The sequence below is a fragment of the Equus asinus genome, chromosome 1, assembly GCF_041296235.1.
Source record: "Equus asinus isolate D_3611 breed Donkey chromosome 1, EquAss-T2T_v2, whole genome shotgun sequence".
Classification (NCBI taxonomy): Eukaryota; Metazoa; Chordata; class Mammalia; order Perissodactyla; family Equidae; genus Equus; species Equus asinus.
The window spans coordinates 154884679-154956767 of NC_091790.1; the positions used below are offsets into that span (position 1 = coordinate 154884679).

The 72089-nt window shown below is 38.2% G+C and overlaps 2 protein-coding genes across 3 annotated transcripts in view; both read left to right on the top strand.

Annotated features, from left to right (window-relative positions):
- Nucleotides 1-8094: 8094 nt before the first annotated feature.
- Nucleotides 8095-41796, top strand: FAM221A (family with sequence similarity 221 member A). The gene is made up of 7 exons (XM_044765872.2): nt 8095-8259; nt 10962-11135; nt 20664-20854; nt 22616-22822; nt 35137-35241; nt 37064-37146; nt 40734-41796. The coding sequence occupies exons 1-7, from the start codon at nt 8195-8197 to the stop codon at nt 40800-40802; spliced, it is 894 nt and encodes a 297-aa protein (XP_044621807.1). The 5' UTR covers nt 8095-8194; the 3' UTR covers nt 40803-41796.
- Nucleotides 41797-48795: 6999 nt separating this feature from the next.
- The window catches only part of STK31 (serine/threonine kinase 31), a 118182-nt gene continuing 94888 nt past the window's right edge, over nt 48796-72089 (top strand). For both annotated transcript variants that reach the window (XM_044765853.2, XM_070504528.1), the window contains exons 1-6: nt 48796-48845; nt 50404-50450; nt 50539-50591; nt 54692-54790; nt 68680-68754; nt 70141-70299. In XM_044765853.2, the coding sequence (XP_044621788.2) occupies nt 48796-48845; nt 50404-50450; nt 50539-50591; nt 54692-54790; nt 68680-68754; nt 70141-70299 (483 nt within the window). The remainder of the gene's footprint in view (nt 48846-50403; nt 50451-50538; nt 50592-54691; nt 54791-68679; nt 68755-70140; nt 70300-72089) is intronic.

Below are 72089 nucleotides of genomic sequence, written 5' to 3' on the forward strand. Positions count from 1 at the left end.
TCATAATGATATTATGGATTTTTAAAAAGTTATTTGTTAGAAATACATGCTGAAGTATTTATGGGTAAAAAGATATGCTATCTTGCATTTTGCTCTAAAACACTTAAAAAATATTAGGAGAAGGATAGATAAAAGAAGAACAGTAAAATGTTGATAATTGTTAAAGCTGAGTGATGAGTACATTTTACTATTCTCTCTACTCCTGTGGGTTTTAAAATCTCCATAATAAAAATTTGTAAAAAGAAAAGAAATGAAATGGTTCCAGACTGGTAGTTCTCCTAAGCACATGGCCGAAGCAAATGTAATACATCTCTGGAAGAAAGCAACTTCAAGCTGGCCTTTAAGAATCCTCAAAAATAGTTCTTTAAGGGCAATGGTACCATGAGTGAGAATCAAAAGCAATTATTTAGCAGAAACAAGCCTGCAAAGGCTTTAGATAGCAGAATTACCCGATATAGATTATGAAACAACAATGATTGAGTGCTATGTTTAAAGACATAAATGCAAACTTGAAAATATCTCCAGGAGACAGGAAAATGTAAAAGTGACTTAGCAGACTTGTGAAAAAAATAAGTACAATTTTTAGAAATGAAAAGATAAAATTTAAAGCTCAAAGGATGGGTTTAACAGCAAGTTGGACATAGTTAAAGAAAGAATTTGTTAAGTGAAGGGTAGGTCAGAAGAAAATACCTAGAATGCAGCAAGGAGAATAAAAAAGAAGGAAAATGTGAAAATGAAGTTGAGAGGACAAAATAAATGTGTATTTTGAGCAAAAAGCTTTTAACACCACAAATTGTTATTAAAATAAATTCTTAAAAAATATACTTAAGGAGGAAGGGAAATGATCCCATATGGAAAGTCTAATATGCAAGAAGGAATGAGGCACAAAGAAAGCAGGAAATTTGTGGGTAAATGCCACACTCATTTGCTAAAACAATAATAAGATTTTGTGGAGTTAAAAAAAACAAATAGTTGAAAAATAACATGGAAGTCACAAAGAATATGACTAAAATAAGATCAATAAATAAGATAACAAAATAAAATGACTGGAAAGAAACAAACAACTCTGTCATTTTAGATGGATAATATAATTGTTTATGCAAGAAATCTGGAATAATTTATAGTTGACTTAAAATTAATAAGTGATTTTAGTAATGGCACAGAATACAAAATCATTACATAAAAGCCAACTGCATTATTTATTCATTGGCAACAAACAGAAAATGTGATTTTAAAAGATAATATTTGGAATAGTAATAGGAACACACAATAATAAGAATAAACCTGAAAAACTCTATGCAGAAATTCTTGAGGGAAACTAGAAAACTTTATTAAAGAAATTACAGAAAACCTAAATAAATATATATATATATAACAAACTCTTGGATTGGAAGACTAAACCCTCAAAGATAACTATTCCCTAATTGATCCATGGACTCAATACAATCCTAATTGAAGTTTCAATATATATGCTTTTGGTAGGATTTGACAAGCCAATTCTAAAATTTATATGGAAGTATGGAAAGTTCAAGTTAGTTAAGACTATCTTGAAGAAGCTTTGTAGCAGTTAGACTACCATATATTACTATTTATTTCAAAGCTGCCAGAATACAGGATGATTTTGGTAAAGTGTAAATAAATAGACCATGAAACATAATAAGGTATCTATGGTGAAAAATCCATTCTTATTTGGACACTTGATAAATCAGTAGAAAAAAGAAAATTTTCAATAAATGGTGCTGGGACAATTGGATATTAATATTGAAAATAATGAAATTAGATCCTTAACTTTATAGCACACACAAAAGTCAATTCTAGGTGGATTAACATTCTAAATGTAAAAAACAATATGGAAGACTATATTTATGACTTTTGGTTAGGGAGTGATTTCTGAAAGAGGACACGGATGATGTCAGCAACATGGTTGAGCGAGTAGTTTTCTTTGTCTCTCCCACTTCGAGCTACAACTAAATGGACATTCATTGATCAATGGAGGATACTCGCACAGCACTGCAGGACACTTGAGAGACCCACGTTGCTATACATTGAAAGGTAAGGTGGATGGACTGCCCCCAGGGAGGAGGTGGAGACAGTTGAGAACTCTCCAGCCCCCAGACAGCCCAGTACCTGAGAGCAACTCTCTCCTGGCTGAAACACTCATAGCACTGCCATGGCCCCAAGGGTGGGTGTGCACATTGACACGACTGAGAAAACAGGTGACTACAGCCCTAAGCCCCCCATGACTGCTCTTTGGACCAGTGGGAAGATCCAGTCCCATTGCTACCCCAGGGAGTGACTTGGGCTCAGACTCAGCAGGGAGGCCCCACTCACCAAGAACAAAGGCTGGGCGACCTAGGAGCAGATGTGGCAAGGCTGGGTGAGCTAACCACTGGTTGCATTAAATGCACATAGCTTTGCTGCAGCCCCGAGGGGGCAAATGAGACCTAGCGGGACCATAGGAGTGGGCAGTGACAATCTGGAGCCCCAGTGTGATCGATCCTTGGTCCAGTGGGAAAATCCATGGTCCCATGGTGGCCCCAGGGAGAGTCTCGGCTTGGCGCTAGGGGAAAGGCCCTGCCTACCAAGCACAAAGGCTGGTGCGACCTAGGAGCAGATGCGGCACAGGTGGGTGAGCAAACCACTGGCTGCCTTAAATGCCTATAGCTCTGCCAAGGCCCTGAGGGGGGCAAGTGAGATCCAGCAGGACCAGAGGGTGGCAGAGCTTCAAGTCTGGGTGAACAAGCTCCTGGCTGCCTTGAAAACCCATAATACTGCTGCAGTCCCTAAGGAGAGAGCATGTCTAGGTGGGTCTGTGGGAGCAGGCAGCAGCAACCCAAAGCCCCTGTGTGATTGTTCCCACAGTTGATGGGAGACCCCACAGGGCCACTGCAACCCCAAGGAGTGGCCCAGGCTCAGTCAGGAACAGCTGACGGGGATCCTGGTGGGAGCAGATTACACAGCTCCTGACCCCTCCTCCCAGTGGCAGCAAGTGGAAGTAGTAACCAAACTCTATCTCTATGTGGAGAAACAAATCCATGCCATCAAGCAGTATGAAAAAATATACTAAATCTCCAGAACAGAAGGAAAAGGACAAGTACCCAGAAAACAATCCTGAAGACACAGAAATCTATAACTTAAATGACAAAGAATTCAAAATAGCTGTCATTAAAAAACTCGATGAGTTAAAAGAGAACACAGATAAACAACTCAACAAGTTCAGGAGCTACATTACAAAGGAGCTTGATACTATAAAGAAGCACCAATCAGAAATGTTGAAGATGAAAAACACAATAGATGAAATTAAGGAAAATCTGGATTCCCTGAACAATACAGCTGATAATAAGGACGACAGAATTAGCAGTCTGGAGGATAGGAATATAGAAATGCTTCAGATAGAGGAGGAGAGAGAACTAAGACTAAAAAGAGAGGAAGAAACTCTCCAAGAAATATCCTACTCAATAAGGAAATGCAACATAAGGATTATAGGTATTCCAGAGGGAGAAGAGAAGGAGAATGGAGCAGAAAGTTTATTCATAGAAATAATAGCTGAGAACTTCTCAAACCTGGGGAGGGAGCTGGAAACCCATGTGGCAGAAGCCAATAAATCTCCAAATTTTGTCAACGTAAAAAGACCAACTCCAAGGCATATAGTAGTAAAGCTGGCAAAAGTCAATGGCAAAGAAAAAATGTTAATGGCAGAAGGCAGAAGAAAATAACCTACAAAGGAACTCCAATCAGGCTGTCAGCTAATTTCTCAGAAACATTACAGGCTAGGAGAGAATGGAACGATCCTTTCAAAATTCTGAAAGAGGACACAAAAAGCAGAAACCATAAAGAAAAAGATGGATAAATATGACAACACTAAATAATTTTTGTCCATTTATGCTACCATTTGGAGAGGATATTTATAGCATATATAAAACAAAAGATTGTTATACAGAATATGTAAAGAACTCCTACAATGAAAGAAACAATCATAAATAGGAGAAATTTGTAAACAGGCATTTCTTGGAAGAGAACATAGAAACGCTTAATAAAAGTGAAGAGGTGCAACGTCATAATTGTCAGGGAGATACAAATTAAAACGATGTTGGCAAACATGAAAAGAAGTCTGACAGTTGTCAACGTTGGTGAGGACATGGAGCAACCTCAATGTTTATATTTTGCTGCTGGGAGCACAATCATTTTGGAAAACAACTTGACATTATCTAGAAAGTAGAACATGCCTACATCACATGACTGAGCAGTTCTACACCTATCTACATAACCTAGAAGAATCTCCAGACCAGCAGCATAGCATTAGAAATAAAAATTCTCAGCTCACTGCAGACCTTCTAAATCAGAAGAGCTGAGGATGGGGTCAACAGTCAGTTTGAACAAGCCCTCCAGGTGACCTTAATGTACACTCAAGTCTGAAAATGATTGTCCTAGAGAAACTTTTTTTTAAGGCATATTTTTTTACAGCTTTATTGAGTTATAATTTACATATCATAAAATTGTTTTCAGCATGCCCTAGAGAAACACTTGCACCAGGAGAGATGTACATTGCATATTCATAATAGCAATGTTTATAATAAGAAAAAACTGGAAACGACCCAAATGTCCATTATACTAAAATGGATAAGTAAATTTTATATAATTGCTTGATTCCTATTCAGAAATGAACAAGGATAATCTAATACAGACATCAACATTGATGAATCTCAAAAACACAAAGATGGTTTCAACAGCAATTTTCAGAAGAACAAATCTTATGACATTTAAAAGGATGCAAAATTAAACATATGATTTAGGGATAAATTTTCTATAAAAAAGAAAGAAAAGATTAGCAATAATACTGGTATTGGTCTATTTCTTTTTTTAAGATTGGCCCTGAGCTAACATCTGCTGTCAATCTTTTTTTTCGTCTTCTCCCCAAAGCCCCCCAGTACATAGTTGTATATTCTAGTTGTAGGTCCTTCTGGTTCCACTATGTGGAACACTGCCTCACCATGGCCTGATGAGTAGTGCTAGGTCCACACCCAGGATCCAAACTGGTGAAACCCTGGGCTGCTGAAGTGGAGCGCGAGAACCCAACCACTTGGCCACCAGGCCCACCCCGGTGTTGGTCTATTTTTTAAGATGGATGGTGACTACTTGGATGCTCATTTTATTATAAAAAAACTAAACTGTGCAAATACATTATTTATGTGCTTTTGCATGTGTAATAAGAGTTCAAATAAAAATAAGAAAAATTGATTTTGTCTAAACATGTATTTGGCTGTGGTCACTCATACATACAGCTGATCAAAAGAAATAAAAACATTTGAAGCCTCCTAAATTTTTGAGGAAACTATATTGCCCCCCTGCCATTCCCCCCACCCCCATAATCTCAAGGCTGCCTGGAAAAGCTCATGTGTCTTCATTGCTTAACATCCCCTGGATCTTGCATTTGCACCGATAGGGAGGGGATTGTGAAAGTTGTGCAATTCTACCAGAAAAGTCTTTTTCCTCAATGCCCACATTAGATGCTGCCACAGGTGGCTTTGGAATAAGAACATTTTCCAAAGAGGTACATCAGAAGCTGGAAGGGGATGGATAAGGGACATCTTTCCAGAGAACAGAATCCGAGGCTGACTGATCTGATGGGTTGTTCAAGGAACTTTCTCCACTGTTGGAACTTGGAGTCATTACTGTTCCTGCCCAGAAGGATTTGGTATGTGCCATGGACTAGTGTCTTCTGTGTATTCCCCATTCTCCCTTTCTCTGAGTTACAGTTTTTATTGTAATTATCCTATTCTATCCTCATCACTGGGTATTGGGTGTGTGGGTGGGTGGTGGAACAAAAAACTGTCTTGTCTTTTAGTTCTCAACTGCCAAATCATTAAGAGTGAATGACTGATAGAGAAGACTGCAGACTCCAGAATTCAAGTTGGGTGCAGTAGCTGACTGAGACTTCAGGGTTGCCTTCCTTAGGGGTCTAACGAATGGATTCAATGTAAGATGTCTGTACAGGAAGAAGAGTGTGCAAAGGTATTAAGCAGTTCAAGAGGTAAGTTGTGGCAGACTCTATGGATTGACTAACCAAACACACATTTCTAACGCTCTCCTTGACCACCTCTATCATAGAGCCTGGAAAACCTAAGTACTCTACTGGCTTTCCCAGCCTCCTCTATACAACTAGGATGGACATGTGACATAGTTCTGGCCAGTGATGCATAAGTGAAAATCTTTTGGGAGAGGGGCTTCTAGGAAAACTCTTTCTTACATGAGAAAAGGAATAGATGATGTTGGTTATCCCCCTTCTTCCTTCCTTCATTTGATATGATTTCTGGAGCTCTTGCAACCATGGAGGAAATGCCCTGAATCAATGCCAGCAACGGCCTACCCCAACACTTCTTTAAAGTAACAAAAACCCCTATGTTTAATTAAGCCACTGTTAGTTGAATTATTCTGTTATTTGCAGAAGATAGCATTCCTAACTTATACATCACTGCAAAATGCTGATAATACCTATCTCATTTTATGAAGACTATATATGTAAAATATCTAACAGTTGCCTAGGCAAATTTCAAGTCCTTTTGTCTATCCTACTTCCTAGATCGATTTAGCTACCTTTCGGGAGGAAATTATAGTGCCATTATACTTGTTTATTAAAGTAGAAGTCAAAACCATATACAGTATTCTGATTAGCAACGGTGTGAGTTTTATACAAGGTTAGGATAACATTTTCTATTTTTTTCATAGTCTTATTTGTCACGTCTAATATTTTTGTTGACTTCTTTGGTCAGAAGAGTTTACTGCTTCAGCTTATTCCTGGAAGAGTCCACAGTTACACCAAGCCTATTTTAATTATTTACCTCTAGATTTATTAAATTGTATTTGCCTCCCTAGATACTCCCCTGCCACTATTCTATAAGCTCACATAGCCTAGCACTTTCTGCTATTTATATTTCTTAGTCTAGCTGCTGCCTAAAAGTAGGGCTAGGTGCTCATAACGAGAAATCTGGTAGCAGTGCCCCACAGGGCGTGACTGGGGAGAGTACTGAGCAGGGCTCCTTCCCCTAAAATAACCCCATTTCAGGATCACTCCTTTATCTGAGTGTTGAAAGATTTTTTAACCTTAAAACCTCTCTATAAAATGCAAATATGTTCCAGAGACTTCAAAGTTTATTGGCTAAGGCTGAGTTAGGAGATAACACTGGTGGAGAGTAATTAACAAAAGGTAGTGAGGACGTCAAAGTGGGAATGGGATCGCCTTGAGAGGAGGACGACTTTAGAAGTGAAGAAAGGGCAGTGAAAAGGGAGGTAGGAGGAGCACCTAAACAATCTGTCTACATAATATTTTGTTTTTTGGACCAGAAATATTCGGGAAAGTATTTTTGGAATAAAGTATTGTAGTTCAATGAATTATTTTTCTTGTTTGCCGGTTCTCCCTCTCAGATAATTTACAGAGGGCGCTCAAGCTGATCTCCAGGGAGCCTGAGAGTTTAGACTCCTGAGTAACGATGGATTTCCGACCCCTTTTCCAGGTTGCTAAACCAAATTATGGACAAATCACCAATCGCAAGGTAATTCAACTTAAAAAAAAAGATTTTGTGGCTATTTCCAAAGGTTTTAAAAAATCTTAACCAAATGGTTTCTATTTATTTCCCCTTAAACCCGCTTTTCACTTCCTTTGAAGAACATGTTGCTTTCGTGACAGCCAAACTGGAGGCAGGACTATTGATTACACGTCACAGGTTTTTAAACGCCAATTTTGAAAACACGGCTGGTGATTATGGGGAGGGGGTCCTGAAACTATCCAGAACTTTCTCAAAACCAGCGAAAATCTCTGCACAAAGAAATAAGCCACGTCCGTGCGTGCATTCATGCGAGGTATTGCACGCCCTTGTCACTTGTTCCTTTACAAAGAGTCCTGCCAGACCCGTGAAAGGGAGAAGCGTCAGCGGCAAGCTTTGGGGAGGGCGGTAAACAGCACCCCCTGTCGGCCGGGGCTGGGCTTGGAGACAGCGCGCTCCTCGCGCCCGGCGCGGGCGGCCAGGTGGAAGCGCGCGCCCTGCGCCGACGCCGCGGTCTTCGGGCCGGGCCAATGGGGAGGCGGCCGGGCGGGGGCGTGGCCGCTCGGCGGTCGGCTCGCGCACGGGCGGGCTCGGGGCTCGGGGCTCGGGCCACGGGGCGCGCGGCGAGGGTGCGGCTCTCTTCCCCGGCGGCCATGGAGCGGCTGACGTTCCCCGCCGGCGGCGCGGCGGCGCTGGACGAGTACCTGGAGTACCGGAGGTGAGGCGGCGGCTCCGCGGGGCGGCGAGACCTCGGGCGGCCGGGCCCCTCGCCCCAGGGAGCGCAGGTGGCACGCTCGGAATCCGTCCCCGGGCTGTTGGGGGAGGCTTACGTCGATTTCAAGTTTTGTCTTTCTGTAATTGAGTATTTGAATGACGGGCAGTTCTATTCCAGTCAGTCTCTTCCAAGGCGGTTTAAGATGTCTCCCGCAGCGACCGCTTCCCACAAGGATTAGTAACTCTAGATTTATGCAAAGGTCCAGTTGTTTTTTTTCTAAATGGCCATTGAAGAATTACACATGGAATACTCGGGGCCTATGAACTTAGCAGACGTCCAGTTGGCATGGTAGTTTAGTAATGGGATGAGTGGTGAAATTCCAAGCGTGCTCCCAACCCCAAAGGGCTGGTTTTAGGAGAAAGACACCGACTGGTGTAGTTTCCGTGGTTCTGGGGAAACTCCTCTCCAGAAGCTGGAGAAGCAGCTGCCTCTTTGGCTTGAGAACACGACTCACTGCCCCGGGCCTTCACAGAGGCCAGTGCACCTGCGGCGACCTGTTCTTTTGGCCGGCATCCGAAGAAAGGTTTTGATAGTTGGGGAAGTGGGTGAGTGGGAATTACTGGAGAGGGACAAGCAGGAGGATGCGGGTGTGTGTGTGTGTGTGGAATGTTTGTGTATAACCGGGAAGTGAGACAATCACAGCTCTGCCTGGGAAACCTCATTGAGCAAGGGGGGCTGCTCCACTTAAAAGTGGTCACCCCAAATCACCCAAGAGTTCACATGCTGACTGCACCCCCTCTGACTGTCTCGGTGGTATAGTTTGGGTAATGCCTAGAAATGCCTGGTAGTTCTGAGCCAGAAAAGTGAGGGTGAGGAGCTTGGTGCGTCAGGCCTCATGCCCGGTTCAGGTGGGTCCAGGTAGCTCCAGGAGTCCTATGTCAGGACGGCTTCCACCCAGCCCTCACCCAAGGCAGAGCTGGCCCCTGAGTCTCCAGGGCTTTTCCCTGGGAACAAGTTGCTGGGCCCTGGTTTTGACTGATAACTTAAGATATTTAGATATGTGGAGTGTGGGCCTCCAGCTGTAGTCTCTTGCGTGGCCCAGAAAATGTTAGGGCCTGGTGGGAAATTATTTTTGCAAACATAGCTAACCTGAAACAATTTGCTATAAAAGGTAGAGCCTTGCTACTCAAAGTGTGGTAATCATGGACCATTGGTGTAGACATCACCTGGGAGCTTATTAGAAATGCAGACTCTCAGGCCCACTCCAGACCTATTAATCTGAATCTGCATTTGAACTGGATCCCTTGGGGGTTCCGTAAATGCAACAAAGTTTGAACTGGATTGGTTCAGAACTTAAATACAAATGATCTTTTTCTTTAAAGATCTGTGCTGATCTTAAAGTCTTTCCAGTACCTGTTGGTGTACTTCTTGGTAGCTATTATAAAAGTGAAATGGCCTAGAACTTGTCTCAGAATAAAATTCCCTTTGTTTTTTCTCTCTTGTGTATCTAAATTATTTAAGGAAGAAGGGTGTGATGATTTCATAGCTTCTGAATTGGTTTTATTTATCTACTTCAGCTAAAGGCTTGAAAGTATGGAAGAAGGTATGGATTGCACAAAAAATTCTGGATCATTCTTCAAACAGCACTTTTCATGACTTTTAAAGGGGGGTATTTTCAAGAAGTTTCTTCAGTTTTGAACAGATTCTTTTAATTGTGCTTCCTTCTTCTCTGGGGAAGCCAACTCTTAATTTCTTAAGAAATTAAGAAATAGCGGTGGATTAATTTTTCCCATAAGATTTTGAGGTCTTACTTCTGGAATTAAAAAATCATGCGCCTGATTACCCAACACACATGTGGGTTTGAGCTTGTGCAGGTCCAGGGGTGTTTGTGGGTCCCACATGAGTTTAAGTTCCTAGCCAGCGTTTGGATTCAGGTGTGCACATTAGTCATGTCTTCTGTGTTGATGTTTTTTGTACTGTTTTTTTGCGGGGAGGGGTACTATTTATAAAGGAGGAAAATGTTAAAACTTTTAGCAGTTTAGGCTCCAGCTTTTAATGAGAAGACTAGGCATGTTCTCCTTCAGAAACGAAGGAGAAGTTGAGATGAATATGTGGTAATTCTCCAGTGGTGAACCTTAATCAAAGTCAGATGTTACAAATTCATTGACTGTCTTATTTATAATCCTCTTTGATATGGGGAGCAAAAGCTTTATTACCATTGTGTGTAATTTTGCTATTAATATGAGCTTAGGGGCCAGCCCCGTGGCCGAGTGGTTAAGTTCGCCCGTGCACTCTACTTAGGCGACCCATGGTTCACTGGTTCATGATCCTGGGTGTGGACCTACGCACTGCTCATCAACCATGCTGTGGTGGCATCCCACATAGAAGAACTAGAATGACCTACAACTAGCATATACAACTATGTATGGGGCTTTGGGGAGAAGAAAAAAAAAGAGGAAGATTAGTAACAGATGTTCACTCGGGGCCAATCTTCCTCACCACAAAAAAGAAGGAAGAAAGGAGGGAGGGAGGGAGGAAGGAAGGAAGGAAATATGAGACTAAAGTAAAAAAAAAAAAAAAAAGTCAAAGCTGAAGCAGCCTTTCTTTTGACTATACAAGTATAGTTTACTTTTAGGGTTTAGTATTTTTAACCTGCAAAATAAATACTCAGGGCTTGAGAAGTTTTGTTTTGTTTTTTTTTTTAGGATTGTTGGTGAGGACGATGGAGGGAAACTTTTTACTCCAGAAGAATATGAAGAATACAAAAGAAAAGTTTTACCTATGCGCTCAGAGAACAGATTATTTGTGAGCTGGCGATCACCAACTGGAATGGATTGTAAACTTGTGGGTCCTGAGACACTGTGTTTTTGTACACATAGGTAAGATATTTTATTTCTAAGTTTTCTGGTGATTAGAAAATATAAAACTGTAGCAGAGCATATCTTCCTTCTATAAATAACATTATGTGTGATAATTGAGAAACATTAAAAAACAGGCCTTTATATAATATGCTGGAAATTATCTAAAGTGGTTTTCTTTGCTATAATATAAAAATTTCTTTTCTATTCTATTAGAATTCCCTATGGAGTCCATCACTTTAAGCGTCTCTTCTCTCGCCATTGCTAAGAAAGATGTGGTGCCCCTGTGGCTTTGCCAGGGCTCTTTCAATTAGGCTGGGAGCAGTCTGCTTCTCCCACCACCGGACAAGGTAGTGGAGGATGGGTCGTCAGACTGAACAACTGCTGTAAGAGTTGCTTAATTTGACCCACCCTGAACAGGTTACCAGTCTACAAATAGAAGGATTTCTCCTCAAATGTACTAATCTCCCTTTACACTTTAAGAAATGTGTTGTGTTGATATCTTTTTTTAACCAAACAAAAATATAAGCACACAGCTTTTTATTACAAGTGGTCCTTTTCCAGGGAAAGCACATGGAAGGAAGGAATACATGAGGCTTCAAGTCATTGATGTGTGTTGGCTGTACCTGAGGTTTGCATTTGGCTATTTGTCATGTTCTACTTTAAATTTTCCTGCTGTCAGATGTCCTGGTTGTAAAGCTCCAAAGGACAAAGCTGCTTCACGGAAAAATCACTGAACCCATAATATGTTTTTAGGTAACAACTGTAACTTTCTGTTCCCCAGGAACAGCGGAAGGAGGACTGCCCTGTTGTGTGAGTTTCTGGGGCTCTCTGATGAGAGACTCTTTGTCTACTTGCTGTTTACAGACTTGCAGTTTGCCAAAGGTTGTTAGGCAGTTGCTAGGATGAGTAATGTTGTGTATAGCTTGTCTTGAAACTTATGTAGCAACCCCAAGTAAAAACACTGGAGGAATGGAGGATGAGGGTTACGTTGATATCTTTCGGAAATACAGAGGAGTTTGGTGAATTTGTGTTAGTTTTACCATTTATTCTTGTACAAATTTAGTGCCAGTCTCTTATCAATGTATGATTATACAGCATGGAATTAGCCTTCAAAATGGACCCAACCCAACTTCGATGGAAAAGTTTTCTTTAGTACTAGTCACCCAGTGAGATCTCTGTCTAAATTTTTTTTTCCCTAAAACTGAAACATGGTTATTAAAGTAAAAGAGGAATATATAGAATAGTTGAAAGAAGACTCACCGCCAGAAGCCACCCACTGTCCCTACGTTTTACTATATTCGTGTAATTTTTTCCTTACGTAGTTCATTTAGTTGTTAAACGTAGTTCATTTAGTTGTTAAGTGTGCGTATAAATATTAAACCAGTTTTTCTTGACAGAGTCACAGAAATATGTTTCCACATTGCTATGCAGTAATTGTAAACAAGACTGTTAATCCTTCTCGGTATTCCGGCTGGTCCAGTGGTGTTCGTGGTGTCCTCCAGAGCTGTGAGGGCGTCTCAGGGTGTACCAGGTGGACAGGCAGGTTAGAGGAAGGACAGACTCCAATTCTGGCCCTTTCCCTTGCTTTAACCAATTCTGCCTTTACCTATTTTATATATTATGATTCTGTAAAAGATTTTATTTGAAGAAAGGGTTTCACTGCTAAAAAATTTGAAAATTATTGTCTAGTAACTCGCTTATCCATTCCCTTATTATTAGTATGTTGAGTGTGTGTATGTACATATATTTTTTGCCAATTTTAGGTATTGTTGCTACTACTAACTTTATGCACAAAGCTCTTTCTATACATGGAATTATTTTCTTAGGGTATATTTTCTAAAAAAGAGCTGTCTAGGTTAAAGGATGGATCTTTTTAAGTTTCTTAAAACATTATTTTGTGGGATTGGTTCTTCTGTAACTCTCTTGACGGCATTGTGAATTGCATATAGTTTAAAAATTATGTATGGTTTGGCTCTTCTTGCTCAGTGAAAAATGATATCTCATTGTTATTTTAACTTCTGTTACTGAAATTAATATTGAGAATAATACATTTAGTATTATTTTACTGAGTACCATCTTATGAGAAGAACGCAAGTGGTCTATTTAAGAAAATTACTTACAGTGTTTTAATGTAGAGCTTTGTCTTTTGAAAATGTTGATAATTTATCTTGAAGTTAAAAATTAAATTATATTAAAATATATTTTTATAAATTCAGTTTATTTTGATTACATTTAATTTTTTAATCATTTATGCAATAAACCTTTTTTAAATTGAGATAACATTGATTTATAACACTGTATAAATTTCAGATGTACCTCATTATATTTTGCCTTCTGTATAGACTACATTGTGTTCCCCACCAAAAGTCTCGTTGCCATCTGTCACTGTACGCATATGCCCCTTTACCTGTTTTGCCATCCCTAACCCCCATTTCCCCCTGGTAACCACCAATTCGTTCTCTGTATCTGTATTTTTGTTTATCTTCCACATATGAGTGAAATCATGTGGTATTTGGCTTTGTCTATTTGGCTTTTTTTCTCTTAGCATAATACCCTTAAGGTCCATCCATCCGTGTTGTCACAAATGGCAAAATTTCAACCTTTTTATGGCTGAGTACATACTATATCTTCTTTATCCATTCATTTGTTGATGTGCATTAGGTTATTTCCAAGTCTTGGCTATTGTGAATAATGCTGCAATGAACATAGGGGTTCATATGTCTTCTTGAATTAGTATTTTTGTGTTCTTTGGATAAATACTCAGAAGAGGAATAGCTGGATAATATGGTAGTTTTATTTTTAATTTTTAAAAAGCTTCATACTGTTTTCCATAGTGGTTACACCAATTTACATTCCCACCAGCAGTGTACGAGGGTTCTCTTTTCCCCACAACCTCTCCAACACTTGTTATTTGTTGTCTTTTTAATAATAGCCATTCTGACGAGTGTGAGGTAATATCTCACTGTGGTTTTGATTTGCATTTCCCTAATAATTAGTGAAGTTGAACATCTTTTCATGTGCCCGTTGGCCATCTATATATTTTCTTTGGAAAAATATCTGTTCAGATATTATCTGCCCATTCTTTAATTGGGTTGTTTGTTTGTTTGATATTGAGTTGTATGAATTTGTTATATATTTTGGATATTAACCCTTTTATGGATGTATAATTTACAAATATCTTCTCCCAATTGTAGGTTATCTTTTCATTTTGTTAATGGTTTCCTTTGCTGAGCAGATGCTTTTTAGTTTGATGTAATCCCATTTGTTTATTTTTTCTTTTATTTCCCTTGCCTGAGGAGACAATCAACAAGATTCTGCTCAGTCTGATGTCAAGGAGTATGTTGCTGGTCTTTTTTTCTCAGAGTTTTATGGTTTCCGATCTTACATTCAAGTCTTTAGTTCATTTTGAGTTAATTTTTGTGTATGGTGTAAGATAATGGTCTACTTTCATTCTTTTGCATGTGGCTGTCTAGTTTTCCCAACACCGTTTATTGAAAAGACTTTCCTTTCTCCATTGTATGTTTTTGGCTCCCTTGTTGAAAATTAGCTGTCCATAGATGGGTGGGTTTACTTCTAGGCTCTCAATTCTGTTCTCTTGATCTGTGTGTATGTTTTTCTGCTAGTACCAAGTTGTTTTGATTACTATAGCTTTCTAGTATATTTTAAAATCAGGGAGTGTGATACGTCCAGCTTTATAATTTTTTCTCAGGATTCCTTTGGCTATTTGGGATCTTTTGTTCCATATAAATTTTAGGATTCTTTGTTCTATTTTTGTGAAAAATGTTGTTGGGATTTTGACAAGGATTGCATGTTGTCTGTAGATTGCTTTAGGTGATATAGACATGTTAACTATGTTAATTCTTCCAGTCCATGAGCACAAAATATCTTTCCATTTCTTTGCATCTTCTTCGATTTCTTTCAACAATGTTGTATAGTTGTCAGTGTATAGGTATTTACCTCCTTGGTTAAGTTTATTCCTAGGTATTTTATTCTTTTCATTGTGATTGTAAATGGGATTGTAGTCTCAATCTTTCTGCTAGTTCATTGTTAGTGTATAGAAAGACAACTGATATTTGTATGTTGATTTTGTTACCCTACAAATTTACTGTATTCATTTATTATTTCTGATAGTTTTTTTGGTGGATTCTTTAGAGTTTTCTATAAGAATCATGTCATCCATAAATAGTGACAGTTTTGTTTCTTCCTTTCCAATTTGTATACCTTTTATTTCTTTTTCGTGGCTAATTGCGCTGGTTAGGACTTCTCATACTATGTTGAATACTATGAGAGTGGGTATCCTTGTCTTGTTCCTGTTCTTAGGGGGATAGCTTTCAGTTTTTCACCATTGAGTATGATGTTAGCTGTGGGTTTGTCATATATGGCCTCTATTATGTTGAGATATTTTACTTCTACACCCATTTTATTGAGAGTTTTTATCATAAATGAATGCTATATCTTGTTGAATGCTTTCTCTGCATCTATTGAGATGGTCATGTGATTTTCATTTTGTTAATGTGGTGTATCACGTTGATTGATTTGTGGATTTTGAACCATCTTGCATCCTCAGAATACATCCCACTTGATTGTGGTGTAGGATCCTTTTAATGTATTGCCATATTTGATTTGCTAATATTTTGTTGAGGATTTTTGCATCTACGTTCATGAGTGATATTGTCCTGTAATTTTCGTTTTTTGTGTCATCCTTGTATGGTTTTGGTATCGAGGTAATATTGGTCTTATAAAATGAGTTAAGAAGCATCCCCTCCTCTTCGTTTTTTTGGAAGAGTTTGAGAAGGATGGGTGTTAAATCTTCTTTGAATGTTTGGTAGAATTTACTGGGGAAGCTGTCTGGTCCTGGACTTTTGTTTTTTGGGAGGCTTTTTTATTACTGTTTCACTGTCTTTACTAATGATTGGTCTGTTCAGATACTATATTTCTTCTTGATTCAGTTTGGAAAGTTGTATGATTCTAGGAATTATCTGTTTCTTCTAGGTTATCCAGTTTGTTGGCGTATAGCTTTTCAGAGTATTCTCTTATAATTCTTTGTATTTCTGTGGTGTCCATTGTAATTTCTACTCTTTAATTTCTGATTTTATTTATTTGAGCCTTCTCTCCTTTTTTTCTTATTGAGTCTAGCTAAATGTTTGTCACTTTTGTTTGTCTTTTCAGAGAACCATTGTTAGTTTCATTGATCCTTTCTATTGTCCTTTTAGTGTTTATATCATTTATTTCTGCTCTGATTTTTATTATTTCCTTCCTTCTATTGATTTTGGGCTTTGTTCTTCTTTTTCCATTTCCTTTAGATGTAATGTTAGTTTGTTTATTTCATATTTGTCTTGTTTGTTGAGATAGGCCTGTATTTCTATAAACTTCTGTCTTACTGCTGCTTTTCCTGAATTCCATAGATTTAGATATGTTGTGTTTTCATTTTCATTTGTTTCCAGGTATTTTTTGATTTCTCCTTTGATTTCCTCATTGATCCTATAGTTGTTCAGTAGCATGTTGTTTAGTCTCCACATATTTGTGACTTTCCCAGCTTTTTTCTTGTAGTGGATTTCTAGTTTCATACCATTGTGGTTGGAAAAGATGCTTGATATGATTTCCATCTTCTTAAATTTGTCGAGTCTTGTTTTGTTTCCCAACATGTGGTCTATCTTTAAGAATGTTCCACGTGCACTTGGGAAGAATGTGTATTCTGCTGCTTTTGGATGGGATGTTATATATATATATATATATATATATAAAGTTCTCCTGGTCTAATGTTTCATTTAAGGCTGATGTTTCCTTGTTGACTTTCTGGATAGATGATCTATCCATTGATGTAAGTGGGGTATTAAAGTCCCCTACTCTTACTGTGTTGCTGTCAATTTCTCCCTTTAGGTCTGTTAATAATTGCTTTATATATTTTGGTGCTCCTATGTTAGGTGTGTATATATTAATAAGTGTTATGTCTTCTTAGTGGATAGTCCCCTTTTTCATTATATAATGTTTATCTCTATCTTTTGTTGTCTTCTTTGGCCTGAAGTCTGTTTTGTCTGATAGAAGTATGGCTACACCCACTTTATTTTGGTTGGCATTTGCTTTGAGTATCATCTTCCATCCCTTCCACTCTGAGCCTATGTTTGTCTTTAGAGCTGAGATGGGTCTCCTGGAGGCAGCATATTGTTGGGTCTTGTTTTTAAATCCTTCAGCCACTCTGTATCTTGATTAGTGAATTCTATCCATTTACATTTAGGGTGATTATTGATATATGAGGGCTTAATACTGCCCTTTTATCTTTTGATTTCTAGTTGTTCTACATTTCCATTGTTTCTTTTTCCTTGTGTTTCTGTCTGCCATTTCAGTTTGGTGGTTTTCTGTAATGTGTTTCTCGGTTTCCCCTTTGTTGTGTTTTGTGACTCTGTTCTGAATTTTTTGTTTTGTGGTTACCATGAGGTTTGTATAAAAGGTCTCGTAGATAAGATAGTTCTTTTTCTGCTGATAGCTTTGTATCTTCATTTGCCTTTGCAGATTCTGTCCTTTTCTTCTTCCCATCTATGTTTTTGTTGTCAGGAATTATCCTTTTTTTTTTTGAGGAAGATTAGTCTTGAGCTAACTGCCACCAATCCTCCTCTTTTTGTTGAGGAAGACTGGCCCTGAGCTAGCATCTGTGCCCATCCTCCTCTACTTTATATGTGGGACGCCTGCCACAGCATGGCTTGACAAGCGGTGGCATGTCCACACCTGGGATCCGAACTGGTGAACCTCGGGTTGCTGAAGCAGAACATGCGAACTTAACTGCTGTGCCACCAGGCTGGCCCCAAAATTATCCCTTTTTGAATTGTGAGTTTGTTACCAAATTGAAGTGGTTATAGTTATTTTTAATGCTTCCTTTCCCTTTAACCTTTATGTTATAATTAAGCATTTACTATCTTATTTTGATACAGATTTGCAACTTTCGCATTCCATCTATTTATCATGTTGCTGAAAGCTTTGTATATTGTTGCCTTTTTGTTTCAGGTAGGAGGGCTTCTTTCAACACATCTTATATACAGGCAGGTCTAGTGGTGGTGAACTCCCTTAGTTTTGTTTGTGTGGGAAAGCCATTATTTCTCCCTCACTCCTTTATATCTGAAAGACAACTCTGCTGGATAGAGTATTCTTGGCTGAAAATTTTTATCTTTCAATATTTTGAATATATCTTTCCATTCTCTCCTGACCTGTAGGGTTTCTAATGAGAAATCTGCTTAAAGCCTAATGAGGATTCCCATGTAGGTTGTTTTCTTTTTCTCCCTGGCTGCTGTTAATATTTTTTCTTTGTCATTGATTTTTGACAGTTTTATTATCATGTATCTTGGAGAAGTTCTTTTTGTGTTGCAATAATTGGGTGTTCTATTAGCTTAATGGATTTTGTTTTTTTCTTTTTTGTGAGGAAGATTCACCCTGAGCTAACATCCGTTGCCAATCCTCCTTGTTTTTTTTTTTTTGCTTGAGGAAGATTAGCCCTGAGCTAATATCTATGCCAGTCTTCCTCTACTTTGTATGTGGGATGCCTCCACAGCATGGCTGATGAGTAGAGTAGGTCCGCACTGAGGATCCAAACCCACGAACCCCAGGCCACTGAAGTGGGGCATGTGGAACTTTAACCACTAGGCCATGGGGTCAGCCCCTATGGATTTTTATATCCAGTTCCTTCTGCAGGTTTGGGAAGTTCTCAGCTATTATTTCTTTAAATAAGCTCTCTACTCCCTTCTCTCTCTCTTCTCCTTCTGGGATACCCGTTACCCTTAAGTTGCTCTTTCTAATGGAGTTGGATAATTCTCATAGAGTTTCAACATTTTTTTTTTTGATTCTTCGTTCTCTCTCCTTTTCTACCTGCATCATTTCTAGGTTCCTATCTTCAAGCTCACTAATTCTGTCTTCTGTGACATCTGCTCTATTTCCAATGCTTTCTAATGCATTCGTTGTCACATTTATTGAGTTCTTCAGCTCTAGAATTTCCGTTTGGTTCTTTTTTAGAGTTTCAATCTCTTTGGTCTTTCTGTTCATTGATTTTATTCTTGAGCTCATTGAACTGCCTTACTGAGTTTTCTTGTAGCTTGTTGAGTTTCTTCATGACAGCTATTTTGAATTCTTTATCAGTTAGATCACAATATTCTATGACTTTATGTTTAGTTTCTAGAGAATTGTTTTCTTTTTGTTATGCTCTGGTACCGTGGCTTTTTGTGGTGCTTGCTGAGTTATACCTCTGCTGGTGCATTTGTAGCAAACATGTTTTTTATTTAGGTATAGCTTTGTTTTGATTCAAATTTTCTAACTGCTTAGAGATTAGAAGGCTTTCTTTTGTTTTTCAGTAGGTGGTGCTGCAGCACTAGTTTTTAGTATCTATTACATCAGCTGCCTCTGGCTATATTTGAGGATTTGCACATTCCACCCTCCACTGCCTCTGTTGGGGCAGTTGCTGGTACTCTCTTCATTACTGCTTGCACTTCTGGGGGTCACTGATGCCTTGCTGTTGCTTGTGTTGCTGTGGTCACTGATTTTGCTGCTGGGGCTACAGGAATGGCTGGCACCTCAGCCGTGTCTGGGATCATCTGGATTGGAAGCTCAGCTGCCATGGTAGGAGAAGTGTGGGGAGGGAACCTGGTACACAGGGCACTGTCTCAGCTGTTTCCTGTTACCTTGTGGTGACACATGCCACTGTTGTTGGGATGTAGGAGTGCCATGCACACCTTTGCTGCTGCTACTAGGGTCTGAGCTGAGCCTGGAATCACTGGGCTCCACCTCCACTGCTGCTCCATTCCCTGTGGCTGCAGGAGTTGCATGTGTGCCTCTGCTGCTGCCTACCAACTTCTCTGGGGCTGGGGATGGCTGGCTCAGCTGCTGTGGCCAGGGATCCAGCATCCTGGGTTCTGCCTCTGCTGTTCCCCTGTTTAGCCTCCTCTCTGTGCTCCAACCCACTCACCTTTGTGTGTACCAATGTATGATGTCTCTGGCATCCTAATCTGTTGGGCAGTGGAGCCTTTGTTGGGTTATGGATGTTTTACTCACTGTAGATGGAAGGAGGGACAAAGAGATTTTCTCATGCTGCCATGATGATGACATCCTATTAATATATGTTTATTAAACTTATTTCACTTTTAAATAGCAAACCTGTGAAAATAAATGCAAGTCATGCACTTTGATAAAAAGAATTTTTATAACAAACTTTTTTCATACTCTTAGGTTGTCTTGCATATTAAAGAATCTATAGTGGTAAGTATTTTAAGGGAATTATATGATAATTCTTTGTATATTGCTGTGAAAATTCTTCTTAAATAACTGAAAATAAAAATGTAAAGACTGGAGATTTTCCCTGACCAAAGCAACATGGCTGACAGAAATACTGCGTATAGGGGAGTTTATTTTCGCCTTACTAACAAGAACAGCGAAACAAAAATAAAAATAAGAAAGAAGCATTTTATATATAACAGAAGAGAAATTGTAATCCCTGGTAATACTTGCAATGTGTTTTTCCCTTTTATTTTTTTATTATTAATATTATTTATTCCCTTTTATTGTTTTTAGGTATAAGCAACATAAAACTGACTTCAGAACGATTCCACAGCAGCGCCCCCTTAGCCTGCCTTGCCGAGTGACTGGCTGCCAGTGTGGGGCTTACCTCTATGTCCCTTTGAATGGTGCACAGCCCATTCGCTGCAGGTGCAAGCACTTTGCTGATCAGCACAGTGCTGCGCCCGGCTTTATATGCAATGCCTGTGAGTTGCATTGTTATAAACACACAAACAAAATATTTTTATTTCTTTATTGAATATTTAATGTGTCTTTGTGCCAGTTTTATTCAGCTATAGAGTATTAAGCAACCAAGAAAAATTTGATGGGTAGCTACTCTAAAGTTTTATTGTTGTGGGAAAACTCAGAGTTATTTGTATGCTTTGTACTCATAAACCCTAATCTCATACAATTCAAATAAGTAATAGTAAAAGATTTTTTTTTAAGATTGACACCTGAACTAACATCTGTTGCCAATCTTCTTTTTTTTTTTCTTCTTCTTCTCCCCAAAGCCCTGCAGTACATAGTTGTATGTTCTAGTTGTGGGTCCTTCTGGCTGTGCTGTAGTCAAAGATTTTAAAGAATCGCTACACGTGATCTGATTCAAATTTTCGAATGGGGGAATTTTATCAAGTAAATCCTATTTACAAGTTTTTGAAAAAGATTTTATAAGTCAGAAAAAAGTTTATAATTTGCTGGTAGATTATTGTTATTGCCTAAAACATAGGCTGATGGGAAAATCAAAATGTAACAAGATAATTTTAACACTTTCTGTGGAATAGCACCATTACCTCAATATCTATACCCAAATTCCAGCCCCTATCTCACATGCCCTTTCACTTAATCCTCCTTTTAAAAACCCTTTGAAATAGGTAGGATATTAGTCCAGTATTTTTCTTCAGGGGATAGTTATTCCAGTTGTTTTTGTAGTACTTTGAATTGAAATTTTATGATGAAATATGTTATAAAACATTTTTAATGACGATGGCAGGATTAGATCTGTTTCATTGGCTAAGTATTGAAGTAGTTGGATAAAACTCATTTATTATGTGCCTTGGTTCTCATACACATTTGTCAGAAGTGTGAGTGTGTAAAGATTTTATTAATGGTGTATTCTGGCCTCCATTTCAATATGGCTTTTTGAAATATATATAATAATTTTATTAAGATATAATTCACACACACGCAACTTATCCATTTCAAGGAGGCAATTTAATGGCTTTTAATATATTCACAGAGTTGTGCAACCATCACCCCAATAAATTTTAGAACATTTTAGTCACCACAAAAAAGAAACTCCGTATCCATTAGCAGTCATTCCTTATTCCTCCCTCCCTCCATCCCTAGCCAACCAATAGTCTACTTTCTGTTTCTCTGGATTTTTTATTCTAGACATTTCATATTAATGGAATCATAGAATATGTGGTCTTTTGTGGCTGGCTTCTTTCACTTAGCATAATCTTTTTATGATTCATCCATGTTGTAGTGTGTATCAGTATTCTTTCCTTTTTTTGTTAAATAATATTCCATTGCATCCTTTCTATGTCTGTGGGTAGGTCTTCCAATATGGCTTTTTTTGGGAATTGATTCACAAGGAGGTTTCCACATTCTCTCTTCACCTGGTCCTGGCCCCTGGGCTGTCCCTGCCACACCTGCTTTTAACTCAGTATTTGAGGAGGGGGTCTGCATTTCCTGGCTTTCCAGTGTTTAACCCAATTTCTTTTAATCCCAGTTGGTTTTTCCAGTATGTTTTTTTCTACTACATACCCCTTTACCACTTTAGCATCTTTAAGAAGTATGATCAGTAGCTGAGAGGGAGTCCAGGGGCTGGAGGTGGAGTTACAGGGCCAGAGGACTGTGTATGAGGGATTCAGATTCAGGTGATTTTGGCTAAGCTAAGCATTTTTAGGGCAACAGCTCAGTACCTATAGTTAGAAACATTTACTTTCCTTTACATCTTAATTCAGGTTCCAAGTGTTCAGGATTCCATAGTTGCTTCACTTGTGCTTGTGGTCAGCCTGCATATGCCCATGACACAGTAGTGGAAACTAAGCAAGAAAGACTGGCTCAGGGAAAACCAGTGGGACAGGATGTTCCTTATGCAGCAATGGGAGGATTAACTGGCTTCAGCTCACTTGCAGAAGGCTACATGCGATTAGATGACAGTGGAATTGGTAAGTGATGATATATGAAATGTGAGTTTGTCATATTGTTTTATGTGTGCTAACAATATGAAGCCTTATATTTGTTTAGCACTTTATGTTCTTCATGTTTTATTTCAGAAAGCATTCTCTCCTTTGATTTTTATTTTTTAAAATGGTTTTATTGCCACTATGCAATCTATAGTTATTATAGAAAATTTAGAAAACACAAGAGAAAATATCACTTCTACCCCAGTACTCATACCCAAATTCTAACCCATAACCCCATCGTCTGTCATAGCTGAATAATACTTCTTTAACTTGATATGATACAGTTTACCTAAACTGCTACCCTATTGTATGCAGTTTTTGCCATTGTAACCGTCTCATTTTGGAAACATGGGCTTATGTCCATGTGTGCATATGGCACACATATGTATACATGTTATCACATCTATAGTAATGTACACACATGCATGTGTGTCTGTACATGTATGTGCACATATACATCTGCTTGTATATGTGAAAGTTTTAAGTAATGTAGGGAAAAGTTTGCTCGGTTATATCTCGAACTGTTGAAGGGAGCTGGATCCCTCTGAATTGAGTGGGATTGGGGAGAAGAATATGGTTCCTGTTTATTTTAAATACTTGTGTGTGTATGGATTTTTTTTTACAACAAGTATTTGTTTTATTTTTTCATTACAAAAATTACGTAAATATAAATGAATATTTTGTTATAAAAGATTTTAACAAGAGAAATGAAGTATAAGGCCCCCTTGAATACTTCTCTTTACCCCAGATTCTTTCCCAGAGGGTAATTTGCTGTCATCAGTTGATATGTATTTTTCTTTTTTTTTTTATTAAGGTTATGAAAGTTAACATCCTTGTGAAATTACAGTTGTACATCATTATTAGTCATGTTGTAGGTACACCACTTCACCCCTAGTGCCCTCCCCCAACCCCCCTTTCCCCTGGCAACCACTGATCAGTTCTCTTTGTCCATATGTTAACTACCACCTATGAGTGGAGTCATACAGAGTTTGTCTTTCTCTGGCTTATTTCACTTAACATAATACCCTCAAGGTCTATCCATGTTGTTGTGCGTGGGACGACTTTGTCCTTTTTTATGGCTGAGTAGTAGTCCATTGTATATATATACCACATCTTCTTTATTCAATCATCAGTTGCTGGGCACTTAGGTTGGTTCCATGACTTGGCTATTGTGAATAGTGCTGCAGTGAACATAGGGGTGCATGGAACTTTTGGAATTGCTGATTTCAGGTTCTTAGGATAGATACCCAGTAGTGGGATGGCTGGGTCATAAGGTTTTTCTATTCTTAACTTTTTGAGGAATCTCCATACTGTTTTCCATAGTGGCTGCACCAGTTTGCCTTCCCACCAACAATGTCTCAGTGTTCCCTTTTCTCCACAACCTCTCCAACATTTGCCACTCTTGGTTTTGGATATTTTTGCCATTCTAACAGGTGTAAGGTGATATCTTAGTGTAGTTTTGATTTGCATTTCCCTGATGATTAGTGATGATGAGCATCTTTTCATGTGTCTATTGGCCATCCGTGTATCTTCTTTGGAGAAATGTCTGTTCATGTCCCCTGCCCATTTTGTAATTGGGTTGTTTGATTTTTTATTGTTGAGTTGTGTGAGTTCTTTGTATATTATGGAGATTAACCCTTTGTCAGATAAATAACTTGTGAATATTTTTTCCCAACTAGTGGGCTGTTTTTTTGTTTCAATCCTGTTTTCCCTTGCCTTGAAGTAGCTCTTTAGTCTGATGAAGTCCCATTTGTTTATTCTTTCTATTGTTTCCCTCATGTGAGGGGTTATGGTGTCCGAAAAGATTCTTTTGAAGCTGATGTCAAAGAGTGTACTGCCGATATTCTCTTCTAGAAGACTTATTGTTTCAGGCCTAATCTTTAGGTCTTTGATCCATTTTGAGTTTATTTTAGTAAATGGTGAAAAAGAATGGTTGATTTTCATTCTTTTACATGTGGCTTTCCAGTTTTCCCAGCACCATTTGTTGAAGAGACTTCGTTTCCTCCATTGTAGGCCCTCAGCTCCTTTGTCAAAGATTAGCTGTCCATAGATGTGTGGTTTTATTTCTGGGCTTTCAATTCTGTTTCATTGATCTGTGCATCTGTTTTTGTACCAGTACCATGCTGTTTTGATTACTGTAGCTTTGTAGTATGTTTTGAAGTCAGGGATTGTGATGCCTCCAGCTTTGTTCTTCTTTTTCAGGATTGCTTTAGCAATTTGGGGTCTTTTGTTGCCCCATATGAATTTTAGGATTCTTTGTTCAATTTCTGTAAAGAATGACATTGGAATTCTGATTGGGATAGTGTTGAATCTGTAGATTGCTTTAGGTAGTATGGACATTTTAACTATGTTTATTCTTCCAATCCATGTACATGGAACGTCTTTCCATCTCTTTATGTCGTCGTCGATTTCTTTCAAGAAGGTCTTGTAGTTTTCATTGTATAGATCTTTCACTTCCTTGGTTAAATTTATCCCAAGGTATTTTATTCTTTTTCTTGCGATCGTGAATGGGATTGAGTTCTTGAGATCTTTTTCTGTTAGTTCATTGGTAGCATATAGAAATGCTACTGATTTATACAAATTGATTTTATACCCTGCAACTTTGCTGTAGTTGTTGATTGTTTCTAATAGTTTTTCTATGGATTCTTTGGGGTTTTCTATATATAAGATCATGTTGTCTGCAAACAGCGAGAGTTTTACTTCTTCGTTGCCTATTTGGATTCCTTTTATTTCTATTTCCTGCCGAATTGCTCTGGCCAAAACCTCCAGTACTATGTTGAATAAGAGTGGTGAAAGTGGGCACCCTTGTCTTGTTCCTGTTCTGTGAGGGATGGGTTTCAGTTTTTGTCCGTTGAGTATGATGTTGGCTGTGGGTTTGTCATATATGGCCTTTATTATGTTGAGGTACTTTACTTCTATACCTATTTTATTGACGGTTTTTATCATAAATTGATGTTGGATCTTGTCAAATGCTTTCTCTGCATCTTTTGAGATGATCATGTGGTTTTTGTTTCTCATTTTGTTAATGTACTGAATCACGTTGATTGACTTGCGGATGTCGAACCATCCCTGTGTCCCTGGTATAAATCCCACTTGATCATGGTGTGTAATCTTTTTGATATATTGCTGTATTCGGTTTGCCAAAATTTTGTTGAGGATTTTTGCATCTATGTTCATCAGTGATATTGGCCTGTAGTTTTCCTTCTTTGTGTTGGCCTTGTCAGGTTTGGGGATCAGGGTAATGTTGGCTTCATAGAATGTATTAGGGAGTGCTCCATCTTCCTCTATTTTCTGGAATAGTTTGAGAAGGATAGGTATTAAATCTTCTTTGAATGTTTGGTAGAATTCTCTAGAGAAGCCATCTGGTCCTGGACTCTTATTTTTGGGGAGGTTTTTGATTACTGTTTCTATTCTTTACTTGAGATTGGTCTATTCAGATTCTCTATTTCTTCCTGATTCAGTTTGGGTAGGTTGTATGAATCTAGGAATTTACCCATTTCTTCTAGGTTGTTCAATTTGTTGACGTATAGTTTTTCATGGTATTCTCTTATGATCCTTTGTATTTCTTTGGTATCTGTTGTGATTTCTCCTCTCTCGTTTCTAATTTTATTTATTTGAGATTTCTCTCTTTTTTTTTTTAGTGAGTCTGGCTAAGGGTTTGTCGATTTTGTTAATTTTTTCGAAGAACCAACTTTTTGTTTCATTGATCCTTTCTACTGTTTTTTTTGATTCAATATCATTTATTTCTGCTCTAATTTTTATTATTTCCCTCCTTCTACTGACTTTGGGCTTTGTTTGTTCTTCTTTTTCTAATTCCGTTAGGTGTTGTTTGAGGTTGTTTATGTAAGATTTTTCTTACTTATTGAGGTGAGCCTGTATTGCAATGAATTTCCCTCTTAGGACTGCCTTTGCTGCGTCCCAAATCATTTGGTACAGTGTGTTTTCATTTTCATTTATTTCCAGATAATGTTTGATTTCTTCTTTAATTTCTTCAATAATCCATTGTTTGTTCAGTAGCATGTTGTTTAGTCTCCACATTTTTGGCCCTTTCCCAGCTTTATTCTTGTAGGTGATTTCTAGTTTCATAGCATTATGATCAGAAAAGATGCTTGATATTATTTCAACCCTCTTGAACTTATTGATGCTTGCTTTGTTTCCCAAGATATGGTCTATCCTTGAGAATGTTCCATGCGTGCTTGAGAAGAATGTGTAACCTGCTGTTTTTGGATGAAGTGTCCTATATATATCTATTAGGTCCATCTGATCTAATTTTTCATTTAATTCTATAATTTCCTTGTTGATTTTCTGTCTGGATGATCTGTCCATTGGTGTTAATGGGGTGTTGAGGTCCCCTACTATTATTGTATTGCTGTTGATGTCTCCTTTTAGTTTTGTTAATAGTTTCTTTACGAATTTTGGTGCTCCTGTGTTAGGTGCGTATATATTTATAAGTGTTATGTCATCTTGGTGGAGCGTCCCTTTTATCATTATATACTGCCCCTCTTTGTCTTTCTTTATCTGTTTTGCTTTGAAGTCTACTTTGTCTGATATAACTCTGGCAACACCTGCTTTCTTTTGTTCATTATTAGCTTGGAGTATTGTCTTCCATCCCTTTACTTTGAGTCTGTGTTTGTCTTTGGGGCTGAGGTGTGTTTCCTGGAGGCAGCATATTGTTGGATCTTGTTCTTTGATCCATCCTGCCACTCTGTGCCTTTTGATTGGAGAGTTCAATCCATTCACGTTTAGAGTGATTATTGAAACGTGGGGGCCTACTGTTGCCATTTTATCACTTGTTTTCTGGTTCTTTTGCATTTTGTCCTGATGGAGAGCTGTTACTTTGTGTTATTGTCCTTCTGCTTATCTCCTTTGTTCTGGATTTTGTAACCCCTTTCCTTTTTTTGATTTTTCAGGAATGAGGTTCTTCCTGAGCATTTCTTGAAGAGGAGGTTTTGTGGTGATGAACTACCTTAACTTTTGTTTATCTGGGAAAGTTTTTATTTCTCCATCGTATTTGAAGGATATTTTCACTGGGTAGAGTATTCTTGGCTGCAGGTTTTTGTCCTTCAGAGTTTTGTTTTGAATATTTCATTCCAATCTCTTCTAGCCTGTAAGGTCTCTCCTGAGAAATCTGCTGATAGCCTTATGGGGTTTCTTTTGTAAGTTATTTTCTTCTGCCTGGCGGCCCTTAGTATTTTCTCTTTGTTGTTGACTTTTGCTAGTTTCACTACTATATGCCTTGGGGTTGGTCTTCTTGCGTTAATAAAGTTTGGAGATCTATTGGCTTCTGTCACATGAAGTTCCATCTCTCTTCCCAAGTTTGGAAAGTTCTCAGCTATTATTTCTTTGAACAGGCCTTCTGCCCTCTTCTCCTTCTCTTCTCCCTCTGGTATACCTATAATCCTTATGTTGCATCTCCTAATTGAGTTGGATAATTCTCGGAGAGTTTCTTCATTTCTTTTTAGTCTTAGTTCTCTCTCCTCCTCTGCCTGCAGCATTTCTGTATTCCTATTCTCCAAATTGCTAATTCTGTTCTCCATATTATCGACCCTACTGTTCAGAGAGTCCAGATTTTTCTTAATCTCCTCCATTGTGTTCTTCATCTCCAGTATTTCTAATTGGTTCTTCTTTATAGTGTCAAGCTCTTTTGTGACATAGCTCCTGAACTCATTGAGTTGTCTATCTGAATTCTCTTTTAACTCATTGAGGTTTTTAATAATGGCAGTTTTGAAATCATCGTCATTTATGTTATAGTTTTCATTGTCTTTGGGATTGTTTTCTGGGTGCTTATCATTTTCCTTCTGTTCTGGAGATTGAATATATTTTTTCATACTGCTTGATGGCGTGGATTTGTGCCTCTGCATAGAGATAGAGTTTAGTCGCTGCTTCCACTTGTTGTGACTGGTGTGTGTGGGGGGGCAGCTGTTTAGACTGCACCAACCAGGTACCCTGTCAGCTGTTACTGACTAGACCTGGACCCCTCCTCGTAGTCACAGTGGTACTATGGGGTCCCTCGTCGGTTGTGGGGGCAATTGCAAGGGGGCCTCAGGCTGCTGATGCCTACTGTTGCAGCCCACTTAGACGCGCTCCCTCCTTGTGGTGTGCAGCAGTGTTGTGGGCTTTCCCAGCAACCAGGAGCAGGATCACCTATACTCGCTGCTTTGTCCCTAACAGAGCCCACAAGATCACACTTGTCCACTATAGGTCCCAGCAGAGCTATGGGTATCTTCTGAAGTCTGTCGTTAGCTCACCTAGCTGTGCTACTTTTGCCCCAGGGCCTTCCCGCCTTGCGATTGCCAGTCAGGACCTCTCCACTAGTGCTGTGCAGAGGCTTTCGCTGAGGCTGCTGTAGGAACCTGGAGTTCCCCCCGGGCTACGTAGCCGTTTCACCAGAGCTCCACTCTGCCCCACTCCACTCTCACGGGATCTCTGGGAGCCCCTTGCCTCGTCTGGATCATGGCCAGAGTCCGTGGGCCTGGCAGTGGCTTGTAAGCTGCTGCCTTGTGGGGAATTCTGCTCTAGGGAGCTTCCTGGTGTTCTGAATGCTGGGTGGGGACTCCCAGCTAATGGTGAGCAGAGGCTTTCCCTGCCGGGGGGGGTGCGGGACCCCGGAACCTCCCCCTGAGCCACAGAGCCGGGTGCTGGAGCTCCAACCCTGTCCCCAAGCACGTCCACGGGAAGTCCCGTGTGCCGGAGACCGTGGGCCCAGCAGCAGCTTGCGGTCTGGTGCTGTGCCAGGGAATCCGCCCACTGGGAGCTTCCCTTTGTCCTGGATTCTGGACGTGGCCTCCCTGCTAATGGTGAGCAGAAGCTTTCCCTGCCGGGGAGGTGTGGGACCCCGGAGCCTCCCCCCGGGCCGCAGATCCAGGCGCTGGAACTCCAACCGTGTCCCCAAGCACGTCTACGGGAAGTCTGGGTGCCCCCTGCACTGACCCGTGTGCTGGAGACCGTGGGCCCAGCAGCAGCTTGCGGTCTGGTGCCGTGCTGGGGAATCCGCCTGCTGTGAGCTTCCCTTTGTTCTGGATTCTGGGCGGAGCCTCCCTGCTAATGGCAAGCGGAGGCCTTCCCTGCTGGTGGGTGCGGGACCCTGGGGATTCCCCCTGGGCTTAGGTGTAATCGTGGGGGGCTTGAGTAGGGCTGTTGTCACCTGTTTCCACCGTCGCTCCACTGGTGAGTGCACACTCCCGCCCTTGGTGTGTGGCGATGCTATGGGGGAGTCTGCTGGAAGAGAGCCTCCTGCAGGAACTAGACTGTCCGGGGGTCGGGGGTAAGAGAGTTTTCATCTATTTCTTCCTCCTCCCAGGGGGAAGTCCGTCCGCCTTCTGATGTATAGTAGTACGAGACTCTTAGGCGTCTTGAGATGCTATCTGGATATCCTTTGTTAATTGGTGAATGTCCAATTAGTTGTAGATTTGACAGGGGAGAGACAAAGAAGACCACTCATTCCGCCATCTTGGTCCTGCCTATTATCACACTGTTATTGCAATTGTCCTCTTAATTGGGTTGGTACCCAGTGTAGCTGGTTGCTAGGCTCAGGGGCGTACAGTTGTGATAGGCCTGAGGCCAACAAGGCTGATGTCAGTTCTCTTAGTGGGGCTGAGTAGGGCTAGCCCTTGGCATGGAGGCACTCAGTTGTTTCAGGGTTTGGAAGGTGGGGCTGATCCTTTTTATGGCTGTTTGTGAAATACAGGTCTTCTGCTGCTGATAAGCCTCAACCCTCTCTGGACCACATACACTGTCAGCACAGTCCTAGTCTGTGTACACTTCTCAACCCCCTGGAGCGTACCCTACTGCCACACTGCAGAGGCCCCCACCTCTGCCCCAATGCCCCCCAGAGTTCACCAGGTCCTCACACAAGCCCTGCCCCACAGAGGCAGACACCTTTGCCTGCCTGTAGAGGATCAAGGCATTCAGTCAATGCAGGCTGAAAAGTAGCCTGAGGGCTTGCTGTTAGGTGGGGCCAGTCCCTAGGGCAGGTTGCCTGCCCTGGCTAAACTGGATTAAATCTGTGCTCTAGTGGGTGTGGCAGACCCCTGGGCTAACAGCCCAAGGGATGCACCTGAATGGCCCACACCTGTGTCCGTATCAGCACGCCTGGACCAGCTCAGAACAACGGCCCCCACCAATGTCTCTGTCTCCGGAGAGGATCCTCCTCTCACCAAGATGCCCCCAGAGCCCACCAGGTGAGTCTCGTTTCACCAAAGGACAGTCAGTCTTCTCTATGGTGATTTTAGGTTTCTGCAATGAGTGAGTTTGTGCTTGGGCCCTTTAAGACCCGCATCTTTTCGGCTTTCGGCTGATAGCTTTTCTGGGGTGTCCTCGCTGCAGTTAATAGCCAGCAAACCCAGACAGTAAGACCCCCCTCTCAGTTGGGCTGAGTCCGAAGGATGGTTATAGCAGTATTGCCCCCGCTCCGGACCTCACTTCTCCAGGGAGGGCTGCGTACCTTAGGTTGGCTCCTGCCTGGCCAGCTGAGAAGCTCCGCTGCTCCCAAAGGTGGCTTTTTTCCTCTCTGGCTGGAGTTACTGCCTCTTCTGCTTTCGTCAGGACTGTCCCTTGTTGTGGGGGTTCTTTTTGTCCAGTTTTCAGTTTTCAATCCAGGGTGATTCTTCCTAAAATTGTTGTAACCTGGTTGTGTTTGTGGGAGGAGGCGAGTTCAACGTCTGCTCACAGCGCCATCTTGACGAGAACTCTATGTATTTTTCTTTTTAACATACATTTTTATAGTTTACTTTTTTTTTAACTTAGAAAAATTTTGAAGGCTTATTATGTCAGGACACACAAATCTACTTAATTCTTTTTAACTGCTGCATGGTATTCCACCCTATAGATATATCAGTTTATCTAAACCATTTTCTTCATGGCATTTAGATTGTTTCCATTTTTTTCCTTTACAAACAATTATGGAAAAAAATCCTTGAACTTATTTCCTTGTACACTATGTGAATATGACTCTAAGATAGATATAGAAAAGTGGAATAGTTGGGTTGAAGTGTGTGCACGAGTGAAATTTTACTACCTTCTGTGAAATCATCTAATAATGCCGTACTTGTTTCTACTTCCCCCAGTGATGTTTTAGTTTACCTCTTTCCTCTTGTTTATGCTGATCATTGATGTCATTAAACTTATTTTTACCAGTCTGATGTGTGAAAACGTTATTGTTGTTTCAGTTTTATTTCCCTGGTTGTTAGTGGGATGAGAGTCTTCTCATATTTATTTGTCTTCCTACTTTCTTTTTTTAAATTCTTTTAATTTTATTTATTTTTTGAGGAAGATTAGCCCTGAGCTAACATCTGCTGCCAATCCTCTCTTTTTGCTGAGGAAGACTGGCCCTGAGCTAACATCTGTGCCCATTTTCCTCTACTTTATATGTGGGACGCCTACCACAGCTTGGCTTGCCAAGTGGTGCCATGTCCACACCGGGGATCCAAACCGGTGAACCCTAGGCCACCAAAGTAGAATGTATGAACTTAACTGCTGCGCCACTGGGCTGGCCTCCGGCCTTCTTACTTTCTATTCATACACTTTGCTCATTTTTCTGGTTTTATCTTTTCTCATTGATTTATAGGAAATCTTGTTATATATTCTGTATACTAATCCTTTGTTATTTATCTTGTAGCATTTCTTCTAATCTATCATTTTGTGTTAGTCTTTTTTTTTTTTTTTTATCAGTTTTTAAATTCTGGAGGCAAGCCTTCCCTACTCCAATTTCATAAATATGTTCTCCTTCATTTACCTTTAATACTTTAGTGTTTGTTTTTATGTTTAGCTTTTTCATGTATCTGAAATTTATTTTTTGTGAAAGTGTGAGGTGTACATAACTTCAGTTTTTGTCCAAATTGATGGCAAGTTATCCAAGCACCATTCTTTCCCAAATCATTTGAAACCTTATTTTTATAATATTCTGTCATACTCTCTATTCTGTGCCATTGCCCTATTTGTCTATCCTATACCAATATTACGTGTTTTAAGTTATTATTCTTCATAGTGTGTTTTGATATTTGGTATGGTAAATTCCTCCTGTTTATGTTCTCTTGTCAAGATTGCCTTCATATGTTTGTGCATTTTCTCTTCTCGGTAATTTTATAACTGGCTTGTTAAGTTCCATAAATAAATTCTCTTTCAATTTTCATGGGTGCATGATTGTATTAGGCTCATGCAATAGATACAGAAAACCAAGTTACCAGTGGCAAAAAGTAGTGATGATAATGATGTTGTTGATGATGGTTGCAGCTTTGTACTGCCAGGAGTCGTTCCAGCCTCTTTACATCTATTAGCTCATTTAATCCTCATAACAACTCTGAGGTGCTATTATTAATCCTGTTTTACAGATGAGGAAACTTAGCACAGAGAAGTGAAACATGTTGTTCTGTGTTATTCAGCTAGTAAGTGTTAGAGTTGGGTTCAACCCAGAAATTGTTCCGGGCTCATTAGTCTGCCTTGTTGTTGGTTTCTGTGCAGCTGCCGTATTGTTTTGATTACTACAGCTTTATAGTAAATTAGTATTTATGACTTCATTTTAATATTTCAGAATTTTCGTGACCTGTTCTTACTTTTTCTTTCGGAACTTTGGGATCATTTTTTAAAACATTCTGTTGTTATAAAACATACTATTATTATAAAAACGTTATTTTAGTTGATGTCACATTGAATGTATAGATTAATGTAGGAAGAATTGATATTTTAAAATACTGAGTCTCTTCATTTATTCATCTTCTATGTAGCTAAGTGGAATTCTGCAGTTGTCTTCATAAAAGTTCTACATAATTCTTAATTTTATTTCTAGGTATTTCATCTTTGTTTTTTAATAGCTATACTACCTGAGTTTTTTTCTTTCCTTTATATTTTCTATCTGATTATTGTTTGTTTATCTGAAAGCAAATGTTTTATGCTGCTTTTGTTACCAGTCATTATTACTTAATCTTAGAGTTTTAAGTAAATGTTTAGTTGATTTTACAAATAATGATATTTTTGCCTCTACTTTTGCAATATTTATGACTCCTTACTCTTGACTAATCAAAATGGCTGGTACTTCAGAATAATGCTAAGCAGTAGTGGTAGTAGTGGCATCTTTGCCTTTTTGTGACTGCTAGTATTTTATCACTTAAGGATCTTATAATATAAAGAAGGAAAACCTCCTCCCCTTTCTGGCCCCTGCGGGAAGGTGATGTGAAGAAAGGGGAGAGTGAGGAGAGGAACAGAATGTGTTTTTGTCTTGATTTCAGATGTGAGGGAGCTTGGGGCAGAGGGCCATCTGCTCTGTTAGCCATGTAGTCCTGGACAGAGATGACTTCTTGCTGGAATTTGTTCCTTTATGATGTGGAAGGAGTCCATAATTCTCAGCTCTTAGGGGGTGCTTGGAAGGCAGCTGAACTGTCAGGCAGTGTGTCATAGCCTAGGGCAAAGGTGACCCCAGAGCAGAGCTAGAGGTGGGTCCCCTGAGCTCTGGAGGATTCAACAGAGGAAGTGGCAGGCATCAAGTGGTCTGTAGTGGTCGTGAGAGCAAGCATGAGGTTACCAGGCCCTACCAAGCTGAGAGACTAAATTATAGCCTACACCAGCCTTGAGCGTTTGAGATCAGTAGTGCGTTCAGCAACCAGAGGACAGCACAAGGACCTGACCCGACCTAAGCCTCCTTCTCTTACATTCCCACAAGCCACATGAGAGGAGCTGCAGAGAAAGGGGGCAGGAATCTGAAAGACCGAGCTATTGTCCCACGCTGTTTATGTTATAAGAAAGGATTAACTTTTGAAACCAAATAGGACTGAAAGTTCATTTCCTTCCCTCTACCTGCGGTATGGGGAGAGGGATGTGGGGAGGTGTGGTTTGTGAAGAAGATAGAGCTCTTATAAATTTTCTCTACAGCTTCCTAATTTTTGGTCCAAAAGTCAATGTATTTAGCAGTTGTGGTTTGGGATTGTGGACGTTTCCTCATTTCACTGAAGAAGTTTTCTTTATTTTTCATACTTTGTTTTTAGATGGTTTCCTAGTGAGGAATAGAGTAAAAATATACTTAATCTGATGACTTCAACTAGAGGGTTATCGCACATATCTTGCTTTTGGTAGTGTTTTCTATGCTGATACACCATTAATTTTCTGCATATTTTTTTTCTTGTGAAAAAGGTCTCTGACAAATGCAAAAATACTTTTACCTTTTTATCTTTACTTTATGTGGCAGATAAAAATCTAAATAAAAATTTCCTTTTTACAGATTTTGCTGAAGTTCACATTTGAAATAACTTCTTTGCATCTGAACAAATAGAGATTTGATTTTCATTCTTCATATATTTTGTTCTCAGGTGCACCTTCAGTTGAAGTTTTAGACTCTCCAGTTACGGCCAGGGACCACCCATTTCTAAAAGCATTTCAAGCATCATCTAGTTCTCCAGAAACACTAACAGATGGTAATGAAATTGGGAAATATTTCTGGTTGTAGTAAATAAGAATATAGATTGATTCATTTTCTAGATATCACTCTTTTTTTTTTTAGTATTACCACAGTTTGATTATCACTTTATTTTTATATTGGCCAGGCACTGAGAAAAAGCAAGGAACTTCATTTTTTTATTGGGAAAAATTGCTAAATCTGAGAATTATGAAGATTCTGGTAATACAGTAATTGGAAGTTTTGAAACCATACTGTGGTCCACGTTATTGCTTTGCTGTCTGAGAGAGTCCTCTAGTGGACTAATTGCTTCGATCCTTTAGGCTCTCGCAAGCAGGATGTAATCCAGTGATAACTCTAGGTTAGCAAGGTTTTATCACTTATAAATTATACATAAAAATGAATAGAATCCATTCTAAGTGCAAATATTCTATTTCCTTTGTTGAAAAGAAGAATAAAAACATTGAAGAAGAAATTCACATGATTAATTAGGTATTGAATATTTAAAAATATTTTAAAATGAGGATTTTCTTTGATTTATTTGTATTTTCGTACCTTTCCAGATATCCTGACTTTCTCCACAAGGGATTCTAAGGCAGCTTACAAAAACGACACACAATGAAGTGATGATAAATTGTAGAGAGAAGTAAGAAATCAGAACCAAGAAAAATGACACAGTTGTGTCAGCTTTCGAGGTTGATATAATTGCTACATTAAGCTTCAGTTTTGACTTGAGTGTAGTGGCAGCCAAGGCACAAAGGAAGGTGCCATCCGTTAAATGTTTTTCATTATTAGCAAGGAGGAAACATGAGTTCTCAGTGCTAATGAAAGTTGTACCAGTGTTGGATTTTAAAGACATCTATATAGTGACCCTCAATGATGCAGTGGCCCAAGGTCCTTAAAACTTTTTTTCAGCAAATGCAGCATATGTTGCCCATTCCTAATAGTCACCCAAAATGGTAATATACCATTTTGCCAGATAAATGGTAACATATCATTAAAATGCAACTCAGTGAAGGTGATTCTGCAAGAGGCTTAGCTCAAATGGTCTGACATGATCCAGGGAAAGACCCAGGGTTTTCAGATGAATGGATAGATAGCATATATTCAAAGCAATTTTTCTTATTTTTCTCAATAAGACTTTTGTTAGATAGTTGATAGAGTGTGATTATACTCTGTGGTGATTATCTGGAGTTATGTGATTTTCATGTTGCTGGTTGAGGGTGAATTCACATTCTTTAAAAACTAGACAGGTGTTCAGGTTGATATTCTATTTTGGATATGAAGGGACCCAAACAAGACACTTTGGGGTCTTTTTTGTAGTCTCATTCATGAGGGCTCCACCATCATGACCTAATCATCACCAAAGGCCTCACGTCCTAAGACCGTCACATTGGGTATTAGGATTTCAACATATGAATTTTGGGGGGACACACACATTCAGACCATAGCATAAACCTTCTATAATTACTTCTGTGCATTACTTATTACAGTGATACATGAATTTCTATAAAATATATCTATATTATCTATAAATTATCTATAAAATATAAAATGTAGTCGAACAGAGCTAAATGTGCTCTTATGTGAAATAGCTATATGGTGTTAATAACCAGTTGAATATTTGAAGAGTGTTTGCCAATGAAAATTACTTTTGTCTTATGAAGCTCTGCTTTCTAAAAAGGATTTAGGTTGTAGGATTTATTATCCATTTAGACCATTTCTGGTTTGAAAACTAAAAAATTATTACCAGGTAGGAGAAAAGTTTTCTTTCTGTTTTTTATTTCAAGAGAATTTATAATTATATAAATATATTACTTAGATTTTTTTTGCCTTATTAGTAGGTACAAGTAGTCGGGTTTCTTCCTTAAGGAGACCTGAAGAGGACGATATGGCTTTCTTTGAAAGACGGTACCAGGAAAGGGTAAGCCTGTGGGGAAATCTGCTTACATTAAGCATTTACCTGTAACAAAGATACTGTGGAATGATTCTATATTGATTATGGATCATCATTAAAAATAATTCATAAAGCCTTAGAGTTGGTGTTAGATCTTGAGGCTTATTTAGAACAATTCAGAGAGAAACAGGACTAATGAATAATACTATATGTAATACATTGGTTAATTTATGGAGGTCATACATATTGACAAAATATACAAATAAAATTGTCACTAATAAACATCAACCATCAGCAGATTCATAAATTATATGTTTCTTGAATTCTTAATATGTAGTATTTCTTCTTAGTGGCTTCAAGGCATATCTAGACTCAAGTTAAAATTACCCAGCAGCCTTTAAGAAACACAACACTAAACATAAACATATTTTAACAATTTCCAGGGCTCAACAACTACAATATTGATGTGTTCCTAGCTTTCAGCAATGATAACTTTCATCAGTTCTCTAACACACTGTAAAATCTTTGGGGATAACCATAGTATTTTATTCTTCTTTATATTTTCCCCAGAACTATGTACCGTGCCTAGTACTTAATACATTTTCAATAAATATTTATGGAAAATTGAAAAAATAAACACAGATATAATAGATATTTCCTTTCATACGCATCGTCTACTTAGACATTTGATGCGGTCATGGCAGCATTCATATTTGAGAGTTTTGTTTTTGTTTATGGCCAGATGAAAGGATGTTGGCTTGATGAGGTATGGGGGATGGTAACCAGCCGTATGGGACATTCCCTTTTGTGGGCTTTTATTATCTTTCTCACTAGGTAATAAGCGCCCTGAAAGTAAAGGCACTCTTGTCACTTTTTATTGTATCCTCTATAACACTTATACAAGAGCTTGTTGAGTACCTGATGTTGTGGAAAAAGATGGCCGTTAAATAAATTCACCATCCAAGAGCAGAGGGAGTGAGTAGGGGACAGAGTTTAGCTTGGTTGTCCTGATGAAGAATTTTGCAGTGGACAGGGAGAGTCCTGGATATGATTTTAGGCAGAGCCTGAAAGTAGAACTTTCTGCAGTGATGGAAATGTTCTGTATCTGTGCTGTCTCCATTCATCATATGTGGCTGTATAAGCCTAAATTTAAATAAATTAAAATTTAAAATTTGTCTCCTCAGTCACACTAGCCACATTTCAAGTGCTCAGTAGCCACATGGGCTAGTGGCTACCTTATTGGACAGCGCAGAAAGTTCTTTTGGAAAGCTCTGGTTTAAGGGAAAGAAGTGGTAGTAGGATCTCAGGGAGGGAGATGAAATGGTCAGAATGAGGGAAGAAAAGGCTATTTTTGCAGCATCATCAAGGATAGACTTTTAATCAACTTAGTCTCTGTCCTTGAAACACAAGCGTTCACAGCTGAATTTGTTTTTCCTCATAGGCTTATGAGGGACGGCGTTCTAGAACTCCTTCCTTCCCTCCTCCAAAAGCCTGGGTAGTGTTGACTGCGTCGAAAACATCCCATGGTATTTGCTTGTGGAAGATAATAGGGGCAGTTCTTATTTGTGAATGTTTTAGACGATGTACCTGGCCCATCCAGACTGCTTATTATAGGTAGACCCAGGATTTATGGATTTATGACATGTGGTTACAACTCTCCAGCCTGTGCGATTTATGGATTTATGAGATACAGCTTATAAACTCTCCAGCCTGTGTGATTAATGGAGTATAAAAACTAAGAAGCTCGAGCCAGCCCGATGGTGCAGTGGTTAAGTGCGCACGCTCTGCTTTGGTGGCCTGGGGTTTGCTGGTTCCAATCCCGGGTGTGGACATGGCACCGCTTGGCAGGCCATGCTGTGGTAGGCATCCCACATATAAAGTAGAGGAAGATGGGCACGGATGTTACTCAGGGCCAGTCTTCCTCAGGAAAAAAGAGGAGGGTTGGCAGCAGTTAGCTCAGGGCTGATCCTCCTCCTCAAAAAAAAAAAAACAACTAAGAAGCTCAAACCTAAACGACTTACTCTGAGCTGATGTGTACCATACACATTGTTAGTACTCATCTTTTACTTCAAAAAACAAGACATGTACCATTGAGGGAAAAATCTGATGGGTTCAGGGCCCTCTTAGAAAGCGGTGTACATCTGTATCTGGTTTTTGCTTGTATCCTTTGCTAATCAGTGGTAACATTTGGTGTGGGGAAGAACCTATGATTAGTGTGAGTCAGCTTTGATAATTAAAGCCTTCATGGTAACATGGTTTACTAACTACTTTTGGATATTATTGAGGAGTTGCTTCTTTTATGTAGCAGGTCAAATTATTTTCTTCTGCTGTGGAGACCCTTGGTCTTGTTTCCCCAAGCAAGGAGGATTTTATTAAGAAAACATTTATCAAACGTCACCTAGGTGCAAGGCACTGTGTTAGTCCCAGGACATTTTTTAAGAAAGGAGAAAAAAAAAAAGGAGGAGCAGGAGGAGCTTCTTTGCTCTTCGGACACTAGGTGGATGGATTTGCTAAATACTGTTTCAAATGAGCAGCACTGCTTTGGCTTTTGTTTGTTTAGCATCTTTGCTCTTTTTTGATGTTACTAAAAATCGAACACTGCCCTAAATGAGAGGGGAAAGGAGACTAGTATTTGTTGAGTGCTTATTAAGTGCCTAGATCTTTATATATATGAGCTTATTTACACCTTTAGATCAATCCTGTGAAGTACCTATTACTGTGACCATTTTTACAAATAGGAAAACTGTTGGTTAACTAGCTTGCCTCAAATGGTTAATAAATGGTAGAGGTAGGATTCAAATCCCCTTCTGACGCCAAAGCCTGTAATGTTTGCCCTAGAATAGGGTGTTCTTTGGGGGTCCTTCCTTCTGGTTTCTCGATGTTATTCCATCACCTTAGACAGAAGAGCCTCTGCCTCCACCCACCGTGCTCCATATTTTCTCCCCCGTTCTCTGCAGGGGTGAGGCAGCGGTGCTGCCTCTGGGAACTGTGTGTGTGAGTGCAAGTGGTAGTGAGGAAGAGGTGGGTGGACTTTGTGTTCTCTGGGGTCTTTTTTCCCATGGAAAGGGTGTATATGTTTCTCAAAGGTCAGAAGGTCGCTGCTTAGGGTATGCAGGCTTCTTCATTGCTTCAGTGACAATGAAAAAGGACAGCCTTCAGGAAGGAACTGTGGAAAGGTAGAAACAAGAATTACAGAAAACCATCTTTAAAGCAGACCATGTTCAGAGAGAATGCAGCTGGATTGGATGTATTATGTAACCCTGTAGGGAATGTACATAGGCTGGATGTAAGGTTAGCCATTTAAGTCCTTTTTTTTCCTTTAATTTTAATGGCAATTAAAATTAATGTATTCATTTTCTTCAAAGCAATATTCATTATATGTTATTTTTATTAAAATACTTCTGTGAAGTTGAAATCAAGCCATATTTTAAAAATGCAATTAGGTCCCTTCAACTATCAGATTTTGGCTTTGGTATTTAGGAGATTAATAACTGCTAAATAACTGTGTGAAATGGCTGTGATAAATAAGACAAATGCAAATGAGGTATGTGCAACCTTTTTTTCTTTAGAATATTTTACAGATGATTATATCAACAAATATTTTAAATTTTCAGATAAAAATGGAAAAGGCTGCTAAGCTGAAAGGAAAAGCACCATTGCCACCAACTACAAAACCTTCATGAAGATTATTGGGGAAATTAAAACCATGATCCAAATATGTCTCTTGTGTTTATTTTTTCCTCTATTTATTTGCTTCTTTTACTGTATAAAAATGTCTTTTTGGATGTTTCCTTAATTTATTTAAATAAGTGAAAATACCTTATATTACTTTTGTCAAAATTCATGATTTACTACTTTGTATATACTTTTTACCTCTCCTAACATATGAGGTTATTTTCATATTAGTCAAACCTGAAAATACAGTGAATATTTTTAGTCTATCATAATTTAACTTTTTCAGGCTTTTTAAAAAATTAAAGGTGTTATTGAGGGTTTTGAACAAATATAAAAGGGCCACTGTTTTCATTCAAAATAGTAAGTTAAAATCCTTAATTTCTTATCTTTCAAATTTCATAATGTTGATTTATGTCTTTAAATAAAACACTTTTAAAATTATAGAATTTTCTGTCAGTGTCTACTGATTTTTAAGTTGTTTTGTTAACTATACACCATACATGATTGTATTGACTCCTCTCATGTGCTACTTCAACTCCTCCTGGCCCCAGCTGTTACTCCAATACTGCTGTGAAACACTTCCAAGCAGGCTTCTGACAGCTTCATCTGGAAGCCATTGGATGGCACTTTGTCTTGGGACCATGTCAGGACTCTCTTGCTTTCTTCTTCAGGGATCCTCTGACACTGTGGCTTGGGATGTCCACTGGAAACCCTCTGCATCATACATGTATGATGGGGGAGTTAATGACCTTGGGACCACCCTTGACTAATGCGAAGTGGAAGCCAATAGATAAATGCTCCTGATTCTGTCTGCTGGAAAGACAATCCTGAGATGCCTTTCATAAACTTCTGAAAATCCTGTGAGACTGAGCACCGGTCACTCATAGCAGTGTCCAATTCCATAATACATCCTTATGTTAGCTTTCTCTTTTTCCCTTTTCATTCCCTGATCCCTCCCTCTGGTTCCCTCAGATCACTTTCCGAATAAATTACCTGTATGTGAACATTTGTCTTAGGGTTTGCTTTTGGGTGGAGGTGGGGGAGTAAACCCAGGCTAAGATGGGTACCAGGAAAGCTCATAGAAAGCAAACCCTCAGGATGGGATTCTGTGACTGGATCATTCTCTGGATGGGTGACAATAAAGGCTGCATAACTGGTGGTAAGTAGGGTAGGGATAACTCCTGGCGTGTAGATATATCACAGTTACTGTAGTGGATTTAGGTGAAGTGCAAGTAGAAGGTGAAGTGTTAGGTTACATAGTAGCTATGACATTACAGTGGAATGGGACTAATGGAAATTATAAAGATGGCAGTGTTTGTTAGCTATTGTTAACTACTTTAGTAACCTTCAAAGAAAAATGACATAGGTTCATGTTAGCTACTTAGTCAAGACATGCTGTGAAAGCCGGAGTGCCTCATAGCACCGTTTAAGGAAAATCTCATCTCCTGCAGTTGTAGGCAGTCTGGGCTGACAGTCTGGCCTAAATCTAATAGTAAAGGTGGCAAGATGGCAAAGGAAACTGAATGCACAGCCTCGATCCTCTCCTTCAACAAAGTGAGCATGCTGACAAGAAGACTGAAACCCTGAATCATTGGATGGGGACATTTGTGTTGGTGAGCCTGGGAATCTTGAACCCTCAGCTTTCCTTGAACCTTTGGGCTTTAGAAGCAGCCTCCTCCACTTTGCTAGAGGAGAGCAGCCTATGCTTGCCTGGAAATCCTGCAAAGGCTTTATCTGAGGCACTTGCATTGTAAGATGACACTTGTCCACCCTGCTACCTCCCCTTGACTCCCAAACTTAAAACTAGGATCAGGTCTCTGCATACTCTAAGTGGGGAAATACAGTCCTTCCTATAGGAAGATAGGTTACAATCTGAATGAAGTGCACGTTCTGGTTAAAATGTATTGGCAGGAACCCAAGAAACATGTCTAGGAGTAGATTTTGGGAGTGTTGGATCAGGGGGTGGAATATACAGCTTGGTTGAGAGAAAGTTGAGGGTGACATGGTAGCACTTACTCATGATTCAGGCTTTAATGCCCTGGTGAGGATATCTGGAGTAGGTCCTAACACATTGCTAGGATGGCATATGGAAGATATGGTGGAAATGCTATAAGTTATTTGGCACAGAATTGAGGAAGGGGTCAGAAAGCTCAGGGAAGTGGCAATGTTAGAATGGGTTTGTTTGAAACTGGAGAAGCTACCACTTGACTATTTTCCTTGAGAAGGCTCAGATGACAGTCATAACTAAGGCAATAAAAAAATGTAATGGTGAAGAGTATACTGGCAACTTTGAGAAGCTTGACAGTGGATGAGCTTTACAGGCTAGAATTGATGGTAGAAGAAGCTGCCATGATGCTGGGCTCCTTGATGTCAAGGTAGATGATGGGATGCAGAAATGTTGAAGGCCAAGTTTTGGAATATAACTGTAAGGCCCAGGGGACATAATTAATGTGTACCAAGGCATGGATCTGTGAAGAAGGTTAAGATCATGTTCCAAGGGGCAAGATACAAGGACAGCTGATCAGGATGTTATTTGACTTGTATAACCGTGATCCCTCAGCCAGTTTCCATATCTAAGGCAGTTGAGATCTAGAGCCCATTGATGGAAGAGAAAGCCCAGATCCCCTTGAGGAAGGATCCTCAAGTATATATGATAAACTTCCCCTTGAACCTTCCCCAAAGAGGCAGTTAGCATCTACCAGGGTAAGTATGCAGTGGAGAAAGAGGAATACTCTGACTTTTCAACCAAGGACTGTTGGATACAGGGTCTGAACTGATATGGATCCCAAAGAACCAAAACCATCATTGCGGTACTGTGGTTTTATGGAAGCCCAGTGATAAATGGAGTCCTGGCCAAAGTCCATCTCAATGGGTCTGGCCTCACTCTTTATTTTTACAATCTCTAAATATGCATATTATTGGGCTATACTTAGAAGCTGATGGAATCCTTGGGCCGGCACTGATAGCTCTTGCTTCTTGCCCCAGATGCTTCTCAGATGCTGCAGGCTTGGGGCAGAGTTAATGATCTAGGGGCGTCTCTTGACCATTGGGTTATGTAGACATAAAGTCAGTAAAAACACAGAAGACTTGAACACCTATTAACCAACTTGACCTAAGTGACATTTATAGAACACTCAACCCAATAACAGCAGAATACACATTCTTTTTCTTTCACGTACACAGAACATTTGCTTAGATTGATCATATTCTAGGCCATAAAATAAGTCTCAATAACTTAAAATGATTCAGATCATAAAGTATGTCCTCTGACCACAATGGAATTGAATTAGAAATCAATAACAAACACGTGGGAAATCTCCAAATATTTGAAAGTTATATAACACATCTCTAAATAATCATTGGGTCAAAGAAAAAAAAAGAGGAATCAAAGTACTTTTAATTGGATGAAATGAAATGAATGAAAGGAAAACATGACAATATTTGTGAGATTCAGCTAAGGCAGTACTTAGAGGGAAATTTAAGGCCAATATCAGAAAAGAAACAAAGATCTCAAATCAGTGACCTCATCTTTTACCTTAAGGAACTAGAGAAAGAAACTAGAAGAGCAAATGAAAACTAAAATAAATAGAAAAAAGGAAATAATAAAGATTGGAGCAGAAATAGAAAACAGAAAATCAATAGAGAAAATGAATAAAACCAAACACTTTTTTTGAGAAGACCAATAAAATTAATAAACCTCTATCTAGCAATACTGATTAGCAAAAGACAGAGACACAGGGAGAGAGAACACGCAAATCACCAATGTTAGGAATGAGAGTGGTGACATCACTATAGATTCTACAGATATTTAAAGGATAATAAGAGAATGTTATAAACAATTTTATGCCAATGATTTTGACTACTCAGATGAAATGGATAAATTCCTTGAAAGACACAAACTATGAAGCTCATTCAGTAACAAATAGATAACCTGATTAGCCCTATATCTTTATATGATGATTAGCCCATATGTTAATTAAAGAAACTGAATTTGTAGTTAAAAAGCTTCTCACAAAGAAAATTCCAGGCCCAGATATCTGCACTGTGAATTTTAGCAAATATTTATGGAACAAAGATTACCAATTCTATACAGACTTTTCCAGAAAATTGAAGTTGGGAATTCTTGACAACTCATCCTGTGTGACCAGCATTATTCGGCTATCAAAACCAGACAAAGACATTACAAGAAAAGTTCAGACCAATATCTCTCTTGAACATAGATGCAAAAATTCTTAACTATTTTAGCAACTCTAATACAAGAAAATTAAAAAGTATAATACATGAGGCTGACTTGGTGCTGTAGTGGTTAAGTTGGTGTACTCTGCTTTGATGGCCTGGGGTTCACAGGTTCAAATCCCAGGCATGGACCTGCATGCCGCTCATCAAGCCATACAAAATAGAGGAAGACTGGCACAGATGTTAGCTCGGGGCCATCTTCCTCAAGCAAAAAAAAAAAAAAAAACAAAACATTGGTAACAGATGTTAGCTTAGTTCAGGGACAATCTTCCTCACATACACACATGGAAAAGGATAATACATAATGACCATGTGGGTTTTTAAAAAAAGGTTTTTTTTGGGGCTGGCCCCGTGGCCGAGTGGTTAAGTTCGCGCGCTCCGCTGCAGGCGGCGCAGTGTTTTGTCGGTTCGAATCCTGGGCGCGGACATGGCACTGCTCGTCAGACCACGCTGAGGCAGCGTCCCACATGCCACAACTAGAGGAACCCACAACGAAGAATACACAACTATGTACCGGGGGGCTTTGGGGAGAAAAAGGAAAAAATAAAATCTTTAAAAAAAAAAAAAAAGGTTTTTTATTTTTGAGGAAGATTAGCACTGAACTAACATCTGCCAATCCTCCTCTCTTTGCTGAGGAAGACTGGCCCTGAGCTAACGTCCATGCCCATCTTCCTCTACTTTATATGTGGGATGCCTACCACAGCATGGCTTGCCAAGCGGTGCCATGTCCACACCTGGGATCTGAACTGGTGAACTCCGGGTCGCTGAAATGGAATGATATACACACTTAACGACTGTGTCACCAGGCTGGCCCCAATGACCATGTGGGTTTTATCCAGGGAATGCAAGGTTGGCTTAACATTTGAAAATTAATCAATCTAATTCATCATATTAACAAACTAAAAAAGAACCCCGTGGGAGCTGGCCCCATGGCTGAGTGGTTAAGTTCATGCACTCCGCTTTGGCAGCTCAGGGTTTTGTGGGTTCGGATCCTGGGTGTGGACATGGGACCGCTTGTCAGGCCATGGCTGAGGCAGCGTCCCACATAGCAAAACCAGAGGCACTCACAACTAGAATATACAACTATGTATTGGGAGGCTTTGGGGAGAAGAAGAAGGAAAAAAAAAAGATTGGCAACAGATGTTAGCTCAGGTGCCAATCTTTAAAAAAAAAAATGAACCACATGATCAACTCAGTAGCTGTGGGAGTATTTGACAAAATTCAACACACATTAATGGTAAAAACTCTCAGCCAACTTAGAAGGTAATTGCTTCAATCTAATAAAGGGTATCTACTAAAAACCCACAGCTAACATCATACTTAATGCTGGAAGGCAAATGCTTTCCTTCTAAGATTAGGAACATGGCAAGGATGACTGCTCTCAGCACTTATATTCAACATACTGGAGGTTCTGGCCACCGTAATAAGGGAGATAAAAGAAAAGATAACCAGACTGGAAAGGAAAAAGTAAAACAGTATTTGCATATGACATGATCTTCTATGTAGGTAATTCTATTAAATCTACTAAAAAAAGTTATCACTAGAAATAATAAGTGAATTTAACAAGGATGCAGTAAACAAGATCAATATACAAGAATTGTATTTCTATATACTAGCAACAAAACAACCAGAAATTGAAATTAAGAAAATAATTTTTTTGATATATGAATTGTATCTTTTTTCTTTTTCCAGGTGTACCTCATTATATTTTGATTTCTGTGCAGATTACATCATGTTCACCACCCAAAGACTAATTACAATCCATTACCATACACATGCACCTAATCATCCCTTTCACTCTCCTCCCTACCCCTTCCTCTCTGGTAACCACTAATCCAATCTCTGTCTCTATGTGTTTGTTGTTATTTTTATCTTCTATTTATGAGTGAGATCATATGGTATTTGACTTTCTCTCTCTGATTTACTTTGCTTAGCATGATACCCTCAAGGTCCATCCACGTTGTCACAAATGGCTAGATTTCATCCTTTTTTATGGCTGAGTAGTATCCCATTGTGTATATATACTATATCTTCTTTATCCATCTGTCCCTTGTTGGGCACCTAGGTTGTTTCCAAGTCTTAGCTATCATGAATAACGATGCAATGAACATGGGGGTGCATATATCTTCAGAGATTTCTTAAGTACAACACACGAGCATGATCCATAAGAGACAAAACTGGTAGAGCAGCCTTCATCAAAATTAAGAACTTCTGTTCGTTAAAATACCTTTTTTAGAGAATGAAAAAAACCAAAATATTTGCAAATCTGAAGGGGTTGTATCCACAGTATACAAAGAACTACAAAACCCTATAAGAAAAACAATTCAGTTGAAAAATGGGAAAAAGTTTGAACAGACACTTCACCTAAGAAGCTATATGGATGGAAAATAAACATGAAAAGATGCTCAACATTTTTAGTCAACAGAGAAATACAAATTAAAACCACAAGGAGATACCACTATACATAAATGTCTAAATTTAAAAACACTGACCATATAAAATGATAGTGGGGATATGGAGCAACTGGAACTCTTAACCACTGCTGGTGGGAAAATAAAGTAGTAAAACTGCTTTGTACAACAGTTTGGTAGGTTCTTAAAAGTTAAACACACACAACTATATGACCAAGCCATTCTACTCCTAGGTATTAACCCAAGAGAAATGAAAGTATATGCATACAAAGAATTTCACATGACTGTTCACAGACTTTTATTTGAACAGTCCCAAACTGGAAACTCCAAATGTCTATCAAAAGTTAGATAAATTGTGTTATATTCATGCAACAGAATAGTACTCATCAATAAAGAGCAACAAGCTATTGATACAATGATAAAATGGACAAATCTCAAAATAATTGGTGAAAGAAACAAGACAAAATGTACATACTAATTTCATTAACATCAAATTCTAGAAAATGCAAACTAATAGAAAGCAGAATATGTCACTTGAGGTAGGTGGGGGGGCCAAGTATCATAAAGGGGCATGAAGAAACTTTTAGGGGGTGAGGAAATGAATGTTGATTGTGCAAATAATTTCAAGAGTGTATACATATGTTCACTCATCAAACTTGGCATTTTTTAAATACCTGTAGTTTATTGTGTTAATTATACTTCAATCAAGTTGTTAAAAACTAATGGAGATAATTTTCAACTGCTGTGCACGGTTGCCACAAAGTGTGATATCAGCATATAACCTGACAGCTAAGGTATATTAATTTTTCCCCCCTAAGGTTGTCAAAAAGCTGCAACACGAGATCTGATACCAAAGTTGGCCTGAGAAATGCTTGTAAAGCTACCAATCTGAAAAACTACATTTTCATTTACCAAAGTCATTTTTCTCCTTTCCATCTTGTAAAAAAATGTTGAGATTCTTCTAATTTGGCTGTTTCAAAGTTTAAATGAGAGTGAAAAAATTAGGAAAGACCATGCAACCCACGCCGCTATCTCACGTTATTATTTGAAGCCCTGCAAAAGGAGCCAGTTATTGGCCATTCCTCGCGAACGCAGGGGAACCCCGCCCTTCACGTCTCTGAACGCTGCTCTCCGTGTGCGTGGCCCCGCCCAGCGCGCCCCACCTCACGCCCCAGGCTCTGGCAGCCACGCGAGTGACGCGGCAGCTCCAGTCAAGACCAGATGCTGGCGCAGCGACGTGCGCGCAAGCGCAGTTTGGAGCCCGAGCGGCCGAGGCATGCGCGGTAAGTCTGCACGTGCGCGACGGCGGGCTAACGGTGAGCCGCGGTGGCGGGTAGAGGGCCGAGGGCCCAGCATGTGGGGCCAGGGGCACTTTTCTAGAGCTTCTGAGGCGGAAAGTGTGAGGTCAGTAGTAGTCGTTTTGGTAGGTTCGATGGCGGCCGCTTGAAATACCGTATTTCCAACACTTAGGTTTCCAAGGATGGAGTGAGGCCATTTCTCGGCCTTCCTTGGCCTTCGAGCTGGGCGTCTACTCCCGAGGGGGACGGGCCCCCAGGCTCTGAGTGAGGCCCCGGGGGGCGAAACCGGCCTGCGGAGAGCTCGGGCCTCAGTGTTCTCCGTGAAGACGGGGACAACACGCGGGCCTGTGGTGGCTGGAATTCTCTCTTCTCTCAAATTCTGTGCCATTTAAACGTCAAAGCCCCTTAGGAAGTAGGTGTCAAGCAGCCACCTAGACTCACTTAGTCCAAATTCTCGCCGTGAATCGGAGACTTGGAAGCGCCATTTGGTAATGCGGTTTTGCAGAAAGTCGGTGTAGCGTCAGTTCCTTCGTGGTCCTTCCGGGAAAAGTCTTTTGGGCTCCTTTTAGTATGAGATTTTAAAGCTATTCTAGAAATAACTTCTTAGAATGTGTTTTGGGATTTCTAAAGTAAACATTTTTATTTTTACTGAATTTAAGTCAATGTCTTCCAGAGAAATATAGTCTCCCTAAACAGATACCAACTTGGTTTTACAGTTTTTTGCTCAATTTAAAAGTTACTTTTGGACCAGTATCGGAGGAAGAAGTCTTGTTTTGAAGATGTTTTGATGCCTCTTAGTATGTGTGAAAAAAATTTCTTTAAGCAGTAACAAAAATCAGAAGAATAAAGTTAAGAATATTTTTAATGATCTTTTTTCCCCCCTGTGAGGCAGAGTTAACTATTCTCTTTTCATAATTGAGAGAGCATTTGAAACTTTAGTATAGTGATGTTTTTAGATATCTTTTAAAGCTCTTAAGAAAATTCTACATTTTCAGTTTCCTTCAATGAACTAATATTTATGTATGTGACGTGCAATATTCTAGAGTATTAAGTATAAAATTATGAACTGGACATTTATTTTGAAATATTTTGCATCTGGGAAAGTATATGTAATGAAAATTATTTTGCAGTAATGGGCAAAATTTGATTTATTTCGCAGTCTTTAATTGCAGGTTATCTTCAAAAGCAGTAACCACTGTGCCTTTTAAATAGAGTTGATTACCAGTCTGAAGCGTTTGTTCTATATATTATATTTGTAGTGTTTCTTTTTGTTTTAAATTATGGAAACCCTACTCTTGTTTTGAGAGGACATCAGTAACGTTAAAAGAATATGCACATTGTTCAGAAGTATTGATTTGTGTAGCTGATGAAAATGTACATGAATTATCCACTTCAGTGTCAGTTTGCAAAAGTTTGGCTAAAGAGATAATTTCAAAGGTAGAGATTGTATATGATGAAATTGCAAAGTGTAGTATACTCAAATAAGGAAATTAGTTATTGAAGAAGATATCTTTGAGGTTGTTTTTAATGTAGAGTTTGAATTTTGATAACTTTATTTAGGACAAGACATACTTGTAGGAATTTGGACATTCTGTGGTTTAATCTTTATTCACTGTTAATGAACAGATTGTTAGAACCTAATTCAAGGTATTGAATTGTTTTAGTTTTCCAGGAATCGTGCAAATGGATGAAGATACACATTACAATAAAGGTACTGACACTAAAAATTATTTTTGGATGTAAGAGCTAGATGATCTTGATTAATTTCTAATTTTCTTTGCATTGTGATTTGGTTTTAGTCGAAGATGTGGTTGGAAGTCATGTGGAAGATGCAGTAACATTTTGGGCCCAGGTAAATAGCAGCCTAGTTGATTTCCTCTGCTACTTCTTCCTCCACTAACCCAGGTCCTCTAACAACAAAAATAAAAACCCTGGAATATGTGTATCATTGTCATTCTCAATGCTAATTTTTATTGAACGATATTTAACACAATGCATTATTGGAAGACAAATGGCTATAGCTGGGACTTTACCTGAGTAGTATGCTCATAATACACTGAGTTAAAATAGAGGAAAAAGAGAACAGTATGATTGTAATCGTGGTTTCAGAATTACTCTCAATTTAACACGAGCGGTCGAAGTTGCTTAAATTACTGAAGATTCTGAGAAACTGTTGTATTTGTGAGGTTATGGCTCCCTCTAGGGGTCCTTTATAAGGTTGTTTCTTGAAAGATACTAAATTTTTACGTCTCAGTCATTTTTTCTAATGGCTTAATTTTAAATTTGAGATACAATATCTTATCATAAAATTGAAAGCACTAATGGAACATTTCTAATTTTCTGTTGGCAGGCTTCAAGTCAGATAAGTTTACTCAGTTTAAAATAAATACAAAGCAAAGCTCCAAAGTGCTTATGTTCCAGGATTTAAGAAGGTGAATCCCTCTAATGCACACAATTACAAATGTTTAATTTTGTGAACTACTTGTGATATGTGAGGGAAGAGAATGACATTTCTCTATACTTCCTACAGTATGAGAACTTCTTTTTGTGGGAATGAATTGGCAATGTGGAAAATAGAATTTATGAGAAGAAAAGCTGTAGAAGAATATGATTAGCCCAGGGTTCTTAATTCAATATAGAAAACATTGTAGAAAGGTGATATTCATACAAAACTTGTGACAAGTTTGTGTCTCTGCTTATGCACATATCTTTAAAGGGTGCCCACATACTCTGGTTCTATGCCCATTATCTCTTATTAATCGCACCTGTGTCACTCTCAACAGTGTCCCAGGTTGGATGATATGTTTAAGCTCATTATATAGGAACAACATTTATTAGCTTAAATAAGATTTCTAGACCAGTGCTGTCCAGTAGAAATGTGAGTTACATAATCTAAAATTTAGCAGACACATAAAAAAGTAAAAAGAAACAGGTGAAATAAATTTTAATGAATGTATTTTATTCAGCTCAATATATCCAAAATATCATTTCAAAATGTAATCGGCACAAATATATTAACAAGATATTTTATTTTTCTTTTTTCATATTAAGTTTTTGAAATTTGGTGTGTGTTTTAGACTTAGAGCACATTTTAAATCCTACTAGCCACATTCAAGTGGATATTGGATATTGTATTGGTCAGTGCAGCTCTAAATTATGATTTTGATTGACCCTTCTGTGAAGTTGTTTGTTGAATGTGGAGCTATGATTTAAACTAGGAGTCAGCAAACTTTTTCTGTAAAAGATTAGATAGTAAATATTCTAAGGTTTGTGGGCCATATAGTTTTTTTCATGACTGTTGAACTCTATCAATTCTGCCATTGTAGTGCAAAGGCAGACGTAGACAGTACACAAACAAATAGATGTAACTGTGATCCTTTAAAACTTTATTTACCAAAACAGGTGGCAGAGCCATAATTTGCCAACCTCTGATTTGAACCATGAAGTTGAGGCTCCTGTAGAAATTGGAACACTTTTGAAACAGTTAGGAAACAAGTCTTGAATGGATGAAAAGATTAAGAGTTAAAACTACTAATGGCATCCATATGAATTGAATGATTATTTCACGAAGCAAATAGTAAAATTTGATTGGGTTTGGCATGGGATGTAGATGAAGAGTAAATAGAAATTTAGAAATGTGTGCAGGCAGGTCAAGATGTAGATCTACTCACGTATATTCTCTCTTTCTCCGCCACTATGGATTTCTGCTATATAAGCCGCTTACATGAATACCCTTCAGAATTATTGGTAGGCCCAGTTGGATGAGTGGCAGCTGAAGGAATCTTAAGTATTTGACCTCTACCTTTATTTGAGAGAAAGAACTTTCATCTGTTTTAGTCCATAAAGCAACAAAGCTAATTATGTAGAATATTTTGGTGTATTCTGAAGTTAGTCTTAATTCCAGGGGTTTATTCACAAAGGCTGCTTCTAATATGTCTTGGGGTCAGTTTAAATTCAGCTCCCCTTTTTACTGCATAGTGATACTGATATTCATCATGGTGTTCTTGGAACTGCTCTTTCAGGGTTTCTTTTCAATCGTTAGAGATAATCATGTTCTTTCTAGCCTTACTGAATATTTTGTTGATGTATTTTTAAAGAACATATATATTTAACTGTTTGTTTTGAAATAACTTTAGACTTACAGTTGTAAAATGAGTACAGAGACTTTCTTTATACCCTTCACCCAGCTTCCCTTAATGCTAACGTTTTACATAACTATAGTGCAGTTATCAAAGCCAGGAAATTAACAATGGTACAGTACTATTAACTGCAATCCTTATTGAAATTTCACCAGTTTTCTCATTGTCTTCTGTCTGTTCCAGGATCCAATTCAGGATCCCACGTTGTATTTAGTTGTCATGTAGACTTAGTCTCCTCCAGCCGTTGATAGTTGGTTTATTTATCCTTGTCTTTCATGACTTTGACATTTTAATGAGTACTGGTCAGTTATTTTTTAGAGTATCTGTCAGTTTGGATTTGTTTGGCGATTTCTCATAAATATATTGACAGTAATACCACAGAAGTGATGTTGTGTCCTTTTCAGCACACCGTATTGGGGATTCATGATGTTGACATATCTCATTATTGATGATGTTAACCTTGATCCACCTGATTAAGGTGGTAACAGGTTTCTTCACTGTAAAGTTAGTTTTTCCTTTTGTAATTAATACATGTTTTAGAGGGAGATACATTGAGACTATGTAATCTTGTTTCTCTTCAACTCTTCACTCCAAAATTTTATTATTTATTACTGTGGTGATGATTTTCTAGCCCCCTCATTCCTTCCCCATTTATTAATTGGATTCTTCTGTAAGGAAGAGCTGTCTCTTCTCCCACATTTATTTATATTAATATTGACTCGTGGATGTTTATTCCATGGGTTATATCCAATACTATCATTATTTATTTTGTTTAAATTGTTCCAGCTTTGGACATTAGGAGATTGTTCACATTGGCTACTGTGTCCTTTATACATGTCCCCGTTCTTTTTTTGAGCATTTCTTTACTTTCTGGCACCACCACATGTTCCGGGATCATCTGTTATTTCCCTTTCCTAGCCCTGGAATCAATCACATCCCAAGGAACCCAAGTTCCTTTTATTGGAGAATGGTGTTTAGAAGTCAAGATCTGGGCACTAGGTGTGCTTATTGCTACTGGAGTGTTACTGCTTCTAGATCCTCTCAGCAGACAGAGCTAGAAAAAAAAATATATATGTATAAGAAACCACACATCTGTATTTCTCTCTCTGTGTGTCTTTCATTTGCATATATACACACAAACTTGTGCATTTACACACTCAGGTGCAAGCACATACGTGTACATACTATGGGTTCATACTGATAGCTTCAAATTCTAATCTAATACTCCAGGTGTATTCTAGCCTGCCTGCCTTATTTGTAATTTCTCTCTCACTGCTCTCATTATCTACAATATATTTACTTGTTTGTTCAATCCTAGTATATACCTAAAGGAGTTTTAAAGTGGTTAACCCATGCCCCGTGAGAAATGAATTTACTAACTAGATTACAGTATGTGTGAGGAGGAATATATGCATTTTGAAATTGTTTTTACATCTGTTTCCTTTACACAGCAACAAATATATGAGAAGACCCATGTTATTTGACTAAAATATGCTATCCATTTGAGCGATCAGAATTTGATCTAAAGTAAAATCCAGAGACAGTTGTTTAAAGTTACCTCTTCCTATGATTTAATAATATTTGCTATCTTAGTTTGAATTCCAAGTGATTTGAACTCATTAGAAAGTAAAAATTTTCTATATCATAGTTCCATTTCTTATAAAGAACTTAAATTATGAAAAAATAGTCACATAAGAATTGGATTTAATTTCTTATGCTTTAAAGTTTTTTTTAAGTGTTATGTTTTGTAGAACCCTCAATTGTGTAACACTGTCAAATAGTATTTTACTGAATCTTATATGTGTTCTTCTAGAGTATCAGTAGAAATCAGGATATTATGAAGATTGGTTGCTCACTGTCTGAAGTTTGTCCCCATGCCAATTCAGTTTTTGGGAATCTTGATCCAAAGAAGGTGAGCCATATTCTTAAACATAATCATTCCATCTCTCCTGTAGGCTTTCCTATGTCTTAGGTTTTATAGTTTTTGGACTATTTGCTGTATTTGAAAGGAAGAAGCAAATTTTTAGAATTTGTATAAACTAGTCATAATAAATGTATTCTTCCAAAAATACTTATGGACCATCTGGTATGTGCTAGGCACTGTGTTAAGCATTGAGTATTCAGTGGTGAACAAAATAGAATCCTTGCCTTTGATACTGATTCAGAAAAAATCTTTATGTAGAACAGTTTGATCTTTTTTTTTCTTTTTTTTATTGAGGTATAACTTAAATACAGTAAAGTGTGTATCTCCTAAGTGTACAGCTTGATGAATTTTTACATATGTATGCGTCTGTGTAATCACCACCCAAATCAAGATACAGTTCTGTCATCCCAGGAAATTCCCTCAGGCCCCTTCTCAGTTAACTCTTGGTTAGTAGTTCCTCTAATAGAGGTAATCATTATTCTGACTTCTATCACCATAGATTCATTTGCCTGTTCTTATATCATACAGTATGTACTCATTTATAATATCTGGCTGCTTTTGTTTACTGTAATTTCTGAGATTCATCCATATTATTGTGTGTATTTCTGTATTTGTAGTTTGTTCTGTTTCAAGCTATGTGGTATTTTATTGTATAAATATACCACAATTTCTCTGTTCTTCTTTGATGGGCATTTAGATTGTTTGTGGGTTTTGGCTACTGTGAATGAAACTACTGTGAAATCTTTAAACAAGCCTTCTGCTGGATGTATTATTTCTTTTGAATATATACCTAGGAGTAGAATTGCTAAGTCACAGAGTAGGCATATTTCACTTTAGTAGATAGTGGCCAAACAGTTTGGCAAAAGTATTGAACCGGTTTGCGTCCTTACCAAGAATGTATGAAAGTTCAGTTCTTCCATGTCCGTAACCAACTCTTTGCGTTGTCAGTCTTTTTAATTTTAGCTGTTTTGGTGGGGGTGTAGTGTTATTTTGTGATTTTAATTTCATGTTCCTGATGAGTACTGAGCTTGAGCATGTTTTCATAGTTTTATTTGCCATTTGGATATCCTCTTTTATGAATTGCTTGTTCACATCTTTTCCTCATTTTCAAGGTTGTCTTGATTGATTTTTAGGAAGTTCTGTATTTGTTCTTTGTATATTCTGGATATGAATCTTTGTCTTATATGTGTATTGCTAATGTCGTCTTCTAGTCTATGGCTTCCCTACTTAAGGGAATGGATATCATTTGAAGTCTAATATATTAATTTTTTTTTTGTTTTTTGGTATGTGCTTTCTGTTTCCTATTTAAGACCTTTTTACTCACCCCATCATCATGAATATATTCTCCTATGTTTCCCCCCCTAGAAGCTTTTGCCTTTTGCATTGAGGGCTGCGGTTTGCCTTCAGTAAATTTTTCATTATGATGTGAAGTAGAGGTCAAATTTAATTTTTTTCCATGTAGGTATCCAATTATGCCAGCACCATTTATTGAAAGGATCATTCTTTCTTTATTGCATTGTATTGGAATCTTTGTTTTAAATCAGGTGACTGTATTTGAGTGTTAACCATCTTTTTCAAAATGATAAATGCCTATAATCTTGGATGCATCAATTTCTCAGGCCAGGAATTTACCCTTTGGACATTTTTATAAGTACACAAAGATGTTTGTAAAAAAATGTTCATTGCAGCATTTTCAGTCATCCGTTGCTCAATGATGAGAATATGTTCTGAGAAATGCGTTGTTAGGCAATTTCGTCGTCGTGCATACATCATAGAGTGTACTTAGACAAACCTAGATAGTATAGCCTACTACGCACCTAGGCTATATGGCACTAATCTTATGGGACCACCCTATGAGCAACCCTATGAGGCAGATGTTATTTCATACTTTTTTTTTGAAATTAAGGCACATCTAGGATAACTGTGAAAGTCAACAGCTAGTTAATGGTGGATCAAGTATTTGGAGTCATAGAGCCCAGCTCCTTAACTGTTACCTTCTACCCTATATTGGAATAATTACTGAATTGTGGAAGATTCTTATTTTAGAATACTAACTAATCATTTTCAGGGCTGATACTAGGGTAAGAGTAAGGTAAGTGCAAAATTTAAGGAGGCATTAATGCAAGTGCAGTGTTGGTGCCTCAGAGTGAGTGCCTCTCCAAATTTTGCTTTGTCAGTACCTTACTTGCCTCACCCAGCTCCAAGCCCTGATTAAGTGAGAGAGGTAGATCTCTGTATTTTGATATGAAATTAGGTACAAAATAGTGTATGTAAAATGAGCCCATTTGTGTAAATAAACCATAAACATATATTCTAGTGTATATGTAAAATTAGTGTAAATGTAAAATTAAGGAGGTGCATGTTGAAGAGTGTTGGGAAGGAAGTCTGACTCTCAACCTTTTTTGATATACTTTGATTTTCTTTTAATAATGTGCCTCTATTAGTTTTATTTTAAAATAATTAAAACCCCAATGGCAAATAGAAAAATGTAAAAAGAAATTTAGAAACAAGGAAGGAATGTAGCTTGGAGCTAAGCATCAGAATGGATAAGGAATGCAATTTATAAAGTTTTTAGGGTTTTTTTTTTAAGCATCCTTGTAGTCTGTGACTGTGTTTAATAGTGTTATAAATTAAGACATACCTGCTTTTCCTGTTTTAAATGTAAAATAAATTACTTGCTTTGCAAAAAATTCAAACTAGTTTCAATAATAGACTTCTCATTATAAATAATTACTCAGCCACCTCTGATTGTCCATGAATGGATATTTTGTAAATTTTCTTTAGTGATTGAGTGGTTCTCTGCCTCTAACAATGTAGGCAGGTCATGGTCTATGAATAGTGGAGTTGTGAGAGGAGAAGATTGGACCAGGCAGAGTGGGAGTGAATCCATAGTTCTGACTATGTTCCAAAGACAAATATATCTATTTGGGATAGACTTGTGTTTATGATGGTTGTTGTGATTATTCACACTAACAGAGTCAAGAACTTCAGATTCCTCAAGTTGGTTTGGTCCCAGCTCTATTCTTGGGTACAAGTATCACTACCCACTCCCTAGACAGAGTTGCAATGACATGCCACTTCTGTCTCTTGCCTTATATTGAATTGTTAATGATATTGGTATATTATTACAAAGTCTTAACTAAAGATAATGTGACCTTTTCCAGAGTTTGAAATTGGATAGGACTGTTGATTATCAGCTATTTTTGCTACTAAAGTGGTTTGCTTGCTGAAAAATTAAGTAAGATGGTTGGGAGAGGGTACCATGCCATTTGTGCTCTCTCTTGCCCTGCAGTTGTTGAATGCTAGCTAAGGGAACCAGAGTTAAGTGCTAATTGAACACAACTATCCTTTGTAGCATTTGCTTTGTCAGACATCCATTTGTGTATCTGAATTGATTTGTACTTTGAGGATTTTTACATTTCATGCTGTATATTCCTTTTTTTTAAAAGATTGGCACCTGAGCTAACAACTGTTGCCAATCTTCCTTTTTTTCCCCTCGCTTTTTCTTCCCAAGTCCTCCCAGTATATAGTTGTATATTTTAGTTGTGGGTCATTCTAGTTGTGGTATGTGGGACGCCACCTGAGCGTGGCCTGATGAGCGGTGCCATGTCCGCACCCAGGATCCGAACCAGTGAAACCCTGGGCTGCCACAGCGGAGCACACGAACTTAACCACTCGGCCATGGGGGTGGCCCCAAGTATATTCCTTTTGCTTTAAAAAATCTGTGAATTTGTCCTAATTCATAGTAATACACTTAAAATTAATTTTATACTCTATCACTTGAAGCAGTGTTCCTCAACCTTTTTTTCATTATGCCCTTCGAAGGCATTTTTTTGTCTAATGGGTCTCCTCCTCCCAAAACATTTTAACACCACAGATATACTGTATATCTGTTTATGTTATCAAGTAGGGTTGAACTGTGGAGGGCTATGAACCATTATAATATCTAAGATTTCCCCCCACCCCTCAAGAACTAGTATTCACTCCCTCAGGGATAATATTTCCCCCATTGAGAATGTATGATTTTTTTGTTCCAATTTTAACTTACTTTCTCTATGTATGTGATAACAGATTTTTCATGTGAAACTGTCTAGAACTCCCCCGCCCTGAGTCCTAATGATCATACGCAATTCAGGGAATTCCAGGGGTTTGGCAGCTGTAAACCAGGAATCACTTTGACCAAAAGATATTCAAATGATGATTCATTTCATTGGATGTACTCTTGACAAAGTTCTTGGTGTCCTCCCTCAACTTCTTTATATATGGGCTCTTCATCAACTCTTCTTTGCTCTTTGATTCTGAGGGCTCCTCCTTCAACTTGTAAACCTTTGTCCAAATTCATGGAGGCCAATGTTAATGAAGTCTTCCACATCACTGGCAACTGTGTAGTAATCTTCCTCCTCAAAGGCAAAAAAAACAGCTCCATGTTCCCCAATCAAGATGACCAGTTGTTTTTCAGGTGCCAGGCAAGGGAAATTAGGCACAGTGCCAAGAACCTCCATCTTCTCAGGGTCTGGCAAGTACAAACTGCCAGAACTCCAGCATCTCCTTCTGGTCTGCACAAACGGTCTTTGCTAAATCACATATCTTTTTTTTGGTTTATGCATTTACTAGTTTCTTTGTTCTTTAACTGTATCATAAATGAATCAGTGATAACAACCTGATTGAGTAACAAGTATTAAAAGAAATATAATCTGTCCTATTTGGTTATTTTTAGAATACCTTAACTTTTTTGTGTGTATCATTACAGACCCATGACTTCTCAGCTTTACTCTGTGTCAGCCAGCTTCAGCCAGTATTCTCCTTGGATGTTCAAATTGTCTCAATTTTGGCTAGAAGGGGCCCCTTTTAGATTACTTCCCAAGTCTCATTGGCTCCATTAATCTTCAAACATCTCTTGCTTTCTAGCACAAAGAAGTGTTCTAGGCTCATTTTGTACTGTTCTGTCCAAGATGTGGGATTGGCCTTTTCTCCAGAAAACCTTGGTTCCTTTTATTGGAAAAATGGTATTGTAGGCCAGAATCTTGGCACTAGGGTGCATCATGGGGACCCTCTGTCCCTTTCAGTGGACAAAGCTAGAAAAGATGCATTTTTAAAATAATTTTTCATTTAAAGATACAAGTTCATGTTGCTATTTCCAGTCCAGTTCTAACAGGACAGTGTTCCTTCTGAAATCCTAGATTCTCTGCTTGTATCTCCTTTTCTCTTATAGTAAACATCTTGATTCCTAAACACGTAAATATAATTACTTACTTGCTTTGTCTGGCAATATGAGAAAACAAATTCAAAATAAAAATTCATTGTTAATATAAACCATTACAATTACTTAATCCAATTAAAAATGTTTCTAGTAGGATCTGTGGTCTGTTTGCTTTGTCCCACACTTTACTCTTCATGTCTCACTCTGGTGTCCATTGAAATGTCTCCACTAGACAGTTTGGATCAAGTATTGAGCTTGTGTTCGCTTTGGGGATTTTTGGCATCCCAACAGCTGACAGTTCTAAGGTCATAGGACAGGATGGCTTTTGGCTACTGGAAGACAGAGGGCCTACTCCACCTTGAGATGATGGAAAGAACTTCAGTAACCTCAGTGTCCAGCATTCTGTAAGTGGATTTGTTTAGCTGCCATCCAAGTTATGCATCTACAGTAACATAATGGAGAGCAGTACAAGATTCATAGAAATAATTGCTAGCTGAATAGCTGCCTCCTATTTTTAAATTTCTAGTAATGGCAGACCTCAAGTATTTCACGTATTCAGAAAAATTTTAAATATCCTAATTCTTTTTAAAATTGTTTTTACTGAGTTCATAGTAGTTTACATCATTGTGAAATTTCACTTGTACATTATTTCTTGTCTGTCACCACATAAGTGCTCCCCTTCACCTCCTGTGCTCACCCCCTTCCCCCCCTTCCCCTGGTAACCACTGAACTGTTTTCTTTATCCATGTGTTTGTGTGTATTCCACATATGAGTGAAATCATGTGGTGTTTGTCTTTCTCAGTCTGGCTTATTTCGTTTAGCGTAATACCCTCCAGGTCCATCCATGTTGTTGCAAATGGGATGATTTTGTCTTTTTTTATGATTGAGTAGGATTCCATTGTATATATATATACCACATCATCTTTATCCAATCATTGGTCAGAGGGCACTTAGGTTGCTTCCATGTCTTGGCTGTTGTGAACAATGCTGCAATGAACATAGGGGTACATGTATCACTTTGGATTGTTTATGTCAAGTTGTTTGGATAGATACCCAGTAGTGGGATAGTTGGGTTATATGGTATTTCTACTTTTAGTTTTTTGAGGAATCTCCATACTGTTTTGCATAGTGGCTGCACCAGTTTGCATTCCCACTCACAGTATATGAGGGTTCCCTTTTCTCCACACCCTCTCCAACATTTGTCAGTTTTAGTCTTAGTGATTATAGCCATTTTAATGGGTGTAAGGTGGTATCTTAGTGTAGTTTTGATTTACATTTCCCTGATGATTAGTGATGTTGAACATCTTTTCATGTGCTTATTGGCCATCTGCATATCTTCTTTGGAAAAATGTCTGTTCATCTCCTCTACCCATTTTTTGATTGGGCTGTTTGTTTTTTGTTGTTCAGTTATGTCAGTTCCTTATATGTTATGGAGATTAACCTCTTGTTGGATATATGATTTGCAAATATTTTCTCCCAGTTGGTGGGTTGTCTCTTTGTTTTGATCCTAGCTTCTTTAGCCTTGCAGAAACTCTTTAGTCTGATGAAGTCCTACTTGTTTATTTTTTCTTTTGTTTCCCATGTCTGAGAAGACATGGTATTTGAAAAGATCCTTTTAAGTTTGATGTCAAAGAGTGTACTACCTATATCATCTTCCAGGAGTTTTATGGTTTCAGGACTTATCTTCAAGTCTTTGATCCATTTTGAGTTTATTTTTGTGTATGGCATGAGAGAATAGTGTACTTTCATTCTTTTGCAAGTGATTGTCCAGATTTCCCAACACTGTTTATTGATGAGACTGTCTTTTCTCCACTGTATGTTCTTGGCACGTTTGTCAAAGATTAGCTGTCTGTAGATGTGTGGTTTTATTTCTGGGCTTTCAGTTCTGTTCCATGGATCTGTGTGCCTGTTTTTGTACCAGTACCATGCTGTTTTGATTACTATGGCTTTGTAGTACATTTTGAAGTCAGGGATTGTGATGCCTCCAGATTTGTTCTTTTTTCTCAGGATTGCTTTAGCAATTTGGGGTTTTTGCTTGCCCTATATGAATTTTAGAATTCTTTCTTCTCTTTCCATGAAGAATGTCATTGGAATTCTGATTGGGATTGCATTGAATTTGTAGATTGCTTTGAGTAGTATGGACATTTTAACTATCTTTATTCTTCCAATCAATGTGCATGGAATTTCTTTCCATCTCTTTATGTCATTATCTATTTCTTTCAATAATGTCTTATAGTTTTCCTTGTATAAGTCCTTCACCTCCTTGGTTAAATTTATTCCTAGATATTTTATTCTTTCTGTTGCAATTGTAAATGGAGTTGTATTCTTGAGTTCTCTTTCTGTAAGTTCCTTATTAGAGTATAGAAATGCAACTGATTTTTGTAAGTTGATTTTGTACCCTGCAATTTTACTGTAGTTAATTATTTCTAATAGTTTTCTGATGGATTCTTTAGTGTTTTCTGTATATAAGATCATGTTGGCTGTAAACAGCGAGAGTTTCACTTCTTCACTCCCTATTTGAATTCCTTTTATTCTTTCTCTTGCCTAACTGCTCTGGCCAAAATCTCCAATACTGTGCTGAATAAGAGTGGTGATAGTGGGCATCCTTGTCTTATTCCTGTTCTCAGAGGGATGGCATTCAGTTTTTCCCCGTTGAATATGATGTTGGCTGTGGGTTTGTCGTATATGGCCTTTATTATGTTAAGGGACTTTCTTTCTATACCCATTTTAAGAGTTTTTATCATAAATGACTGTTGGATCTTGTCAAATGCTTTCTCTTTGTCTGTTGAGATGATCATGTGGTTTTTATTGCTCATTTTGTTAATGTGGTGTATCATATTGATTGACTTGTGGATGTTGAGCCATCCCTGTGTCCCTGGTATGAATCCCACTTGATGATGATATATGATCTTTTTGCTGTATTGTTGTATTCAGGTTGCCAGTATTTTTTTGAAGATTTTTGCATTGGTGTTCATCAGTGATATTGGCCTGTAGTTTTCCTTTTTTGTGTTGTCCTTCTCAGTCTTTGGTATCAGAGTGATGTTGGCCTTGTAGAATGTGTGTTAAGAAGTGTTCCATCTTCATTAATTTTTTGGAATAGCTTGGAAAGGATAGGTATTAAATCCTCTCTGAAAGTTTGGTGGAATTCTTCAGGGAAGTGCTCTGGTCCTGGGCTTTATTTTTTTGGGGTGCTTTTGATTATTGTTTCAATACTTGTGATTGGTCTATTCAGATTATCTATTTCTTCTTGATTCAGCTTTGGGAGGTTGTAAGCATCTACGAATTTATCCATTTCTTCTAGATTGTCCATTTTGTTGGCATATAGCTTTTTGTAGTATTCTCTTACAATCCTTTGTATTTCTGTAGTATCCATTGTTATTTCTCCTCTTTCATTTCTAATTTTGTTTATCTGAGCTTTCTCTCGTTTTCTTTGTAAGTCTGGCTAGGAGTTTGTCAATTTTGTTTATCTTCTCAAAGAACCAGCTCTTTGTTTCGTTGATCCTTTCTACTGCCTTTTGTGTTTCAATTGCATTTATTTCTGCTCTGGGGTTTATTATTTCTCTCCTTTTGCTGACTTTGGGCTTTGTTTTTCTAATTCAGTTAGGTGTAGTTTGAGATTGCTTATTTGGGATTTTTCTTGTTTGTTAAGGTATGCTTGCATTACAATGAATTTCCCTTTTAGTACCCCTTTTGCTGCATCTCATATGAGTTGATATGATAATGTTTTCATTTTCATTTGTCTCCAGATATTTTTTGATTTCTCCTTTAATTTCTTCAGTGATCCATTGGTTGTTCAATAGCATGTTGTTTAGTCTCCACATATTTGTCCCTTTCTCAGCTTTTTTTTTTGTAATTAATTTCTAGCTTCATAGCATTGGAATCAGAAAAGATACTTGTTATTATTTCAGTCTTCTTAAATTTATTGAGGATTGCCTTGTGTACCAACATATGTTCCCCAACAACATATGGTCTATCCTTAAGAATGTTCTCTGTGTGCTTGAGAAGAATGTGTATTCTGCTGTATTTGTATGGAGTGTTCTATATATGTCTATCAAGTCCAACTGGTCTAGCTTTTCATTTAATTCTGCTGTTTCCTTATTGATTTTCTGTCTGGATGATCTATCCATTGATGTGTGTGGAATGTTGAGGTCCCCTGCTATTACTGTGTTGTTATTAATATCTCCTTTTAGGTTTGTTAATAGTTGCTTTATGTACTTTGGTGCTCCTTCGTGGGGTGCGTAGGTATGTGTGTTATGTCTTCTTGGTGGAGTGTCCGTGTGATCATTATATACTGCCCCTCTTTGCCTCTTTTTACCTGTCTTATCTTGAAGTCTACTTTGTCTGATATAAGTATTGCGAGACCTGCTTTCTTTTGTTTGCCATTAGTTTGGAGTATTGTCTTCCATCCCTTCATTCTGAGCCTGTGTTTGTAATTGGAGCTGAGATGTGTTTCCTGGAGGCAGCATATTGTTGGGTCTTGTTCTTTAACCCATCTCGCCACTCTGTGTCCTTTTATTGGAGAATTCAATCCATTTACATTTAGAGTGGTTATCGATATGTGAGGGCTTCCTGCTGCCATTTTATCACTTGTTTACTGGTTCTCCTGTATTTCCTGTTTCTCATGCCGTGTATTTCAGTCCACCAATTGAGTTATGTAGTTTTTTTATTTTGGGCTTCTTTGTTTTCTCCTTATTTATTATTTGTGTGTCTGTTCTGCTTTATTGTTTAGTGGTTACCATGGGGTTTGTATGCCAACTCTTGTAGATAAGATAATCCATTTTCTGATGGCCTCTTATTTCCTTAGATGAAACTCATTCAGTCTCCTTCCTTTTCCCCTCCTAAGTTGTTTTTGTCACATCTTATTTCATCTTGTGAATTTGTGGTTAAAATGACAAGATTAGGGGCTGGCCCAGTGGCACAGCAGTTAAGTTCGCATGTTCCACTTCTCGGTGGCCCAGGATTCACCAGTTTGGATCCCGGGTGTGGACATGGCATCGCTTGGCACGCCATGCTGTGATAGGCATCCCACATATAAAGTAGAGGAAGATGGGCACGGATGTTAGCTCAAGGCCAGGCTTCCTCAGCAAAAGGAGGAGGACTGGCAGTAGTTAGCTCAGGGCTAATCTTCCTCAAAAAAAAAATGACAAGATTATTTTTGTTTTTGCTGTTTTCGTTCCCTTTATCTTTACTGTTTTACTTGACTATTTGCTAACTTGTTCTGATGTATAGCTACAATTTTCTGATTTGTCTACCTGTTTGTCTCCTTACTCTGTGTTTCATAATCCCTTTCTCTCATTGTTTTTTTAGGTATGAGGGCCTTCTTGAGGATTTCTCATTGGGGGGCTAGGTCTTATGGCTACAAACTCCCTTAGCTTTTGTTTATCTGGCAAAGTTTTTATTTCTCCATCATAGCTGAAGGATATTTTTGAGGGATGGAGTATTCTTGGCTGAAAGTTTTTGTCCTTCAAAGATTTGAATGTGTCATTCCTGTCTCTCCTAGCCTGTAAAGTTTCTGCAGAGAAATCTGCTGAACGCCTGATAGGGATTCCTTTGTAGGTTATTTTCTTCTGCCTTGCTGCCCTTAGCAGTTTTTTCTTTGTCATTCACTTTTGCAAGTTTCACTACTATATGCCTTGCAGTAAGTCTTTTTACAATGACATATTTAGGAGATCTGGTAGTCTCTTTCACATGGATTTCCATCCCCTTCCCCAGGTTGGGGAAGTTCTGCGCTATTATTTCCTTGAACAAGCTTTCTGCTCCATTCTCCTTCCCTTCTGCCTCTTGAATACCTATAATTCTTATGTTGCATTTCCTAGTTGAGTCAGATATTTCTCAGAGACTTTCTTCATTTCTTTTTAGTCTTAGTTCTCTCTCCTCCTTTATCTGGAGCATTTCAATATGTCTATTCTCAGTTATGCTGATTTTCTCCTCTATGATGTCTGCTTGAGTATTCAGAGAATCCTTATGTTTTATCTCATCGATTGTGTCTTTCATCTCCATATTTCTGATTGGTTCTTCTTTATAGTTTCAGTCTCTTTAGTGAAGTAGCTCTTGAACTCATTGAATTGTTTCTCTAAATTCCCTTTTAACTCGTTGAGTTTTTTGATGATAGCTATTTTGAATTCTCTGTCATTTAGATTACATATTTCTGTGTCTTCAGGACTGATTTCTGGTACTTGTCATCTCCTCTCTGGTCTGGAGATTTAATACAGTTTTTGATACTGCTAGAGGTCATGACACTGTTTTTTTGCATCCTGGTATTATTATTTTTATTTTATTTGAGGAAGATTAGCCCTGAGCTAACATCTGCTGCCAATCCTCCTCTTTTTGCTGAAGAAGGCTGGCCCTGAGCTAACATCTGTGCCCATCTTCCTCCACTTTATATGTGAGACGCCTGCCACAGCATGGCTTGCCAAGTGATGCCATGCCCACACCCGGGATCCGAACCAGCGAACCCTGGGCCACTGAAGCATAATGTGCCAACTTAACCGCTCTGCTACCAGGCCTGTCCCAATCCTGGTATTACTGATCGCCATTACTACCTATTACCACTGGGTGGAGGTCAAGAGCTGTGTATTCTGAGGCCGCTGTGTTCTGCCGGGATCCCAGGCGCTGGAGCTGGCGCTGGGCAGTTGCGGGGAGGGGTACTTTCCTCTGTGTGCTCTCATGGGCTTACTCACTCTCCCCTTGCTGTCTGCTCTCCTAAGGTGTTGGCTTGATGAAGTCATCCCCGTGATACCTTTCACCTCAGTAGGGGTCTTTCCCCTAGCTTGTGAGGGACCTCTGCGATGTTTGATGTTCCCACTAACAGGCCCTCCCACCCACTTCCTTCCCTCTCAGAGGCCACGTGCAGTTCCACATCGCAGTCCTTTGGGGAAGGAGTGAAGTTTTCTCTTACCTGGTTCCACCTCCTCCAAGGGGGACTCCAGCCTCTCCTCCCTCTGATGTATGGCTGCGTGGTTCTCTCAGATGTCTTTTGTGTTGTGTGGATGTCCTCTGTTGGACTATGAATGTCTTTTTCATTGTATCGTGTAGGGGAGAGATCACTGGTAGAGCTCTCTCTGCCATGATGCTCCTAAATCACATATCTTTAAACAGACATTTCTAGTAAATGCCAGGCATATCTTGGAGTCCTTTTTCACATACTCAGACAACATTTCCAGGGATGCAGCTGCTTTCAGTAGCTCTTCAGTCATGGTGTTTTGCTCATCAAACTCCGGCCCAGGCTCTGTCTTTGAGGGGTGACAGTGGCCTGGGCTTCATCTCTGAGGGATGACCCTGGAGTATCAGTTTATTATAAAGGGATATAATTCAGGAACAGCCAGATTGAAGAGATGCATAGGGAAAGGTATATGGGAAAGGATTCAGAGCTTTCATGCCCTCTCCAGGTGCACCACTGTCCCCATATCTCCATGTGTTTACCAACCCGGAAGCTCTGAGAATGTATGATTTAAAGTGGTTAAATTAGGGGCCGGCCCAGTGGCGCAGCAGTTAAGTGCACACGATCCGCTTTGGCGGCCCAGGGTTCACCGGTTCGGACCCTGGGTGTGGACATCGCACCACTTGGCAAGCCATGCTGTGGCAGGCACCCCACATATAAAGTAGAGGAAGATGGGCACGCATGTTAGCTCAGGGCCAGTCTTCCTCAGCAAAAAGAAGAGGATTGGCAGCAGATGTTAGCTCAGGGCTAATCTTCCTCAAAATAAATAAATAAATAAATAAATAAAGTGGTTAAATTAAAGTGGTATGATTAAAGTGGGATGATATTGTACCCTCCACTCCCACTCCCAGGAGACATTTGGCAATGTCTGAAGACATTTTTGGTTTCACAACTGGAGGGGTTACTACTGGCATCTTGTAGATAGAGACCAGGGAGAATGCTGCTAAACATCCTGCAAGGCACAGGACAGAGGACAGCTCCCTCCTCCAAGAGTAAATGTCAGTAGTGCTGATGTTGAGAAGTTGACTTAAAGTATGCAAATTTTCCTCTTTGTTCTTTGATTAAACATAATTAAATTGAAATGTAAATTTAAAATAAATGAAAGTTCAGTATTAAGGATGTTATCTAATATAACTTTATTCACTAATGCACTAAAGTCCTTATATATAAAGTAAAATATACAAAAGTCTTTTCTGTGTGGTAGGACATATGGATTCCCCCCCAGAGTTGAAAACTAGACTTAAATGGCATGTACTTGGAATGTTTATGTTTTAAGAACAATTGTGACTTCAATAAAATAAATTAAAAAAAAAGCAAATAAAAAATAAAAGGCAAAAAAGAGAACATTTAATTGTGCCATATATGTTTTCAGACATTAAAATAGCATGATTTCTCAAGTCTTTGATGCTTGTACCTTTTTTTTGAATTTTCTGTTGTCTATGTCTTTCTTCTTCCCTTTATTTTTTTTGGAGAGGCAGAATAGCATAATGGATTCCAGAGTCAGATTGCCTGAGTTTGAATCCTGGTTCTGCTGCTTACTAGCTTATGAGTTTGGGTATACAATGGTGAAAACAAAGTACCTGTCTCGTAGGGTTGTTGTGAGAATAAAATAAATTATTAAATATATGTACTTATTAACTTACAGTAAGTGCTTAATAAATACTAAGCATTATTCTGCTTTGTATGCTTTGATTTATTAAAATGCCAAACAGTTTTACTTTCTTTTTCTCTTTGTAGATTTATGGTGGATTATTTTCTGAAGATAAATGCTGGTACAGATGCAAAGTACTGAAAATCATCAGTGATGAAAAGGTAGGAACAAGTGTTCAGTTTTTTTGCCTTGATGAATATTCTGGTTTCAAAATTGGATGCTTATTTAGTCCTTCATTGCTTATTCAAAGTAATAAAATCTAGTTCAATGAATTGATTAATTGGTTAAAACGTGTTTTTTTCCCAGGTGAACACAAAAGAAATGAATTCTTTAGGAAATCTAGATCAAATTCAGGGGAATATTGTTCTGAATTTAAGTTGTCATATAGTCTCCCTAGGTTGTTCAGATTACATAATTTGTGGATTATTTTTGGTGACGAGTTGCTTCTTTGTACCTCAGTTCTTAATAATTATGTTTGGCTCTTGCTGAGTAACTTTTAAAAGTTCCTTCTATTAAGATTGAGTAGGAAAAGAATATTTGATTGATCCTGAAGTTCTGTATCTTTTACTTAGTTGATGTGCATATTGTTAATAATGAAGTTTGGCCTGCCACTTTCTCATGCCTAATTGAGATGAATTTTCTTTGTAAATATCTAAAGATATGTAAAATATCTAAAGATATTTTATTTTTTGCATTGTGAACTTATGGGAGATTTTTAAGGGGTTATGGGGAGATGAGATTCTGAATAGCTGTTTGGTGGCACTTGCACTTTTCAGGCTGTGTGAAAGCATCTCTGTAGGCTTTCTTTTATTGTTTTGTTCTATATCTGCTTCTGTGAACTTAAAATATTTTATAATCTATATATTTTGTAAACACTTTCCCTGGTATAATGAGGAGATGATAAGATGAAATAATTTGAGTAATGGATCCAAATAACTCTTTTTTTTTTTAATCTCATGATTTATTACTGTCATAGGTAATGGTTTATCTTGGTGAAATAGATCTTTCTAATAGACCTTTTCCCCACAATTTGACAACTGGTGATGATATTTTGCATTTGCTTTTGGTTTGGCTTTAACTTTTTAAATTAAGGAACAAGATGCCTTTTGACCTTGTGATAAACTATTTCTCTTTCTTACTTTTAAGCAGATATAGAGCTGGAGGTAAGGGTGAATTTGAATCATTTCCAAGGTCTAATAGCTGGAGTGGGTTTCATTTTATCAAAGGAAGATTGATAAGCGTAATTGATTTATGTTTATTTAAATACCAATAGTTTAAAAAAAATCCAAAATGAGAAACGGTACTGTTGGAAATAGTACTGTTTGGTATTAAACTAGTACTAAATATGGAAATCACTGGGATCTCAGGGACTGTGGATTTTCTTTATTTTGAGGATATTGCTGGAGCGCTTGTTTTTGAATGCATATTGTCCATTTGAGGTAAAATGCTATCTTGATTTATAGGTAATTAAGAGAAAGCAAATTGGTGGTGTCTTTGGAGATGTTTAATCTAAGTTCAGTATTAGTATTTGTTTCATTTTTTCCTAGTGTCTAGTGAGATACATTGACTATGGAAATACTGAAATTCTAAATCGATCTGATATAGTTGAGATTCCTTTGGATCTGCAATTTTCTAGTGTTGCCAAAAAGTATAGACTTTGGGGACTACAGATTCCTTCTGGCCAAGAAGTTACCCAGTTTGATCAGGCAAGTCACAGATTTTAAGTATTTTTGTTAATGGAAGTAAAACTATATGCTTGAAACAAAACATAAATGTAGTTTTTACCACTAATTTTCTTTAATATAAAAGCCTGTGTAAATTAAAAGTATGAATTATAGAATAATTCAAAAGCAATTGTATAATAATATATTTGTGCTCATCTTTGCTAAACATTCTTGATCAGAAAGGAGTAATACATATATATGTGTGTATATATTTATATAACAGATGTAAATAGTTTCTTCTTAGGTGAAAGTTCAAAAAGATAGTCTCTTGTATGATGAGACAATGGTGAATATAAGTATTCTGTTCTCTTTTGCTCTTGAGAAAGTATTTATTAAATAAAAGTGATCTTTAACCTAGCCCTGGCCATTAAATATCACAGATTTGAAATTAGCGGAGTTATAAATTAATTAGATTTTATTGTTTTGGCAGAGGCTCTTACTGTTTGATATAATAATTGGTGGTCATGTTCTACTAATGTAGATTCTAGTTTGAATTCATTTCCATTAAATTTTGGGTTGGTAACCTAATTCTGGAAGACATCTGGTAATTTCAGGGGTAGTCTTACAGGAATTGTGCCTTTTTTAAATCTGCTGTGCAATAATGGTGTTCTTTTGGTGAGTGTTAGTGTTGAGGGGATATTACATTGCACAGTAATCAGAATTGTTTTATTTAGCAGTTCAAATGATGTATGTGAAAAAATGATTTAATTAGTACTATAAGGAGCAGTAAAATTTGGAACACTTCTGTTTCCCTCTTTTGTTTCCTGAATCTTGTAGGTTGTTGGGTGTAGTTTTGTTTGCACTATAGTTATTTATAAGAAACATTTCTGTACTTAGGACTCAGACTTTCATAAATATAGGGTAAAGCATAGGTATTATTGTAAAATTACATCTTGAAGTTTTGGTTTAAGGTCTAAAATTTATTACTTTTTTCTTTAATATAAATGTTTTGACCAAGGTAGAGGCTCATTTTGAATTTCTTGCATGCCTAGAACCCTACAATCTTAAATTTACAGACCTTAGAATTCATCTGCTCTCACCTTATTATTTTGCAAATAAATTGGGTCTAGAACAATTACATGACTTATTTCAAGTCATAAAGCTAATTGGGGCTGAGCTAGGGCTAGAACCCCAATCCATTGCTATTCTTATAGTAAGGTGATATAAAATTAGATTGAAACAAACATGAATCAAGAAAATAATGTAATTTTTAAAAGTTAGTTTTGGAACTGAAGAAGTATATTTCAGTTATTGAGAATGTTTTGTATGCTTCATAGATTCTTAATAAGTGATACTATTTGTATTTGCATGCTTAAGTTCAGTAAGACGACTACTGATTGGAGTTAAACTAATTAGCAAACAATGTTTTCTGGAAAAATAGTTCTTTTTGAATGTATCTGCTTAGAAAGCCCATGTTTAGCCATTAATACTCAGCACAGGACTCAAATGTAATTTGATTCCCTTGCTGCTGTTTTAGTCACTCAGTGTATAAGGCATGTAGAGTTGTAATTCTTTCCTCCTTCACAAGATAGTGAGCTTGGTAGAGACAAGACCGTCTTGGTAGAGACAAGTATTTTATTCCTTTTTTCTATGCCTAATCTCCCTGCTTCTACCTGTTAAGTGTGAGGTGAGCATCCAATTTATCTAGCATTTGAAAGAGTGAATGAATAGTAGGGATACAGTTTTAAAAAAATGAGGTGCTTCCAGAGGGTGGCCTGGGCACTGAAATACCTTCAGTACATTTTTAAACCAACACTCTCACACCTATGCTA

Bases quoted from the DNA above. Each gene is read 5' to 3' on its own strand.
- FAM221A (XM_044765872.2), top strand. From the start codon at position 8,195: ATGGAGCGGCTGACGTTCCCCGCCGGCGGCGCGGCGGCGCTGGACGAG. The intron at 8,260-10,961 runs GTGAGGCGGCGG...TTTTTTTTTTAG, and splicing joins GAGTACCTGGAGTACCGGAG to GATTGTTGGTGAGGACGATG. The intron at 22,823-35,136 runs GTAAGTGATGAT...TTTTGTTCTCAG, and splicing joins ATTAGATGACAGTGGAATTG to GTGCACCTTCAGTTGAAGTT.